The sequence below is a fragment of the Solanum tuberosum genome, unplaced genomic scaffold (genome assembly GCF_000226075.1).
Source record: "Solanum tuberosum cultivar DM 1-3 516 R44 unplaced genomic scaffold, SolTub_3.0 scf00077, whole genome shotgun sequence".
NCBI lineage: Eukaryota > Viridiplantae > Streptophyta > Magnoliopsida > Solanales > Solanaceae > Solanum > Solanum tuberosum.
The window spans coordinates 796246-868334 of record NW_006239003.1 but is presented as its reverse complement, the minus strand read 5'-3'; the positions used below and the strand labels follow the sequence as shown (position 1 = coordinate 868334).

The 72089-nt window shown below is 35.6% G+C and overlaps 1 protein-coding gene across 2 annotated transcripts; it reads left to right on the top strand.

Moving 5' to 3' along the window:
• Positions 1–26895: 26895 nt before the first annotated feature.
• On the top strand, positions 26896–58355 carry LOC102589318 (syntaxin-132-like). 2 transcript variants are annotated; one of them, XM_006346487.2, is made up of 13 exons: positions 26896–27072; positions 30456–30575; positions 30739–30795; positions 48052–48100; positions 50728–50816; positions 50901–50974; positions 51704–51746; positions 51828–51888; positions 51978–52003; positions 52094–52171; positions 53587–53667; positions 54449–54514; positions 57796–58355. In XM_006346487.2, the coding sequence occupies exons 1-13, from the start codon at positions 27055–27057 to the stop codon at positions 57967–57969; spliced, it is 936 nt and encodes a 311-aa protein (XP_006346549.1). In that variant the 5' UTR covers positions 26896–27054; the 3' UTR covers positions 57970–58355. The 2 variants fall into 2 exon arrangements, with proteins under 2 accessions (XP_006346549.1, XP_015163814.1); XM_015308328.1 differs by lacking the exons at positions 26896–27072; positions 30456–30575; positions 30739–30795; positions 48052–48100 and adding an exon at positions 50399–50513.
• The last annotated feature ends 13734 nt before the right edge of the window (positions 58356–72089 follow it).

Below are 72089 nucleotides of genomic sequence, written 5' to 3'. Positions count from 1 at the left end.
GATGACCACATGCATGACTTCACCCACAGGCTTGCGCTTATTTTAAAATAAAATTTTGTTTCAGCTCACTAAAGATCACAAAGGTCTTTTCAAGGCTTGTAATGGGGTTGAGTGCAAAGGTATGGTCATTTAGGCTTAGTAGTTTCTACCTTCATGAAGTGTGTCCTGCAAATCACTCTTTCTCTTGCTCTTTCACATTCAAACATGTTCATCTCCACCCCATTATTCAACTAGACATGACTTACCAGATACCCCATTTTTCACTATGTTCACATACTTTATTTCACAATTTTCGCTACTTTTCAGTCTTTTGATTTTCTTTCTTCTTTGTTTTATATGGAGGGGTTCCATATTTTTCAAAACAGTCCAACACAGGGGGAATTTTTCACACTCCTTGACTTTCCTTCTTTTTCACCATACCCACAACTTAGGCTTTTGGCCTAAGTTGGTTATTCAAACAACTCAAACTTCATGAAGGTTATAGGTGATGGGATAAAAAGGTCAAAATTGTTCAAGTTTCTTCCAAGAAAAGGATAGGCTCAATGGGTGCCAAAATAAGATTCAAACCTCTCACAAGGGTGTCCACAAAAGAGGTATATTTTCAAATTTAGCTCACTCTTCAAAATTCTTGCCTAAGATTATTTTAGTTGTTCACTTCACTCAATCAATCATACCAACGGGGCAAGTTCTAGGTGTCATCAAATGCAATGCTCAAGCCGACCTCACCACATAAGGCATTGGTTCCAATATCAAACAAGACTCCACACTTTCTAGTTAGTGTGCAATGTTCATTACAAGAGACTCATTTGACAACCGACTAGTCATAACGAGATGCTAAAATCTCACATATTGCCTATGTAACTTGTTTGTCTCATTGTAGCCGCACACTCATGTCATTCAATTAAGAGGACTATTTAGGTCATCGGTATTGACCACACCCGACACTTGAAGAGTGAGAGAACAACAAACTACTACCACCCCCACCAAAAGCATCCAACATTGTCCTCAACGTTAGCAAAGAACAAACACTACACAAAATAAATAAAATACGACAAAAATAAAAATAAAGAAGAAGTATAGGCACTCAAACAAACAGAGTAGGGTGAGAAGGAATCTTCACTAGGCGGCCATTTGGCGAAGAACTGCAGAGATCGCTGAACCAGTCGGTGAATCGCCAATTTGCATACAACTCGCTGAAATATCCAGAATGTAACCCCTTTAATTTGGGGTAGGAAGGAGGATGATGGAATGTCTGCCGAGTGGCATCAGCACATCGCCTAGTGTACATGAAACCTCGCCAAAAGTTCTAGGACTCCGACCTGTTGGGGATGGTTCAAAGGTGGAGAAAGTCGGGATCACCCAAGCTTTTTGGCGCATCGCTGAGTGGTGTGAGTATATCGCCCAATATTCTAGTATCTCAGCTCACTTTTGGCACCACTAAGGTGAGCAAAGTCGAGATCGACGAATCCACTCGGTGGATCGCAAAAGGAATCTTGGCATCGCAAAATCACCCATACCTACACGTTCAACACATATTATTCAAAACAACTAACACTTGGGTTGCCTCCCAAGAAGCGCCTTATTTGACGTCGTGACACGACGTGGAAATTCTTTCAAACATCTTCCAAGTATACCACTTCAATCACTGAAATTTCATGGCATTCTCCAAAATATAAATTCAAGCATTTGCCATTCACCTTGAAGGTCGGACCCTCTTTACCATTGACTTCAATGACTCTATTTGTGAACACTCGTGTTACTCTAAATGGGCCTGACCAGTTTGATTTGAGCTTTCCCAGAAAGAGTCTCATTCGAGAATTGTATAGTAACACCCACCAACTCGGAACTCTCTCCCAAGGATTTTAGAATCGTGCCACTTCTTCATCTTCTCCTTGTAGAGGGCTGAACTTTCGTATGCCCTGAACCTGAATTCATCCAATTCTTTTAGCTGATCTACTCTTCCTTTCGAAAACTTTACCCAATCCAGATTTAAAGCCTTTAATGCCCATAATGTTTTGTGTTCCAGTTCAATAGGTAAATGACAAGATTTCCCAAAAATTAGCTGATATGGGGACATGCCAATAGGTGTATTGTAAGCAGTGCGATATGCCCAAAGAGAATCATCTATCTTTTGAGACCAATCAGTCCTATTTGCATTCACGGTCTTAGTCAAGATACTCTTAATCTCTCGAATTGAAACCTCCACTTGGCCACTCGTTTGAGGAAAATATGGTGATTCCACTTTATGTCTCACCCCATATTTGCTCAATGTCGATGCAAACAGCCTGTTAAAAAAATGTGAACCGCCATCACTAATAATAGCTCGAGTGGTGCCAAACCTTGCAAAGATGTAGCGCTTTAATTAAGAACTGAACAACATTTTTCCCTTCATTGTTAGGTAGTGCCACAACTTTTACCCATTTAGAAATATAATCTTCAACCACCAAAATGTATTTATTACCAAATGAGCTCACAAATGGCCCTATGAAATTTATTCCCCAAACATCAAATAACTTGACTTCCAGAATAAGCTTATGAGGCAGCTCATGCCTTCTAGACACCCCACCTTGCTTTTGGCATTGCATGCATTTCTTGGAAAATTCATAGCATCTTTGTAGAAGGATGGCCAGTAGTAACCATTTTGAAGAATTTTAGCGGTTGTACGCACACCACTTTGATGACCACTAACCGGTGAAGCATGACAAGCATACAGAATTTTATTGAATTCCTCTTCAGGTACATATCACCTAAGGATATGGTCTACACATTCTCTGAATGAATATGGATCATCCCAAAAGTATTTCTTGACATCGAACAAGAGCCGCTTTTGTTGATAGAAGTTCAAGTCCTCCGGCATTAGTCCACACACTACATAGTTGTCAAAATCAGCATACCAAAGAGTTTATTTTAGAGTGACCGTGAATACTTGTTTATCGGGAAATGAGTCATTGATGTCTACCTCCAGCTCTTCATTCTCCTTTCCCTCTAATTTGGATAGATGATCAACCACCTGATTTTCACAACCTCTTCTATCTTTGTCTTCAAAGTCAAATTCTTGCAACAATAGCACCCACCATATCAATCTTAACTTGGAGTCTTTCTTTTCCATTAAATAACGTAGAGCTGTGTGATCAGTGTGAATGATTGAATAATGTTATCAAAGACACTACATCCAAATCTAAGCATCAACGATCGTTAATCAGTATATAACCTAACTAAATGAGTTGGGGTCGAATCCCACAGGGAGCGGTACGTGTTTCAAATTCAATTTAGAAAGTATGAACATGTTCAAATCAGTCGTAGGAATAAAAGTTATCCAATAAAGACATCATTCAAATTAAGGGGTGACACGATTGTCAAAATAAGGGTTTTAGTTTTGATTAACAGCTATAAACAATCACAAACAATGAGAGTTAACAATAATGAGACGAGTTCTTGGGATGTGATAGATTATAGGCAATTATAGACATATGCGTAATTGCAACTATTAGTAAATAGCTAGATATTAGTGAGAAAGCTAGGATATAGGGGGAGTAAACTTTCTCTTGAACAATTTACCCCAAATCAAGTGATTTCTCTCGAATTTCAACAAGCATGCAAAATAAGTGCAGACCACACCTTAGTCCAATCACTCTTTCGAGCTGAATGTGTGGGATTGGTTTTAGGATTCACTCTCTCGAGCTGAACCCAGGTCAACCCAATACCCACTGACCATCAATTAATAATTTTGGTTCTAAATCCTTTCTCTCGAGCAAGCCAAGAACACAAACAAAGAACTGCTTTTGCAACTACAATTCTTAAATTAAACCACACTTACTGATTAAACTCACTTCTAAATAGCATTTAAACTAACAATTGACAATACCCATAAACTAAATGAGCCCATAATCATATGATCACACCCCAAGAATTGGGGTTTTAGCTAGACATTATAAAAATGTAAAAACAAGTGCCAAATTGATTATCCATCAACTGGATAAGTGTAGATTCGTCCTTACAATGCTCCAATTCGAAGAATCTCAAAGACCCACTTCCAATTTCTCAAAAGTGAATTTCTTCAATCCCGCAAAGGTAAGGAAAAACTAGAGAAAAACTATCTCCAGGTGCTAAAAACTTGATAATAGATTGTTCTAAAGAATATTTAATACTAAATTAAATGTTCAAAATCGTATTTATAGTCGCCAAAAATGTGCTGCGAAGGGTCCGAACCACTCGGCGAGCCACCATTTGGTCTATTTCATCGCCCTTTTGTCTTGGTACTCGGCATCTTTAGGGTCGGTAACTTTGAGCGATCTAGCACTGCATCGCGGAACTACTCGACGATCTGCCGACTGCTCCTTTTCATCGCCAACTTAGTTCTTTCCTTCAGGGCTTGGCACACTAGAACTTTAGGCGGTCTGATGAGCCACTCGGTGACACGCCGAGTGCTCTTGGTGATCCTCAGGCTTGCCCTTTATCATTTTTTCAGCTTGTTTATTCCTTTTTGCCAGTTAGTGTCCTTGCTTTGTTCCTTAATCCATACACCTGAAAATCAAGGATTTAACATTAGTTAATGGCATAAAATAAGCATTTGAGGACACTAATTATATATAAACAAAGCCTTAAATGAGTCCAAATCTTGGGCTCATCAGTGCACCACCACTTTGGTGCCTAGCATGTATGCCCGGATTTTTTTAAATGCATATACCACCGCAAGTAATTCTTGCGCAGTAACCGTGTAGTTACATTGAGCACCATTCAATGTTTTGCTTGCGTAGTAAATTTGATGGAATAGCTTGTTGCATTTTTGCCCCAACATAACACCTAATGTCGTACCACTTGCATCACACATCACTTCAAAAAGTGCCGACCAATCAGGACTAATGATAACCGGGGTAGAGATCAACTTCTCTTTCAAGAACTTAAAGGCTATCATACATGCATCATCAAAACTGAATTTTGCCTCCTTCTCTAAGAGTTTGCACAAGGGGTGTGCAATTTTTTAAAAGTCTTTGATGAACCTTCGATAAAAACCAGCATGCCTCAAGAAACTACGAATACCTTTTACTAAGATTGGTGGTGGTAGCTTCTCAATTACCATAATTTTCGCCTTATCAACCTCCTGCCCTTTTTGTGACACTTTATGACCAAGAACTATACCTTCCCTAACCATGAACTGACATTCCTCCCAATTTATGACCAAATTTGTTTCCACACATCTTTGAAGGACCTGCCCGAGATGTGCTAAGTATGCTTCAAAAGTATTGCCCACAACTAAGAAGTCATCCATAAAGACTTCCATTGAATCTTCTACCATATCAGCGAAAATAGACAACATGCAACGTTGAAACGTTGTTGAGGCATTACAGAACCCGATAGGCATCCTTTTGAAAGCAAAAGTTTCATATGGACAAGTGAAAGTGATTTTCTCTTGGTCCTCCAGAGCAATAGAGATTTGATTATATCCGGAATACCCATCCAAAAAGTAATACCATCCTCGCTCCGAAAGCCGATCGAGCATTTAATCCATAAAAGGCATGGGAAAGTGATCTTTTTCGGTCCAAGAATTTAGCTTCCGGTAGTCCATGCATACTCTCCATCCGGTTACTGGTCTCATAGAAACAAGCTCCCCCTTTTCATTTGGGACTACCATGATGCCGCCCTTTTTTGGTACACATTGTACTGGACTCAACCACCTGTTATCCGTAATAGGGTAAATCACACCTACATCCTGTTTACATCCCTACCATATTCGAATAGGGTGAAAAGTCGCGGTGACTCAAAAAATAATCAATTGATTCAATTTTAAAATAATTTTAAGAATAAATAAATTTTAAAGGAGTCGCCACCTAATTTTAGGAAAAAACTAGAAAACCATTAAGTGATCTACGAAACCAAGATTCTAGGTAAGGGGTTCAAATTATTCCGAAGGGAAGGTGTTAGGCATCCTTTGAAAGTTATTTGGAAGGGAAGGTGTTAGGCATCCTTCGAAATCCACAACTGTGGATCCCGACTGAATTCATTTTTTCAAATTGAGGAGGAAGCAAAAATAGTATACAAATATAACAAACATGCAATATACACAAGTAATAAAATAAACAAGTACTATGAGAAACGACCTAATGTTTGCCTATTGTGAACAATATACACAATAATAAATAAAAAAATTATAATTTGAATTCCATTGGAATAGCCTCAATGGGAAGCAACTTTGTGTACCTGTAAAGACACTTAGTAAAAGTGTTAGTAATAAATAAATATGAATAAACATAAATGAATTAAACAATAACTTAAAAAATAAAAATCCATCTTATTAACATGGAAGGCCTTGGAAATCGACAGTAATTTCTTCATCGGCCATTTTAACATACAATTTATATGACCTTAAACTAAATTTTCGTCTTTTAAAATGTGGAGGCCTCCAAAATCGACGGAGAGATTTTTTCATTGGCCACTTTAAGTATATTATATTCCCAACGCAAAATTAATATTAAAGTAAACAAAGAATAAAATAAAATAACTTGCCACGACTAAGAAAAGATAAAGACACAACAATATTAACAACAATACTAATTCAAATAAAATCACAGAGCTGCTGGAACTTCTTAGAATAATAATAGGAATTGAAGTAAAAAAAAAAATAATAATAATAATAAACTATAACGATAAAGGTAAAAAAAAGAATTTCGACGGGAAGAATAACACGACTAACAACTGTAATAATAACATCAATAATCTTAAGGAGATAACAGTTATTATATAATAATAAATATGATAATAATAATGAACAGAAAGAAAACAAAAGCATGATAATAATACAATAAATCAACAATATCAAGGAAACAGTGCATTTAGTTAGCAAATGAATATAATAATTAATAATAACATTAATCAACAATAACAAAATTAAAACAGTAACAAAACATATCTAAGCTAACAAATTTTATCTACTAACCATAGCAAACAATTAAAATTAATAAACTAATAACAAATAACAATAGTTGTAGTAGGATAACTGAGCCGTGTATTAACGGAAAGAAATAAAGCAACAAAAATAGCTAAATAAATCAAAGATAGCAGGGAGAATAAAATCAACAGAACACACCACTTACACAATGAGCAAAAATTAAACCAACTTAACAATAGCATAAACAAAAAATTAGTTAATAATAAAGAGCAAAACAACCCAAGTGTCAATCAATATTTAGAACAAAAAATTAGATTAAGAGAAAACATGAAAAAATAAACAAATAAACAAGATGTAGAGTTTTACCAATGATGGGGTTTTGGGTCTGCTAGCTAGAGAAGAGTGGGAATGAAGATCCGATTTCGTTCGCCGGCGATGGAGTTGTTTTGGTCGAAGCTTGGAGCTCACTTGGAATATACAGCTCTTTATACTGCAAAACAAACAAAAATGAAAAGGGGAAAAGGAAAGGGGGTCTTGTTCGTTGTTTAGCTCCGGTTCCTCGGAGCTTGGAGCTCCTCGCCGGAGCTGGAAGAAAATAGGGTTGAAACGGTTGTTTGCTAGTGGTCTTTGAGAACAAGTGGGGTCTAGTTTCTGGTGTGGTTTTCTGGTCGTTTTGGTTTGCTAATCTGGTGGTGATTTACTGGTTATTGGTGGTTGTTTCGGGTGGTGCTCCAACGTGGAGGGTTGTGGTTTGGTGATTCTCCGGCAGTGAACCGATGGAGCTCGAAAAATGGGGTTTTGGACAGTGGTTCTCTGGTAGTACTGAGGAGAATAGAGGTGGTTAGTGAGAAGAGAGGGATGGCCAGTGGGATTTGGTGGTGACTGGCCGAAAAGTTCACCGGAAAGGCAATGAACAGTATATATAAAAAAAAGAAAGTAAAATAGCTCTGAAAATTGAACCCCAATTATAAAATTTATTCACCACCCTTGACCTAATAGACAAATTATTCTTTATATAGGGAGTTGCAAACTACAATATCACTATTTTAAAATGGTTGATTAAAATTATCGGTCAATAAAATATCTGTGTATGAAATATTATCTATATCAGAATAAATTTTGGATTATGCAAAATATCAAAATGAATATTAACAAATGTAACAAATAAAAATGAATATTAAAAAATATATATATAATGAACGTAACTAATGACATGTAAAATGCAATTTTAAGATTAACTGATAAAAGAGAAATCCTAAATTTTGATAAATAAAGATAGTTATCGATAAACTTATTTAAAATTAAAATTTAGGATTTTATCAAAATTTTAGGAATTTATTAAAATTTAGGATTAACTGTTATTATCTTTTATAATAAAGTGGTTGGATGGTAAAAAAGATTAACTGTTATTATCTTTTTTACCACCTCTTGCATCGGTGGGTTCAATCTCCTTTCGTGTTCGACACTCGGCTTGCACTCACTATCAAGTTGAATTTTATGAGTGCAAATGCCGGGTGGAATGCCCACAATATCGGTGATAGTCCACCCAATAGCTTTGATGTACCTTCTTAATACCTCAAGAAGCAATTTTACTTGCCATTCAAGCAATTCAGCTGCAATGATTACGGGCAAGGTGTTATTTTCCCCCAAGAATGCATATTGAGGATGAGCGGGGAGAACTTTCAACTCAAGCTTTGGTGATTCCTCCGTTGATGACTTGGCGGGAGGATATTCTTGATTCTTTAGGTCAATATCCAGCTTCAATGGGTTCCTTGAGTATTCACCTAATCCCAAAAGGGCAGCTACCACCTCATCTCATCATAACCTTGGACTTAGATCCTATCATAATTTGCAAGAACAACCTCAAGAGGTTCACTCATACATATCAAATGGCTCACACTAGCCACTACTTCATTAATTACATCAATTGTTGAAACCACATGAATATCATTCGGGTGTTTCATCGACTTGCACACATTAAAGGTAACCTCATCTTCGTTCACCCGAAACTTCAATTCCCCATTTTCAACATCCACTAGCGCTCTCCCAATTGCTAAAAATGGTCTTCCCAAAATAATGAGAATTTCAGCATCAAACTCGCAATCAAGGATGACAAAATCAGCTTTTAAGATGAATCAGTTCAACCTTCACCAATATATCATAGAGTATCCCAGGGGGTGCTTGATTGACCGGTACGCCATCATAAGCCTCATTGTTATGGATTTCGGTTCACCCAGCCCAAGTTGTTTATAGATCGCATATGGCATTAGATTTATACTGGCCCCCAGATCACATAAGGCTTTAGCAAATTGAAGCATACCGATAGTGCAAGGGATGGTGAATGCCCCCGAACTTGGCATAACCCGGCATCTTCAACAATGCTTCCACTAACGGTAGATTTATAGAGAGTGTCTTGAACACTGATAAGAACTTCTAGAACTTCTCATCCTCATTTCTCTTCTTAAGACATTGAGGAAATAGAGGGGATATTTTGGGAAGAGGTTGCACCAATTTTGGGATTGAGGTGCTCTTTCCTTTACCTTTTTGTAAGTCCTTGGCAAGCCTTTGTTGGATGGGAATCTCTTTTCATCAATATCTTTTTCTTCATCATGAGTTTGTGCCTCATCATTACCCTTCATATCACCAACCACTACCTTTCCACTTCGAGTAACTAGAGCCAGATTTTTGTCACCATCATCCCTCAAAGTTGTTGTGCATACAACTTTACCTTTCTCCATTACTTTGGGTTCCAATTGTGCTGAAAGTTGACTGAACTAACCCTCAAGTTTCTTGATTGCATCGGCGTGAGAATTCACTCTATTGTTTAATACAAAAAATTGGCTTCCATCCCTTTTAGCATGTCATCTAATCCCTCAACCTTGTCAAAGATGCGAGATAACAAATCATCCACTCGTAGACTACTTGAACTACCCTTTGATTTTGGGCTATCATTCGATTGTGTGTGGTCCTTTTCATGATTATCTTCTCTTCTCCAATGGTCACTTTGTTCGGCACATTCTTGATAATACCGCCTCCGCTCTTCTTTCTTATGAGAGTTCCAACATTGATTTCCACCCTACTTTAAGTAGCTTGGATGGAAACCCTCTTCAACCTTGTGAGAGTTCCAACCTTGATTCCCCCCGACTTTGAGTAGCCCGAGTGAGAACCCTACTCAACTCTAAACACTCCCCTTTCTTCTTTGGCTTCACCCACATTTTCTAGCACTTGTTTTTGTAGCAGCTCCATTTGGGCAACATTTTGTTGATGTTCTCATCCCTCTTCTTCTCCTTATCAAGTTGTTCTTGTGTCATCCTAAACCAAAAAGGTGAAACTCAGTCTTCTTGAGTGTACCATGCCTGATTTATCTTTGTCATGTCATCAAGAAGGAACGAAGCTACCTCAAACGATTGCAACATTATTCTTCCTAGAACCAATTGATTAGCCATTCATTTATTTACTGAGTCAAGACTTCTATAGAAGTATTGTAGCAGTACGTTGTTTGGAAGTTCGTGAGTTGGGCATTTAAGTAATAGCTTCTTAAACTTCAGCCACGTTTCATGGATTGGTTCACCTTCCAATCGCTTGAAACCTTGAATGTTGTCTCTGAGTGTCATCATCCTCAACGGGGGAAAGAATCTCACATTGAAAGTCGTGGTGAGCTCATCCCAAGAGGTGATGGAATTCTTCGGTAACTCATCTAACCATACCCATCTAAGATAATGAGAACAACCTGAGGCATACTGATTCTTGTGACACGTTCTTCAATGAGAACGTACCACAAACATCCACAAAATTCCGCATATGCTCATGTGGATCCTTGTGAACCAATCATCCATAAAGACCTTTCATTTGGAGGAGATTGAGTGTTGTGCTAGTAACATGGAATATAGCATTTCCTTCGGTTGGAAGTAGGCATATTGCACCAAATCCACCCAATTGGATTGGGTCATTCACACTATTAAGATCGTCAATATCGTCTTAGTGGACCACTTGGCTAACGTTACTCCCAGCCTCACTCATCTCTTCTTTTGTTCAACACAACCAACACAAACACAAAACAAAATAAATCGATTCAACTACAGCCAGCAAGATCACAAATTAAATTTCGATAAGAGATTTCTAAACACCACTCCCCGGAAGTGGTGCCATTTTGATTAACGTTTCAACTACACCTCATCTAATACTAGGTGTAGACGATCGTAATCTAGTATAAACCTAACAGGTGAGTTGGGGTCGATCCCACATGGAGCAGTTCGATTTTGAATTCAATTATGAAGTTATAACAGTGATTTCAGTTGCTGTAGGAATAGGAACTTTCAAAAACTTTTAATTAAATTAGAAGTGTGACATCAATGCTAGGAAAAAGGGTTTTAGATCAGAAAGCAATCACAACCACAACAATTAATCAAGAGTAATCAAATGAGCAAGAGATACTTGGAGGGTTGACTAACTGATTGCCAAATGTAACTCAATGGGTGTTGGTTGATCACCAAAAGTTTCTAAATCTTCTTGGGTAAGATGAACCTTAGATGAGATAATTTTATCTTGAACAACTACCTCGTTTCAATTGAGTACTCTTGAACCTCAATATACTAAGTATGAAAACACGCCCACAACTTCACTACATCCACTCTTTCGAGCTAGATACGTAGAATGAGACTTAGAATCACTCTCTCAAGCTGAATCCACCATGACCCAATCACTACGAGTGCTAACTTATCACCTTGGTTTTACACATCTTTCTCAAGCAGGCATAAAACACTAAATCATATTGAAACAAACATTCAACAGAGCAATTTAACCACAACAATAAATCAGACCCACTTCGAATTAACACTACAATTGATAATAACTAACACCCACTTAGCTAAATTCAACAATTAATCACATTGTCAAACCCCCAAGAATATGGGTTTTAGCTATTCATCATAAAAAAAAGAAAATTCAATACCTACTACATGCTCCATAGGTGGGTATTGATTTCCCAATTCTTAAAATGAACAAACTTCTTTCAATTACAACACCCACTTGAAATCTCTAACGAAAAATGATTCAAATCAACAAGAATAGTGTTTTTGTTCTCTCTTTTTCATTCCACACTGACTGGATGCCTTCTCTCTCTTCAAAATATCAATTTATACTGATCCAAGATTTAACCTTTTGGGGTCAATCGGCGAGGAAAGTCGAGTTTCACCGACCAGTTGGCGATTTGCCAATCATCCCTATCCATCGCCTTCTTGCTTCATGTTTTCATCCAACATGCACTGTAACTTTAGGCGATCTATATCGGGATCGCCGATCACTTCCGTGATGCGCCCTTTGTTCCTTTGGATCACCAATTTGCTTTCATCTTCACTGCTCATTCAGTGCTTTCAATGGTACAACCTCTCTTCGCTGATCAATTCGGTGACTCGCCTATATGGAACACAGTTCGCCCAAGTTTCTCTTATTTCAGACATGGTGTACTGTAAAATTAGGCGGGCAAAAAGCCACTAGGCGGATCGCCGAGTGGTATTGGCGATCAACATGATCACTTTTCTCCATTTCTTCAGCTTGTTGGTTCCTTTTTGCTCGGTATTGTCCTTGCTTTGCTCCTTACCCTGTATGCTGAAAATCAAGGTCTTAATATCAGTTTATAGCATAGATTAGTCATTTGAGGACACTAAAACTATCAAAACAAAGCCCCATATGAGTCCAAATCTCTGACTCATCACTCAACAAGTAAACTTCTAAACATAAGCTAACAGAATAGAATACGTGTATTCCTAACACCCCAACTGAACCTCCACAACTACAACTGTAACATTCCAGAAACTAGTAGCTTAAACTAGAGCCTAACATAAGGATTAGAGTCGTAAATAACTCCTGGTGCTCAATGTATAGGTTTTTGGGCCTAAACGTCAAGGTACGACCCACCAAGGACCAACCAATGGTCCTTGAGAAGGACCCTAAAACTACCCAAAACCAGCACCTCCCAAGAAGGCCACCCAGGCGATGTGGATGGACCCACGCCCCTTAGGTGGGCAGCGTGGGTGAGGCCTCCTTGGAATCTGCCTAAGGCAGTAGCCACGGGCAGGACCCACACCTCGTGGATGGGTCCACGCCATGTGGCTTGGCTCCGTACATTAAGCCCTCATTTTCAAACTGCAGACCATAAACCACGGATTACCAGCACGGGCCATGGTCCGTAGGTCGTGGAGTCTTGGGTCAAGGTTGGAAAATAGTTTTTTATTAAGTCTTGGGGGTTAAGTCTAGGGGTGTTTTGGGGTTTTAATTAACATTAAATGACGTCGTTTTAAAATAAATTAGACTAACTATATAAGGTTTTTAGGTCCCTAAACTAAGCATTCAAATCATAATTTCCAAATTCACAAATCAAAAACCAACTTCCCCCAAAATCTTCTCTCTAAAACCCCAAGGAAGAAGAAGAAGAAGAAGAAGAAAAATCAAGCTAAGGTTTGAAAAGGGAGGCTTTTTCACTCAATTTCATTGGATTTCTTCATCAAGGTATGGTAGTCATTCAACTATAGATAGTTTTCATCCATTGAGTCCCTCCTAAACCCTTAATTTCAAAGCTAGAAATCTCAAAAGTAGGTTCCGATTCTTAAGGAGATTATCCTTTGGTACAAGCTTGGATTCGACTATTCTCCTTGCTTTTGGTGAGTCCTCATGATTCGAGGACTGGACATTTCATTTTGAGTTTCTTTTTAGTACTTCCTATATTCAGATTATGTTGTTGGGGCTGTGATCCTAATTTGATTGATGAATTGTAATAAATGGCTAATTGAGACAAGTCTTAGACTTCCGTTTTTCTTTTATGAAGACTCTTTGGACTTAAATGCGTTTTACTCTTATTGTTCTACTACTTTATGTTAAGGTATGCTAAGTGGCTTACATGGTGCCCTTCGAGGTTCTATGTGCCTTGTTACGTCTAGGGGCTACCCTTGGATCGTGAAAAACTTGGTAATCAGAGCACAAGGTTTAGAATGAATCTAGGATGATGTCTCATAAGCCATATCTAGTAGAGTCTTATTCATGAATGTGAAACGTGCCACACTTATGAATGAGAGGCTATAAGATGTTTAGGAAATGTCACTTCTTTCACTACTCTTGAGTCGTGCCTTAGAGTTTAACTCTATAAAAGTCCCTCTCCTAATCCTTCTCTTGTGTCTTCAGTAAATGAATATACGAAGGGATAACTCTAGAAGAATGGAGAGTGGCAATGTGAATGAGGAAGCTCTTTAAGATAATCAAGCTTCTCAAGTTAATCAAGCTCCGATTTATCCCGTGATGGAGAATGTGACCCATGCAGAATTCTGATCTACTATCCAAATGTTGGCTCAAGTCGTGATGGCTCAAGCCAATAGAGAAGTGGTAACTCCAGTCAACCCTAATATGAATTACGTGGCTTCTAGATTGAAGGATTTTGCAAGAATGAACCCTCTCGTGTTTCTTGGTTCCAAAGTGGGAGATGACCCTCAAGAATTTGTGGAAGAGATTTATAAAATAATTGATGCCATAGGGGTGACTTCAATAGAGAAAGAGGAGTTAGCCGCTTACCAATTGAAGAGTGTGGCCCAAGTATGGTATACTCAATGGAAGAACAATAGGCCGGTAGGAGCGGGTCCAATAGAATGGTAAGTGTTCAAATCGGCGTTCCTTGATAGGTTTTTTCCCCGAGAGATGAGGGAAGCTAAGTTGGAGGAATTCATTAACCTTCATCAAAGAGTTATGAGTGTTTAAGAATATTCTCTAAATTTTGCTCAATTATCCAATTATGCTCCGGCTATGGTGGCGGATTCAAGGGATATGATGAGTGGGTATTTGACTGGTGTGTCCAAAGTGGTAAAAAAAGAATGTCGTACGACAATGCTCCTTCATGATATGGATATCTCACGTCTTATGGTGTATGCCCAACAAATGGAGGATGAGAAACTCCAAGGCTTCAATATGGAGGTGAAAAAAGCTAAAACCGGTGATATGAATTTCTCCAATGTTAAGTCCGATGGACAAGGTCGACAAAGGTTCAAACAAAGATTCTCCAATCAAGGCTCCTCTAGTGCTCCAAGGGTTGACAAGGATAGGGTTTCCAACCCCAAACCTCAAGGAGGTAATAGTGGTGGTTTTTATGTTGTTAGGCCTAATTGTTCAAAATGTGGTAGAAAACATGAAGGCAAGTGCCTAGATGGCTCAAATTGGTGCTATGGTTGTGGAAAGAGTGGCCACAAGATGAGAGATTGCCCAGTACTCATGGCCAAGAGGACAGAAGGCAAACAAGCTCCTCCAAGCAGTTCCAACTCCAATGCCCAAAAGTAAAACCGCTTGTATGCTCTTCAATCCCAAGGTGAGCAAGAGACCCCCCCGGATGTTGTGAATGGTATGCTAAAGAGTCTTTTCTATTGATGTATATGCCTTGTTAGGTCCCGGTGCCACTTTGTCCTTTGTTACACCTTTTGTGGCCATGAAGTTTGAAATATTCCTCGAAGTGTTAGTAGAACCTTTTTCGGTTTCTACCCCGGTTGGTAACTCGGTGGTGGCAAAAAGAGTCTATAGAAGTTGTCCCATTTCCTTGTCCCATAAAGTTACTTTGGTGGATTTGGTAGAGTTAGACATGTTAGACTTTGATGTGATTTTGGGTATGGATTGGTTGCATGGCTGCTATGCCTCCATAGATTGTAGGACTCGGGTGGTTAAATTCCAATTTCCAAATGAGCCTATTTTAGAGTGGAAGGGGGGAAATTCTATCCCTAGAGGTTAATTTGTTTCTTGTCTTAAAGCTAGGAAAATGATCTCCAAATGGTGTATTTACCATATTGTTAGGGTGATGGATGTTGAGTCTGAAACCCCTTCTCTAGAGTCAGTTCCGGTAGTAAATGAGTTTCTGGAAGTTTTCCTGATGATTTACCCGATATTCCTCCCAAGTGAGAAATAGATTTTGGCATTGATATTTTATCGGATACGCAACCTATCTTCATTTCTCCTTATAGAATGGCTCTGGTGGAGTTGAAAGAGCAACTAAGGGATTTATTAGATAAGGGCTTTATTCGACCAAGTATATCTCCATGGGGTGCTCCGATGTTGTTTGTTAGAAAGAAGGATGGGTCCTTTAGAATGTGTATTGATTATCGTCAATTGAACAAAGTGACCGCTAAGAATAAATATCCCCTTTCAAAAATTGATGACTTGTTTGATCAACTTCAAGGGGCTAGCTATTTCTCCAAATGTATCTTCGTTGGGGTTATCACCAATTAAGGGTAAGAGGGGTTGATATTCCAAAGGCAGCCTTTAGGACCCGGTATGGTCACTATGAATTTGTGGTTATGTCATTTAGGTTGACAAATGCCCCGGCAACATTTATGGATTTTATGAATACGGTGTTTAGACAATACCTTGACAAGTTTGTGATTGTGTATATCAATGATATTTTGATCTATTCAAGGAGTGAAAATGAACATATGGACCATTTTAGAATTGTGTTGCAAGTTCTTAAGGACCAACAACTTTTGTCAAAGTTTAGCAAGTGTGAATTTTGGTTGAGATATGTAGCTTTCCTCGATCATATTGTGTCAAGCAAGGGTATTGAGGTAGATCCTAAGAAGATGGATGCAGTCAAGAGTTGGCTTAGACCTCTAACTCCTTTCGTTATTCGAAGCTTTTTGGGTTTGGCCGGTTACTATAGGAGGTTTCTTAAGGGGTTTTCCTCCATTGCTTCTCTGTTACGGCTTTGACTCAAAAGAAAGCTAAGTTTGAGTGGTCGAAGGCTTGTGAGAAAAGATTCCAAGAGTTGAAAGATAGACTTACTACCACTCTGGTGTTGACCTTACCAGAGGGTACAGATGGTTTTGTGGTATATTATGACGCCTCTAGAGTTGGGTTAGGATGTGTCCTCATGCAAAACGGTAAACTGATTGCCTATGCTTCAAGTGAACTCAAAGTACATGAGAAGAATTATCCGACCCGTGATCTTGAATTAGCGGCGGTAGTATTTGCCTTAAAAATATGGAGACATTACTTGTATGGGGTCCATGTGGATGTTTTCACCGATCACAAATGTCTTCAGTATGTGTTTAGTCAAAAAGATTTGAATCTCTGACAAAGAAGGTGGTAAGAACTTTTGAAGGATGATGACATGAGTGTCCTTTACCACCCTGGCAAAGCTAATGTAGTAGCGGATGCACTTAGTAGATTGTCCATGGGTAGTGTGGCTCATATAGAAGATGAAAATAAAGAGTTGGTTCGTGATGTGCATAGGTTAGATCGGTTAGGTGTTCAACTAATGGATTCCACCAAGGGTGGTGTCATGGTTCATAATGGGTCAGAATCGTCCTTCGTGATGGATGTGAAGTCTAAGCAAGAACTCTTCATCCTTTAATAGTTGAGTTGAAAGAGTCGGTACTCAAGAAGTCTGTTGAGGCATTCTCCCAAAGAGGAGATGGGATACTTAGGTAGCAAGGCCGATTATGTGTTCCAAATGTTGATGGGTTGAGGGAGCAAATTTTAGAGAAAGATCATAGTTCTCGGTATTTTATTCATCCAGGAGCCACCAAGATGTACTGTGATCTACATGAAGTCTATTGGTGGAATGGTAGGAAGAGAGATATTGCGGGATTTGTAGCCAAATGCCCTAATTGTCAACAAGTTAAGGTTGAGCATCAAAGGCCGAGAGGATTGTCACAAAATATTCCAATTCCTACTTGGAAGTGGGAATATGTGAATATGGACTTTATTGTGGGTTTGCCTCGTACTAGAAGGCAACATGATTCTGTTTGGGTCATTATAGATAGGATGACAAAATCAGCCCACTTTATTCCCGTCAAGGTCTCTCATTCGGCGAAAGACTATGTCAAGTTGTATATAAGAGAGATAGTAAAGTTGCATGGAGTTCCTCAATCTATCATTTCGGATCGGGGTACTCAATTTACATCTCACTTTGGAAGTCATTCCAAAAAGGGCTTGGTACTAAGGTGAAACTTAGCACCGCTTTCCACCCTCAAATGGATGGTCAAGCGGAACGCACTATCCAAACTTTAGAGGATATGTTGAGGGCATGTGTTATAGATTTTAAAGGTAATTGGGATGACCATTTGCCGTGAATAGAGTTTGCCTACAATAATAGTCACCACTCAAGTATCGATATGGCTCCTTTTGAAGCTTGTATGGTAGGAGACGTAGGTCTTCGGTTGGTTGGTTTGAGGTAGGTGAAATTGCTCTTATTGGTCCCGAATCGGTTTATGAAGCTATTGAGAAAGTTTGGCTCATTAAAGAGAGGTTGAGAACGGCTCAAAGTAGGCAAAAGTCTTATGCCGATGTGAGGAGAAGGGACCTAGAATTTGAAGTTGATGATTGGGTCTATTTGAAAATCTCACCTATGAAGGGTGTGATGAGGTTTGGCAAAAAAGGGAAACTTAGTCCCCGGTATGTGGGCCCATATCAAATTTTGAAGCGTATTGGGAAAGTTGCCAATGAGTTGGACTTTCAAATGAGTTGGTCCCGATATTCATGTTTCTATGCTTAAAAAGTGTATTGGGGATCCGGTGTCCATTATTCCCCAAGAAGGTTTGGGAGTTGATGAAAGCCTTTCATATGAAGAAGTTTCAGTAGAAATCCTAGACCGGCAAGTCAAGAGATTGAGGAACAAGGAAATAACTTCCGTTAAGGTTTTATGGAGGAATCATCTAGTTGAGAATGCTACTTGGGAGGCCGAGGCCGATATGAAGTTCCAATATCCTCATCTTTTTCCTTCCACTCCTATTCAAGCTTGAGGTAATTAATTAGTTCCTCTTGAGTTTTAGTGGTTTGGGAGTCATGTGTGTTGTATGAGCTTTTCCATGATTTCCTTATGTTATGCATGTTCTTGATGAAATTCATGTTTAGTAAAGAAAATGAGCTTTCATGATTTATGTTTCTCATGTTGTTGTGCATTTAGTATGAGTTGCCTATTTGACTTCATGAGATGAGTTGATGAATATGCGTTAGTATGCTTTTGAGAGTAATTGCATATTGGCTCCATGACATTGTGTTGATAATGATTTTAGTTAGAGAAGGTAATTCCTCCTATGAATATGTGAAATATTGACTTTCATGCATAATGGGTTGTTAGATGTAGTTCCTACTCCCTTGTGTTGCATTGACTACGTTTTAGATGGAGTTGAAGTTTCCTCCTTTGAATTGTGCATTATTTTTTATGTTTCATGCATGATGGGCAGCTAGTCTTGAATATTTAATTTCGTAAGGTGTCTAGATCGTCATTCGAGGATGAATGTTCCCAAGGGGGAGATAATGTAATATTCTAGAAACTAGAGCCTAACGTAAGGGTTAGAGTCGTAAATAACTCCCGGTACTCAATGTAAAGGTTTTTGGGCCTAAACGTCAAGGTACGACCCCCCAAGGACCAACCAAGGGTCCTTGAGGAGGACCCTAAAACTTCCCAAAACCAGCACCTCCCACGAAGTCCACCCACGCCACATGGATGGACCCACACCCCTTAGGTGGGCAGCGTAGGTGAGGCCTCCATGGAATCTGCCTAAGGCAGTAGCCATAGGCAGGACCCACGCCTCGTGGATTGGTCCAAGCCACGTGGCTTGGCTCCGTAGGTTAAGCCCTCATTTTCAAGCTGCAGACCATGAACCACGGATTACCAGCACAGGTCGTGGTCCCACCCACTGTCCGTGGGTCGTGGAGTCGTGGGTCAAGGCTGGAAAATAGTTTTTTTTATTAAGTCTTGGGAATTAAGTCTAGGGGTGTTTTGGGGTTTTAATTAACATTAAATGACGTCGTTTTAAACTAAATTAGACTAACTATATAAGGTTCTTTAGTCCCTAAACTAAGCATCCAAATCATAATTTCCAAATTCACAAATCAAAAACCAACTTCCCCCAAAATTTTCTCTCTAGAACCCCAAGGAAGAAGAAGAAGAAAAATCAAGCTAGGGTTTGAAGAGGGAGGCTTTTTCACTCAAATTCGTTGGATTTCTTCACCAAGGTATGGTAGTTCTTCATCCATAGATAGTTTTCATCCATGGAATCCCTCCAAAACCCTTAATTTCAAAGCTAGAAATCCCAAAAGTTAGGGTTTGACTTCAATCTCATGGATTCCTTTCAAATTTGTTTTTAATTATTGAATTATGTTTAATTATGGTTATATTGATGATTTTATATGGTTTTATGTTGAATTCCCAAAGAATCCATGATTTCCCCTATTTTCTCAATTTGGATCTCAAAGTGTGGGTATTTATTGATGCAAGTAGAATATGATAGAATTATGCATCTAGTAATTGAATTACTTGAATCATGTTATCATTCATGTCTAATGTAGTAATTCTATATAAGTTGATTGAATGTGATCTATGACCCCCTGAAGGACAAAGCATGAGAATTATGCATGATATGAGGTTTATGAATATGCTTTTAGATCACTTTGAGAGTAAAGTGAATATGATCATGATCTAATTTTTTCGTTGATTGGATGATTATCCTCATGTACACACTTAAGTATGAATATGATATGATGTGAAAGGTTTGTCACATGTAGTGATTCTAAGGTTGGAAGACTAGTCTCACCTATTGAATCTATGAGGTTTAGTATGAGTTCTATGGATTGAATGTCAAGATATTCTTCCGTAATTATGAACTTAAGTCAAGACTTAACATGAACTCAATGGGAATTATGCTTAGCACCGAGTGGATAATGATATGAGATGGAAGCCCTCACGTTAGTAGAGGTTTGGTTTCTAGTAACAATCCCCTTATCCCATAAACTATGTACCCTCATAGGTCTTTAGCTAGTGGATCCACCTAAGCTAAGAGTATGGTTCAACCTTAGGCAAGTAGGACAACCCCTTTTTGGTGTAGGGTAGACACCGAATTCCATGGTAAGCTCCCATGGTCTATGTCGGTTAAGGCTAATCTCCCTTTATGATAGTATGAACAAAAAAATGAGATATGAACTATAGCTTCTCAAGAAGCTTTACTTAGTATGGGTGGGATTATGGAATCTTATTCATGCATTGCACAAGTATGCTTTGAGGGTATTTATGGTATGTTCCTATTATGGTATAATGACATATGAGTTGTTTATGCTTATGACTTAGACCTTTTTCATTATCTTCAAAATGATGCTTTAAACTAGTAAATGACATGCATTCGACTAAAATGTCCTTTTTAGCATGTTTTTAAGGATTTTGTGCATGACTATCATACTTAGTGCATTTTTGGACTAACCCATATTTTCTACATTTTTCCCAAAGTGTAGGTTCCGGTTCTTAAGGCAGTTATCATTTGGTTCAAGCTTGGATTTGACTATTCTCCTTGCTTGTGGTGAGTCCTCATGATTCGAGGACGGGACATTTCATTTTGAGTTTCTTTTTAGTACTTCCTATTTCCGGATTATGTTGTTGGGGCTGTGACCCTATTTTGATTCATGAATTGTAATAGATGGCTAATTAAGACAAGTCTAGACTTCCACTTTTCTTTTATAAAGACTTTTTGGACTTAAATGCGTTTTTACTCTTATTGTTCTACTACTTTATGTTACGGTATGCTAAGTGGTTTAAGTGGTACCTTTCGGGGTTCTATGTGCCTTGTTACGTCTAGGGGGTACCCTTGGGTCGTGACAACAACTTCCATAAAAATCAGCCCAACCTAACAGTTCACAATTTACATAGTGTCATAGTTCAACCACATCACTTCAACAATACAAATCAACAACACATAAGATCAGGTTCACAAATCACAAGTTTCACAGAAAGGCACTCACAAGTTCACAAATGGTAAAGATAAGCAATGCAATGAAATGCAATGTCAAGTATAGTAATGCATGTCTGACCTAACTATACACACCCGCAGTCTCTCAGTCCGGGACCCATGAGGAACATATTTGTCCATGCATCCATCGCGGCGTGCGACACGGCCCTCGAATATTAGTATCTGTCGGAGCGCGCGACACGTCCCTCGAAATGATACATCCTCCTCAATTCACATAACACTTATCAAAATTATGCAATGTCAAGTATAGTAATGCATGTCTGACCTAACTATACACACCCGCAGTCTCTCAGTCCGGGACCCATGAGGAACATATTTGTCCATGCATCCATCGCGGCGTGCGACACGGCCCTCGAATATTAGTATCTGTCGGAGCGCGCGACACGTCCCTCGAAATGATACATCCTCCTCAATTCACATAACACTTATCAAAATTAACCATGTCTCATAACCAATGCAAATGACATGTTCACACAAATAATCAGGAGATAATCATTTTTATAAGAATGCACCATTTACAACAACACAATTGTGATACAACATAAAAAATGAATCAATAAGCCTTTCAAAACTATTCTCAACACATCACACACCAATAATTAATCACATTGCCTTTTATTACCACTTTTTCACACATTAGAATGATTCAATATGGACAAATCAATCCATCACCAAGTCTCATTACTCTCAAACACATATTACAAGGAAATACACGATTATATACACTTAACAAGGGTTTAGAAATCCACTTGCCTCAATTAATCAACAATTCACTCCGGGACTTGAGCCTTCTCTTTTCGTTGAGCTTCCAAATCAATGCAATATATTCAAATACATGGTCACAATAAGATTTTAGAACTAACAACACCCATATTGCTATAGGCTTAGCCTAGACCCAAAAACTCACTCAAATCTATAATCAAGTTTAACTTGTCAATTCTCTTATTTCCAAATTTGAAGTCTAGGGTTAATTCCAAGTTCTCCAATATCATAAATCTAATAATATTCATATAATATAACACACATAATATTTAAGTACCTATCTTAATATGTCAAAACTTGAATCATAATGTGATGAACATAAGAATTCCAAAAAAAATCCAAACTAATACATAATCAGTAACCTAAGCGAAATCTAACCCATATTTACATCCATGTTATCTACCATTAATAATGCTTAATTGCCAATTCATGGCCAATAATTAGCTACTCAATTCCTGATCCCCCTATCTCCAAAAGTGCACTACATATTCTTTAATTTAAGTTGCAAAATACATCCTTTCAACCCAATTGCATAAATATCATAAGATGCCAACTCCATTCATACATATATATATATATATATATATATAAATCAAATATTAATTGCACTAATTTCGTAAATGCCTTCCCATTGGTTTAGGAATAACAAGATTCCATGTTGTAGAACGGTTAAACAAAACTTCGGAAACATGATTACTTATGATTACCATTCATTTATTAACCACTAGAATTTTTGTCCCTTTAGATCCAAAAGGTCACGGCAATTCCAACAAACCTACCAACCACTAACTTTATTTTCCAACCCAAGATTTCTATCATATAATAATACTCTTATATGGAATAATTAATGTAGGCATATACAAAAATGGAAGGCCGGGGGAAATTTGCTTACCTGCAATTCTTCGTGCCCTTTTGTTCTGTAACCGACGCCCTTTTCTTTCTAAATGATTTAAGTATAAAAGTGATAAACTCTACTACTTATTTTAAGATATATGGGTCAAATAGTATAGGGTCTTAAATAACTTATCACTTTAGCCCCTTAACTATCGATTAAGTTAATCATCTACAATTACCCATCAATTAATTAACTCAAGTTAAACGCATAGTTCAAAATTCTCAAAAATAACCTACCGGGTCATTACAACGAGGGGCTATTTTTTGTTTACCTAGGGATAAGTTATGAAAAAAACATGTGCTCCTAAAGACACGAGGGTGATAGAGTATAGATGTAAGTGAGGAAATAGTATGGAATGTGGAACCTGATTTTGAATAGAAGATGAGGACATTCTATTAATTAAATAACAAGATGCAAGGACTGCATCACCCCAAAAACGTAGCGGAACATGGGATTCAATGAGGAGAGTGCGATCAGTCTCAATGGGATGTCTATTCTTCCTTTCTGCTACACAATTATGTTGAGGGGTATATAGACAAGATGTTTGGTGAATAATTCCTTAGTGAGTCATAAATTCCTGAAACTGAGAGGATAAGTATACTAAGGCATTATCACTACGAAAAGTACGAATAGAAACACCAAACTGATTTTGTATTTCAACAAAGAAACTTTTGGATATAAAAAATAACTCAGAACAATCTTTCATTAAGAAAACCCAAGTACATCTTGAATAATCATCAATGAAATTAACAAAATAACGAAAACCTAAGGGTGAACTGACTCTACTAGGACCCCAAATATCATAATGGACTAATGAAAAAATAGACTCTGAACGACCTCAGTACTACGGGAAAATGTAGCATGGATGTGTTTCCCAAGTTGACACGACTCACAATCTAATGAGGATAAACTAGAAAAACTAGGCACCATCTTCTGTAGTTTGGATAGACTCGGATGTCCCAAACGTTTGTGAATTAAGGCTGGATGAACTGTAACGGAGCATGCTGTGACGGAATTTGAAGAGGTAAAATAGTAAAGGCCTTGTGATTCATGTCATGTGCCAATCAATTGTCCCGTACTGCGGTCCTAAGAAAAGAATCATCAAAAAAAGTTATGCCACAATGTAAGGCACACGTCAAGCGACTAACAGATGCTAGATGAAAAGGAGAACCAGAGACATAAATAACAGAGTCTAGAGGGACAGAAGAGAGCGGTTTGGCTTTTCCAACCCCTTTTTGGTTTTGTTTGGATCCTATTGGCTAAAGTAATACTAGGAAGAGATTGTGAATAAACAATATCAGACATAAGTGATTTGTTACCAGAAATATGATCAAAAGCGCTTGAGTCCATAACCCATGATCCAAGAGTACTAGACTATGAAACACAAGCAAAAGAATTACCCCCAACATGAACATTAAGCTGAGTAACCGAGGCTACTTGTGGAGACATTTTCTTACTTGCTCGATATCGAAGGAACTCATCATATTCTACTTGAGCAATATGAGCATTATTGGGTTGTTGATCAGGTTGAGCAACATATGCTATTTGTGGAGATGTTGGCTTGCTTGGCGATTCTGAAGGTACTCATTATATTCCTTTATAGAAGTAGGATCATAACTGGGTGGTGGACCATGAAAAATATGACATATGTCACGAGTGTAGCCAAGCTTATGACAATAACTACACTTGGATTGAGCTCTTCTAAAATGACCACCTCCTCGCCGATTCTCCATAGGCTGATATGTTCGTTTGTCTATGGTTTGAGATGCCAGAATAGACGAGTCAATGGTGGATGATGAAACTACTTTGTGAATCGGAGGCGCGGCTAGACGAAGTAGACGAGAGAATAATTCACCAATTGTAGGTACTGCACAACTAGCTAAAATTTGATTACGCACTGAATCATGGTCAGGAGGAAGTCCAACAAGTGTAAGAACTAGAAACAACGTCTGTCTTTGCTCTTGTTGTTTTTCCACATTCATAGTGACTGAGCTCAATGTTTCAAATTCCTCCATGATTGCTTGTACCTATCCTAAGTAAGTAGACATATCGAATTCTTGTTTCTTTAAGTTGGTCATTCTAGATATCACATCACAGAATTGAGATATATTATTAGTATATAAAATACGTGCTTTTTCCCAAACTAAATAACATGTCTGGGATGGGTGAAACAAGGGCATTAACTTGGAATCGATAGATCGTCATAGGAGACTACATAATTGAACATCAACCTTCTCCCATTGTGCTTTTGCTTTATCATCTGCCTCACTAGCCTTTGCTTTTTCATCTACCACACAAACACAAGCATTGTTGGTTAAGTGATCTTGGAGGCCTTGACCCTTGCACCACAACTCAACTGAAGAAGCCCAAGCTAAATAGTTTGAGCTTCCATTAATGGTTCTGAAGTGATCATAGCACTTGAACTTCCATATTTTTGGAGCCAAAAATATCAATCCACCGTTATCCCAAGAGACCACAAATATCTTCAATAGTTAACTACCCGAAATTCTAGTGACGCGGAAAGCGACATGGGACTAAACCCTCCACCTAAGCATTGTCAACTAGATTTTACTTCAAAAAAATTAGATCTTTGGTAGCGATAAAAGTCGCCACAAAATTCAAAATATTGTCACTAAAGGTTTTGAGTGATTTTTAGCGGTGTGACTAAGGTTGCAATAGCCATTCACTAGTAAAACCTATTTTTTCAACAAGAAAATATGATATTAAATTTCGGTTGCAACTAATTTTCTAAAATAAATAACATGTACTATCAATTTTAAAAAATCCAATATTATTACGAAAATCATCAAAATTACTTCTCGACTCAAATCTCCTACTACATAAAGCATTATTGTACATTTTATGCATTTACATATGACATAAAAATAAAACATATGATGTCTTCAAACTCCTCCTTGATCAATATTATTTGTGATTTTTTAAAAACTAGAAGAAAAGAAATGCAAAATCATAATTTAATATTAAAAATCAATGAAAATCTTTAGTAGCGACATTTTGAGATTTTGTGGCGACTTTTGTCGCCGCTAAATGACTAGTTTTTTTCAAGTGAATCCTAATTAGCAATACTTAGGTGTAGGGATTAGTCCCACATGGTTTGCCATGTCACTAAAATTTTGGGTTTTTAACTGTTGAGGATATTTGTGGTCGCTTAGGATAACGGTAGATGCATTTTTTATCTCAAAATGTAACAAATGGTATAAATGGGTTATTCGCATAGTTCAGGGGCAATTTTGATCCTTTTCCATTTCTTTTATAAATTAATGAATATTTACATTTGTGAACTTTTAAATAAATATTTATTTAAACATTCAAAGAGTAATAAACCAGTTAAATGGTAATAATTAACTATTCTTTTATAAAAAATTCGATCACATTCACATGATATGAACAATTTCTTCATACCAAATATGTGTTATTTTTTTTTGTAAAATTTAAAATTTTAATTTTTTATAACATATTGACTTATAAATCAATTTTTTACATTCTTAAAAAATTGAAATAATAAATATACTTTATTTAAAATTTGATATTTTATTTAAAATTATCCCAAATGAATATAAGAAAACTTCCTTCACCGCTGTCTCTCCTCCTTCTTCACTCGCTGTTTGAACAGCAAAGCAAAACACATTCTCTCGCTTTATTTCTTTTCCTCTCTCTAAAATTGTGAAGGGTGGAAGGAAAACCTTAAAGAGAGAGCCAAGAAAGATCCTTAACTCTTCTGTATCACCATGAATGACCTTTTAAATGTAAGTTCTTTCTCTCCATGTACACGAGTATTCTTAATTTCTTTTGCTGCTGATAATTAGATGGATATGTTAAAATTACTTTTGCGATTTTTTTCATCTCTCACAGCTTTTGTAGCTCAATTTATCAACTATTGCTGTATTGTCAGCAATTTTATTTAATTGATTTGAAGAATAGGTTTGGTAGTGAGCTTATGGTTGTTAATAAAGGATCTTTACGTGTAGTAAGCATTATATATGACTTATAGCAGATGGGTAAGCTGAAAGTGGGAATTGGGCTGCAGAAAAATGACATTTTGGATTGTGACAATTGTTAAAAACTGCAAATATTGGACTTTCTTAGTTGCTGTCATGCAGTTGATTTCTAAACATAACAATTTTCTTGATTTCCTATTTTTTCTCCTTGATTTGATTTGGAGAAAAAGTATTTAGAATGTACTTGATCATGGATAATGTATTTTATAAATGTGCTAAGCATTCTATGACATTTTACATTACCATAATTGTTGAAGGCTTGAAGCTGCATTGACGTCCTCTTTTAGCTACTAAGGTTCAGCTCGTTTTAAATGTAACTTCTAAGGGTGAGAGAAGAGGTGAAGGAAGAAAATTCTTTGTTTTCCCCTTCCCTTTCTACTATATTACTTGCCTTTTAGTGTGGCTCCTAACAAAATGCTGTTTCAACATAACAAAGAAAGTAAAAGAAGATACCTTATTAGGCTTCATTGGGTGGTAAAGACATCTGAAGTTTCATTTAAACATGTTTATTGAGTTCACACTTTAGCTTGCTCTTCCCTTTGTGGAACAATGAGTTTTAGGGCCCGTTTGGCCATGCGATATGGTATCATGATATGGAATCAGAATATGGTATCATGATATGGAATCATGAGATGAAATTGAAGGTTTGTTTGGACATGCGATATGGAATTTTTGTGTTGTATATTTTCTCATAAACATAAAAATCTCATAAGTTGTAAAACTATTAAAATAGCCCCAATTGTTTATTCAATCTTATCAAATAAACAAAAATTATAAAATCGCATAATAAATTATTACAAAGTTATTTGTTCTTCACTTAAGTAATTGTTTTATCTAACTTTAATTTAATTAAAAAAATTGAACATAAATTGTACTTGATATGCTCATATCTCTCAACTACTCTTACAAATAACCTATAAAGTAGAAAAAAAACATACATTAGTGAGTAAATATTAACTTAGAAGTTAAATACACTAAGATAAAAATTAACAAACATCACTGACTTCTAACTATTTACAAGAAAAATCAATAGTTAAATATTATTGAATAACGAAATTTTAAAAAGTTACCACAAGTTTGAGTCAAAAACACTTCTAATAAAATTTAATCAAAAAAATTATAACTAGTCCACTTGACTAAATATTAATAACTAATTGATCAAATTTTCCCAAGTCCTCAATCAATTGGACTTGATATTCTTCAGTCATGTGAACGAACATTTTGCGAATACTAAGATTAAGAAAGTGCGGCACCGCCAATGAAAATTGTCTTTTATCAATATTATATTTGCTTAGTCATAAGATTAAGAATTTTTATTATGAAAAATCAAAAAAGTATTACTCCCTTCGTTCTTATTTATATTCACCAAATGAATTTCTACTTTATCATTTATATTCACCAAATTTAAAGTAATAATAAATTTTATATTGGTGAGAATAATAAATTTTAAAAAGTAATGATGTGATTATAAATTTTATTTACATATGAAACAAATGGTTAGTAGATATAAATGTGGGGTTGTTTTAACAAAATATAAACTCATGGATCAATTATTGTATTAAAATATCTCAAATCATGATATGGAATCACCATGTTATTCCATATCATGGTTTTTGGAGAATATGGTATCACCTCTCATGATATGGAATCATGAGATGGAATCAGCGTAAAATCGCATGTCCAAACGCTGATTCCATCTCACGACACCATATCGTGATATGGTATCGCATGGCCAAACGCCTACTTAATCATTGGTTTCTCTAAAAAGAGTCTTAATAAATGGTATCCTCTTTAAGTTTTATGAAATATGAATGGATGTTTTTTTTGTATTGACCAACACCCAAGGGTGTGTCCTAACTGTCAATGAGGTTGGAATGGACCATGGAGACCAAGGTTCGAATCTCAACAGAAGCATAAAGTGTCAAATGATTTATTCCATCTGTCTAGCCATTGTTGTTAGATTTATCATATACCTTTGGCGGTAGGAGGTAGCGAATAGCCAGAGGATTGAAAGAGGTGTGCAAGCTAATCTGGACCCTATTGTTTTTAAAAATAAAAAGAGTTTGTATTGACCATAATGTTGCTAATGCTTATAAATTATCATTATGACAATATTACTGTGAAAAAGCTTGTAGGGAGTCCTGTTGAACAGATGTAGGTTTCAACACAACCGACTGATCAGATCTATTTTGCTTTATGCATAATCTGAATCTCAGACTTGATCCAGAAAATAATTGGTTATTGTGATCTATGGTTAAAATTTCCAGTTGTATATACTCTCCTAGCTTGTGTGAGACACCTGAAAATTCATTTCCTTCTTACAGTCGGCATCAAAAACTCTCTTTTGTTAGAATTTTGCAAATGCTTTTCTTTTCTGTCCAATTAATAAAATATGTGATAGAAACCAAACCTTTTTCTTCTCATGTTTAAGTACTTATTAAATACTTATCATAAGATTTTCCTTTCTCTCTGTTGAATAATTATTTCAGGTCCATATTTGATGTACGTTGTGCTGTACTTCTTTGAGATCTTAGAATACTTCTGTGCCTTTTTAGAAACTAGTATTTTAACCTATCAAGTGCACTTCAACCCAAAATTAGTTGAGATGACTATATGAATCATCTATATGTATGCCAGTATATTTAGGTTCAAATTCGGAGGATACATCATAGTTAAATTATACTTAAGTTGGTTGTCAACCTATGGTGACTGTTGTACTCTTTTCTGGTTTGGAACTGGTTTTGCTTGTCACAAGGCTCTACAAGTAGGTTTTTTTCCTTAAATTATTTTTGGTATTGATCGAGTCTCAGAAGCATGTCACTTTATGCATTCCTTGTAAAATCCTACATTCTTTTGATTTGCGCTTGTCAAAGAAAAAGAAGAATGTTACCCTTCGGAGTGTCCCAGTGGTTTGGGCTTGGGACTTCCATGTTGGAGGTTTCAAGTTGGAAACCCCTTGCCAGCGAAAGCAAGGGGTTTGCCTTCTGGATCGAGCTCGTCGCACCGGGCTTGCCTAGTGCGGGTGCGGGGGTTTTACCCTGTGCCCACCGGCTGCAGGTTTCCTTCGTCATCAAAAACAGAAAAAGAAGAATGTTGTTTTTCATTATCTATCTGTTTGATTTGTGTTGTAGGATGGTGTTGATACCTTTGAGGCTCCCAGGCATCAAAATGATAGAAATGAAGATATTGAAATGGGAATACAAAGACCAATGGACTCTGGGGAACTAGGTCTTGATGATTTCTTTAAGCAGGTTTTGCTGCAGAATCTTATACATGTTTATCTTGGAAAATTAACACTGATAATTTCGTTTTCCCTCCTTTCCTCAATTACTTTCTCTCCCATATGTTGAAGTTGATCTCCTAAAATTTCCTGCTTGCTCATTTCCTTGTCTCTTTTTCTTGCATTGTTGCTAGGTTCAACAAATTGAGAAGCAGTATGAAAAGTTGGAAAAGCTCCTGAAGAAGCTTCAGGTATAAATGTCCTTCTATTATACTGATGTACTCATCCTTTCCTAATTTCAGTTTGACTGCAATTGTAGCATGTAGTGAGTGGCATAGAATTTCCTTTGAAAATTCCGTTAAAGTTTGTTAGGTTTTCTTAGTTGTCTGATTCATGCCTAGTAATGGGCATACAAGGGATAGAACATTTTTCTGTTTAGATTATTTATTTTTATTTGTGAAAATATTTTCACCACTTACTCAGAGTAGAGGTCAATGTGGGAAACATTGATTGTGATGTTTCCATGAGTTTGAAGCTCTATACACAAAACATGAGGTCATGTTTCTTGAGTATGTCATCTTCCTTTCCAACCTGGTTTAGTGAGGTTGGGTTTTTCTTGTTTGTATCATGAGTGTTTCTCCTTTGCAAAGCTATTTGTTAAATTAGGTCTTAGGCCTAATTCACACCCCAAAAGCTAGCTCAAAGGGAGGAGGATTGCCCAAGCCTTATAAGGAGTCCACCCATCTCATTAACCACCGATGTGGGACTTTTGTCATTCTTTAACACCCCACCTCACGCCCAGTGCTTAGCATCTGGTGCGTGGACAATTTTGATTTTGGGGGCCCCAACATCGGATGAGACGGGCCCTTCTCTGATACCATGTTAAATTAGGTCTTAGGCCTAACTCACACCCCAAAAGCTAGCTCAAAGGGAGGAGGATTGCCCAAGCCTTATAAGGAGTCCACCCATCTCATTAACCACCGATGTGGGACTTTTGTCATTCTTTAACACTATCAATGCTTTATTCAAGACTTTTAGCAGTCTATCATTCATTCTCCCTCTCGGTGGCTTTCCAAAGCTCGACATGAAAGAACAAAGAAAATAGGATATCTGTATTTCAACAATTATGGTCTCACTTTTAAATGGTTTGTCCTTCACTCTTAGGGTTTTTGATATTTGTTATTCGAAGATCTATTTTAATCCTGTAATGTTTTTGTTTATGTAAGATGCGACTATTTTTGTTTTGACCACCTGGTGCATAAGCCACTTTCTTCCATATTGTGTCTCTTTTTGTCACTACTCCTACGAAGTTCTGCATTATGGAAGATGATTCTTTTTAATTGCACGCTGTGTGTTTACATAGAGAATAGACTAGAGAGGAAGTAAAATGTTTGAGGATACATAAGAGCTCTGGTTCTCAACCATTGTGTATTTAGACATAACTTTATTTACTATTATTCCATTGATTGTTGGAATCCTATCCTGTTGATAATGGGATCCTATCCTAATTGTTGAATGTGTCTTCCTCTATCTATGATATTAGAGTAATTACATAATTACCTATTCAAAATCAGTGCTTCCTCTCACAATGAAGCATATACATCGTATGCTATAAGCTTGTTACATATAATATATATTCCTGTTCGTTTAAGTGATTGGATAAAAGATCCTCAAGTTGATCATTTTACCAAATAGAAGTTGTAATTATATTTTTAGATGCTATTTGCCATTCAAAGTGATAATCAATCTTAATATGTCTGGTTCTTTTGTGAAGACAGATTAAATGCAATTGCAAGGCACCCTAATCGTCACAAATCAACTACATGGTGATAATTTTCAGCACTCCTTATTAACCAACTATCTTAGCCAAACTAACTCTCACAGAGTCCCAACAGGCCATTACTCCTTATTAACCAACTGTCTTAGCCAAACTAGCTCTCACAAAGTCCCAACAGGCCATTGACCTTTATTTTGCATCTGTAATGGACGGTGACAAACTATTTCTTGCCTTTCCAAGAAATCCTCCAACTAAGATAGTACCTGGTGCTGGTGGTCAAACGTTTATATGAAGGACAACCAGTCCATTGCATATGTGAAAGTATATCGCTCTATCTTCATATAATAGTGTTTTTCTTGGAACCTTTTGCTTACCTCAAAGTACAAACCATAATTCTCCAATGACTATCTCATGATTAGTCTAAGAACTCATTGCCAACACTTCCCTTAAATGAGATGTCTGAACGAGTAGTTGTCAAATGGTTCAACTTTCTAACCAATCTTCAATACTCCCGTTATCTTGCCAGACCTAGAAGCTTGGCATTGGGATCGATTAATTATGCAGATTGTCTCATCTGAAATTTTAACTTTTAAAAAACAAATGTTTCTATTTCTGTTTCCAGTCTACAATACACTCTATTACATGGATATCTTTTTAAATTTTTTATTGGGAAATATTTTGTTGGTGGGTAGCAGTAAATTTGAATTCATGACCATTGACTTCTTCTTTACCATTTGGACCATAGGAACCACTTTGTCTAAAAGTTTAAACTGATAGAGAGTGGAGGCACTTAGTTATTTCTGTTTGCAAATTAATCTGTCATTTGTAGGCTAGCTTTAAACCAAGCATTCCTGCCTCGAAAATATCTAGAGCTTTTTTCCTCTATGAAAGGTGTTAGAATAGAAATAAGTATTTCCTAATAGGAATAGGAATAGGAATAGGAATAGGAATAGGAATAGGAATAGGAATAGGAATAGGAATAGGAATAGGAATAGGAATAGGAATAGGAATAGGAATAGGAATAGGAATAGGAATAGGAATAGGAATAGGAATAGGAATAGGAATAGGAATAGGAATAGGAATAGGAATAGGAATAGGAATAGGAATAGGAATAGGAATAGGAATAGGAATAGGAATAGGAATAGGAATAGGAATAGGAATAGGAATAGGAATAGGAATAGGAATAGGAATAGGAATAGGAATAGGAATAGGAATAGGAATAGGAATAGGAATAGGAATAGGAATAGGAATAGGAATAGGAATAGGAATAGGAATAGGAATAGGAATAGGAATAGGAATAGGAATAGGAATAGGAATAGGAATAGGAATAGGAATAGGAATAGGAATAGGAATAGGAATAGGAATAGGAATAGGAATAGGAATAAGAATAGGAATCCTAGTTGGAAAAGGATTCCAATGTAGCGTCTATAAATAGGGTCTCAATGTAACTATTTACATACACAATTAAATATTATTTATTTCTCACAAAAGGCATGCGCCATGACTAGATTTTCTCCCCTCAATTCCAAGGAAAATACTTCAATCTGCCAAAATCATTGGTTTAAAAATGATGATTCCAGTGGTGTTACAAGTGGATCATGCCATCTGCATCACCTATGATGACAATATTCTGCCTGAGAAGAGATGAGTATATTAGTTAGCTTCATGGTGTATAATAATGAATAACCAGCATGACTCCACATTAAGCCAAATTGATGGACGATTACATAATTTTGATTTTTGATGTCCTAAGCTTGTGGAACTGCTTCAGGCGATAGAGGGAATCCTGAAAATGACAAACCATACTGTTCCACAGAGCAATAAAACTAGGTGTAATTAACAACTTTGAGAAGGTGGATGACTACATTAACTATATAGGAGTAATAGAGATTAGAGAATTAGAAACAGAATGATGAACCCCAATAGTATGGGAAGGTTGTTTTCATAAAAATACTATGGGAAGAAGATGGTGAAGACCGTGAGATTCACTCCGGTGGAAGGTACTAAGCGTAGACTGTGTTTGAGTTAGTTGACATATTGAAAATATTTTGAAAGTTCATTAGGACAAATAAAGAACATAAGTTATGGCAAAGAAGGAATAGGGTTAGCAATGCTATAGTAGTGGGTTCAGATCTATCTCCGAGTATTATTGAAGGTGGTGATTCAGAACAAGTATTATGAGTAAATAGTCTGGAATTGCTGGAGATAAATTCAGAAGCACTTAATAGAAACCTTATGAGAGTTCAGAATCTCCTTAAATTCCTAGATTAGTGTACCTTCTCACTCCACCATTACTAGATTGAGCTACATTAGTTATTGTTGATGGTTGAGCAACATTAACCTTAAATGATTGTGGTATGCCATGTAGAAAATAACACCATCTCAAGTATGTCTACTTGTTGCAATATGTGCAACAGGGACAATTTTTCTGATTTCATTGACCGCTTTGGACGAGCACTTAGGAGATTAAGTTGTGCAGTCCATTGGAGGAGTTGGAGTAGATGAAGCTTTCTCTAATCAGGTGGTAGATTCTTCAAGAGATTTCTACTGTAAGAATCGTATCACACCCAATTATGACACGATCATTTGAATTGTCAATCCAATTTAAGAATGAAAGAACACCATAAAAAACTTCTCTCTTGGCTTCCTATTGTTCTGCAGGGTTACCAAGCGGACAAAGAATGACACCTCATAGGAATTTTACTTTCCAGACTTGTTTTCAAGGCCAATTCTCCTTTACAGGTCCGCTTTGATTCAACTGTCAATACACTGACTTTACTAAGAAGGCCCGTGTTTAGTTTCCACCCGAGTCTGTATGTAGAATCGGTGCATCCACCAAAAGTTCCCAATATCTGAAGCAGTGTTACGAAACTCTCTACTTCCCAGTCATTAAGAGCTCTACTAAAGATTAGATTTCACCCTTGTGACTCCACATTTGGTTGATCATGTCATGTTGTTGGAGACTTATAGAATAAAGAACTGAAACATAGACTTCAGATTATGCCCAATCCAGTGGTCAACCCAAAAATCAATTTTTATTCCATCTCCTACAATAATCTCCACATTTTTCCAGTAGTCTTGCTAGTAGTTTCGCCATTGGTTTCTGATAGTTCTCCACCACACTGCTACCTTAGGGACTATTAACATCATTTATGTTCCACTGGTTCAACATCCCATATTTCTGGGATATGAAATTCCTCCAAAGTGCACTGTCCTCATTATTGTACCTCCAATGTGATTTTTTAGTAGACTTCTATTATGTAGACTCAGGTTCTTTATGCCTAAACCGCCATGTTTCTTGCTCAAGGTTATAACTTCCCAGTTACTCAAATTACTGCTTTTCTTCTTGTTGCCTTGCCAAAGAAAGTCTCTTCTCAATGTGTCAAATCTTTTTTTTTTAATCCCTTTAGGTAATGGAAAGATAAACATTATGTAAGTAGGAAGAGCATTTAAAACTGAATTAATGAGAGTTAGTCTCCCACATAGGGAAAGATACTGGGATTTCCACCTTGATGATATTTTGTCAGACCTTTCTATAACCTCATTCCAGATTTCTGTAACAGTTTTCAGCCCCCAAAGACATCCCCAGATAAATTGTGGGAAGAACTCCCACCTGACAGCCAATGAGAGATAGCAAATTTGGAACATCATTGACCAAATAAGGAAAGCTTTTTTGCCAGTTCACATGTAAACCTGACAAAGCTTCAAAAATAGTTAGGATGACTCTAAGGTGTTTGATTTGTACCACATCAGCTTCACAAAATATTGGAGAGTCATTAGCATACAAAAGATGAGATATTTCCATTCCTTTAATGGCATTTGGTTGAGATCCAAAGCCTTTGATCCAACCATTCAACTGTGCGACTGATAGAAACCGAGGTTTTTACGGGATAAAAGCAACAGAAAATACAAAGAGAGACACAAGTATCTCGTATCTCGTATCTCGTAGAACAGTAAAAAATACAAAGAGAGACAAGTATCTCGTATCTCTTAGAACAACCTTTTCTGCATTTAAAAGATATCCTACCATCTGTCTACTTATTTACTAGATCTCCTATTATATAATAGATAACTTATAACTACTTTATAACGATTTAGGATAAGGATAGATAACTTCTAGTAATCATAAGGAACTGCCAAATGACTCCTAATAACTGTAAGAAACTGCTCATTGCTCCATGGGTGAAACCTCCAGGAATTTGAGAAGATGCAAATCATTATCTTCTCCTATCTGTCTTCGCTTCTTCCTCCTTGAATAAGTACGGAAGATACGTGCCTTATCAGTACACCCCTCCTGGAAAGAGGACTTGTCCTCAAGGCGAAAATCTGGAAACTTTGCAGCTAGCAGAGATTGTTGGCCATATGACTGAAGACGAAAAATAGAAGCATCACCAACATTAGAAGAGAGGTCTATGTGCTTATAATCTGCCTTCATAAGGTTCAACATAGCATCTCTAGTCAACATCTGTTCTTCAAGGTCTTATTGGAAAGAAGTTGTTGTGAGTGTTTTCTGATGAACGCCTTGCAGTTTATAAGTTTTCTCATTCAATTGGAAGATTAGGAACAGCCCGTGCCAATTGGCTTGTATTGTGTTGAGGGATGCTAACCATTGTATACCCAACACCATGTCTGCGCCACCAAATGAAAAAGGGTTGAAATCATGCTTTATGACCAAGTTAGAAACCTCTCCGACAGGTCATGACAAACTTTGTTGCATTTGATAATTTCACCATTGCCTATCTGGACACCAAAAGTAGGGATATATTGGACTACCAACCCAAGTTTCGTGACAATTTCTTCTGCTACAAAATTATGCGTCGAACCACTATCTACCAACATCAACACTTTATGCCCGCAAAGAGTGCCTTGAAGTTTCAAAGTTGAAGAAAATTCTTTGCCCAAAATTGCATGAAAAGAGATCTCCCCCAAATCAGTAGGGGGTATGTCTTCATTCTGATTACCATCAACACTTTGCACATGGTTTTCCTCTTGCATTAACTCCAATTGTGCAAAATTCCCAGGTTTGCAGCGATGACCAGGGGTAAACTTGTCTCCACAACGGTAGCATAGGCCTTTTTCTCGCCGAATTTGTTGTTCAGAATTCAGTGGGCAAGTGTTTGGAAGAGATGACTGTTGACAAGGGTGGTTGGCAGGATGATTGAGAATTAAAGGATTCTCGAGCCGTTGGAGAGGAAGTCCCAATTGATAAAGGTCTTGATACAGAAGGCCACGCAGGCACCTTACTGGACTGATTTAGTCCTTGTTTTCCTTCATATTCTAAGGCCAAACTCATCGCCTTATACACAGATCGAGGCTTGTGAATCCTAACATCCACACGAAGGTCTTCTCTGAGTCCGCTAAGGAAAACTCCAAGCAAACAATGTTCTGGCCAAGTTTGCACACAGGCTGCCCGTTTTGCTAATTCTTGCCTATACTCGAACACTGATCCAGTCTGTTGGATACTACACAAATGTTCATCTGGATTTTGAAACTCAGCGGGTCCGTAATTTTCCTGCATAACTTTCATCAACTCATCCTAGTAATAAATTGTTCTTTCACTGTTGATCCAAGCAAAATGATCCAATGCATTTCCTTCCAAATACATCGAAGCCACATCAACCTTGCAATCATTAGGTGTTTGATAATTTTGAAAATACTTCTCTGCTTTCAAAATCCAACCTCGAGGATCTCCTCCTTCATACTTAGGAAATTCCATCTTTGTGTGCGAACGTTGATAAGTTTCTTGATGCCTCCAAGTGCTATCAACCTCACCCTCTTCTAGTAAAACTTTAGATTTTCCATGTTGATTTTGCATGTTTTGTGCTTTTAATGCAGCCACATCAGCAGCCAAAGCGCCAATGGCTTCCAATTTCGCTGCTATAGTGGTCAATTGCTGGCCAATCAAATCAGGAGTCGGCATGATAGGTTCACTGTGGGAAGCGTTGGTTCGTGTGTTAACCATGGCAAATCTTACTGCTCTATACCAATGATAGAAACCGAGGCTTTTGCTGGATAAAAGTAACAGAAAATACAAAGAGAAAGAGAGACACAAGTATCTCGTATCTCGTAGAACAGTAAAAAATACAAAGAGAGACAAGTATCTCGTATCTCTTAGAACAACCTTTTCTGCATTTAAAAGATATCTTACCATCTGTCTACTTATTTACTAGATCTCCTATTATATAATAGATAACTTATAACTACTTTATAACTATTTAGGATAAGGATAGATAACTTCTAGTAACCATAAGGAACTGCCAAATAACTCCTAATAACGGTAAGAAACTACTCATTGCTCCATGGGTGAAACCTCCAGGAATTTGAGAAGATGTAAATCATTATCTTCTCCTATCTTTCTTCGCTTCTTCCTCCTTGAATAAGTACGGAAGATACATGCCTTATCAGCGACCTTAATCATATGATTAAGTCCTTCCATGACTATCAAGAATAGAAAAGGTGACAAAGGATAACTTTGTCTAAGCCTCCTTTGAGATAGAAAAAAACCTTTGGGTCCACCATTAATCAATACTGAGAATTTGACATTAGAAAGGCAAAATCTTATCAAGTTTATCCATTTGTTACCAAAATCATGTCTTTAAGAATTGTCAACAAGAACTCCCAATTGACATGATTATAAGCCTTCTTAATGTCCAACTTGCATAGAATCCCTGACCTTTTGAGTTTGATGCTGGAATCAACCAATTCATTAGCAAATATTACAACATCCATAATCTGTCTCCCCTCGAGAAATGCCATTTGATGCACATCGACTATCTTTTCCATCACTGATTTCATCCTTTGTTAAGAGCTTGGATAATCTTATAGACCCTTCCAATCAGACTATTTGTCTAAAATATTTTAACTCTTCAACACCATTCCTCTTGGGAATCAGGGAAATTAAAGTAGCATTGAAGGTTTTTTCAAAACTCTCATTCTGCTAAAGTTCTTAATAGTAGCTATTATATCTTCCTTAGTAACTTCCTAGCATTCTTTATAAAATCCCATTGTGAAGCCATCCGGACCAGGAGCCTTGTCCAGTGCCCACATGTTGACAACTTTGAAGACCTCTGCCTCCGTGAAGGGTCTTTTTAACTATTCACTCTCTTTATAATTGATTTTAGAGCAATCTTAGAATTCAAATGAAGGCCTCCAAGTTTCTGTTTCTGCATATAACTTCTTGTAAAAATCCACCATGGTTCTTTTAATCATAGGCATTTGCAATACTTCTTCATCCCCAACTTTCAACTTGTCTATAGTATTATATCTTTTATGAGCAAGTAGCCATTCTCTGAAAGAAGGTGGTGTTCTAATTTGCCTCCTCATTTTTGGCAAGTTCCTCAAGTTCCACCATTATTGTTGCTCTGATCATCATCACATCTTCATTAAGTTGTCTACTGTCTTGTATCTGATCCAGCTCAATTTACTCATTCAGTAGACTGTTCTTCTTTTTAACTAAACTCCCCAAAGATTGTTCTGCTCCATTCCTTGAGTTTGTTCTTTAGCAATTTGAGCTTACTGGCTAACTGAAAATCTGGGAAACCTTGGACCACAAATTCAGACCACCATTTCTGGATCAGACCTTTAAAACCATCCACCCATGACCACCGATTTTCAAATTTGAAGCAAGACTTCTTGTGGTTCCAATTTCCACAATCTAAGGAAATTGGAGAATGATCAGAATTGGCTCTAGGTAGATTTTTTTTGTCTTATATCTTTGAAAGCTTCCTCCCAATCATTGGAGAAAAGAGATCTGTCAAGTCTAGCAGCACTTATAGTGACTATTTCCCCTGAAACAGGTGAATGTTCCCCCATTCAAGTGAGGATCATGCAGTCCCATATCCTCAATCCATTCAGAGAAATTTCTCATAATATTAGTAATTCTTGAGCAATTTCTCCTTTCTCCCATGTGTGTGATAGTGTTTAAATCCGCACATGCTATCCAAGGACCATTAATCCTTTAGTGGCAGAAATCTCTTCCAAACAATTTGTTTTGTCCACTCTGAGGCACTGTTGTGGATGCGAGGAAGTCAATTAATTAAGTATTTGATTATATTTTTTAAGCAGATTTATTTATTATATATTTATTATTGAAGTAGCTTTATTTATTATTCTAGAATAGGGTTTTCTATTTCATAGCTTCACAAGTATTAGGTTAAGTTATAGTTATTAGTTTGGAATAAAATTTAGGTTTCCTACGTTCATAAGAATTAAACTTCCTATTGATGTAATAAGATTCCTATATAAAGGGGCTTTTGATGAATAAATCAATAAGTCATTTTTCAACACAAAGCAAGAGATTAGAGTTCTCTCTTCCATTGAACTCTAAGTTTTCAGTCTCCCTTTGAAGAGCTGAAGAGATAGGAGTTCTCTCTTTTAATAAACTCTAAGGTTTCAGCCTCCCTTTAACGAGCTGAATTTATATATCGTCCTCTGAATCGATCCTTCCCTAAAGATTCATAACGATTTGGTATCAGAGCCTAACACAATGGACGATGAGATCAATTCCAGATTTCGAGAAGAACGTGCCATTACGGAAACCCTAGTAAACTCTAAAATTGCAGCAATGGAACAACGCCTCAACGAAAAAATTGTCCAAGTCATCCAAGAACAATTGTCTAGATTGGGAGTTGGCTCCACAAAACTAGCAACCCATAGACCTGAGTCATATAGCGCCTAGACAACTGGTAGATCAACAATTCCTGCTACTAAAGGCAATACACCACCTATCCAACTAGCCGATAAGAATCATCCAACAAGTGGTAATTCACCTTTGATAGTGCCAAGCTATGCAAAGGTGAATTTCCTACTTTTAACAGCATCAACAACCCATTAATGTGGGCACATAATTGTGAGCAATATTTTGAGCGATTTGGACCTCGTGAAGGTAGCAACCTGATGGGTGAATTAGTCACGCTTCAACAAACTGATAGAATTAAAATTTATCAACATCAACTTTAAGATAAATGGGCTAGGACTAGAATTGGATAATTAAGTTGATACTATTCTAGATCTTTTGAATGGTTGTCCTGAAACTTGAGCTTGAGGACAAGCTCTTCAACATGAGGGGAGTAATGTTGTGGATGCGAGGAAGTCAATTAATTAAGTATTTGATTATATTTTTTAAGCTGATTCATTTATTATTTATTTATAATTTAAGTAGCTTTATTTATTATTCTAGAATAGGGTTTTATGTTTCATAGCTTCATAAGTATTATGTTAAGTTATAGTTATTAGTTTGGAATATGATTTAGGTCTCCTACTTTCATAAGAATTAGACTTCCTATTGATGTAATAAGACTCCTATTTAAAGGGGTTTTAATGAATAAATTAGCAAGTCATTTTTCAGCAAAAAGCAATAGATTAGAGTTCTCTCTTCCATTGAACTCTAAGGTATCAGTCTCCTTTGTAGAGTTGAAGAGATCAGAGTTCTCTCTTTTAATGAACTCTAAGGTTTCAGCCTCCCTTTAACGAGCTGAATTTATATATCACCCTATGAATCGATCCTTCCCACAACTACTTAGCCATCAACTCTACTTCTTTCTCCAATTTGTCTCTTCAAAGCAGTAAATATCAGCTTTCCACTTTAACATCAAGCTCTTAACCATGTTCAGTTTATTAAACTTGTTAAGACCCCTCACATTCCATTATACTAACTTTATTTTGATTGATAAGTTAGGCTTAGATTTCTCCCCATACTCCTAATCCCTTCCACTTCCTCATTGAGTTCTGACTGTAAATTTTTCAATTCATTCTTCACAGTCCTCTTGCTTTTTGAAGTTTATGGTTTACTGCTCCCCTCAAATTCACCCATATGATTTCTCCTTTCATCCACTTTGACTAACAAAGCAAAAGCTTCTTTTTCACACTTCTCCAAAACTCCATTTCATATCCCTTAGGATTTGCTTTTTTCACCCGAAGGCATACGATGGTATATAGGTGGAAGTTCTGTTATGCCACCCTACTTTGGCAAGTTCTCCAACCCTGCTGCTTCATTAATGGGATGTATAAGGCCCTTCCCAATTAATATGTAGTCCAGAAACTGCTTCAAATAAAATGAAGATAACTCTCAGAATCAGAATTTGTTTTTCCACTGCTTCACAAAAAACCAAAGTGTCATCTGATTGTAGATGAGTTATCCGTCCCTTCAGTTTGGCTGTGTTTATCACGTTGCTCATACCTTTCATTGCTAATATAAACAAAAATGGAGAGATGGGATCACCCTGCCTTAAACCCCTTTGAGAAGGAAGAAAACCATTTGGAGTCCTATTGAATAAAACCGAAAAGCTCACTGTAATAATACAATGTTTGATCCACTTGATCCATTTTGTACCAACCCCATTTTTTGAAGCATATGAATGAAAATTCCTGTTTAGATGATCATATGCTTTCTGGATATCCAGTTTGCATATAATTTCTGGCTTTAGGCTTCTTTGTCTGCTCTCCACACACTCATTAGCAATTAAAATTGCATTCATGATCTGTTTCATTTTAATAAAAGCCTCGTGTCCACCAACCTATATATGACCTTATTTCATCTCTCTGCCAATAGTTTGGCTATGATAAACACCCCCCCCCCCCAAATCAAGCTGATGGGACCTGGGCCTTATCCCCTGCACAAGCTTTAATGCTCTACAAGGTTCCCTTTACTTTAAAAGGAGCTTCTAAGAGAGTGTTATCTTCTCCATCAATCATGGGACAGTTTCTCATATTGAGAGAAATTAGAAGGAGATGAAGAAAATTTGGGAATTTGTATCTGGATTATTCCCTCAAGCTAGTGGGATGAAATAGTATGACAGAGGATGTAAATAAGGAAGGAAACTAATAAGAATATAACACAATCCTCTAATTGCCTAATTACAGGGATTTGGGGATATTTCCATATCTACACTATCTAATTATACCATATTTAACACCCCATTCAAGCTGGAGCATATAAGTCATGCTCCTAGCTTGCCACAAATATAGCCACTTTTGAATCCTTGGAGTGATTTTTGTGAAAACATCTACCCGTTGATCTTTTAAGTTGACAAAACTTGTGGCTATGTATCCAGACTCAATCTTGTCTCGAATGAAGTGACAATCTATCTAAACCATATACGTTCACACATAGCCAATGCCATAACTCGATACTTTGCCTCTACGCTTCATTAAGCTACTGATTACGCTCAACTACACTTCATCCAATTCTAAGTGTAGGCGATTGCATTCTAGTATAAACGAACGAGGAGTTGGGGTAGATTCCACAAGGAGTGATACGATAGAGAATTCAATTGCGAAGTGAAAGACGTGTTCTAGTCGGTTGTAGGAATAGAATTTATCGAAACAATTAAAGTAAGTTGCAGGGGTTGACAACTAGTGTCCAATGGGGGATTAGTTTGTCAATTAACAACTACGTAAGCAGGGGAGTATTCAAGTAGAGAGGGATCCTTGGGATGTGATCGATTAAAAGCCAATGTCGTTGTACGGGTGACTACTATTTACTGAAAACCGTTGAATCTTAGTGGGTAGGCTAGAGTTTGGATGTAATAGCCATCTCTCGATCAACTATCACGATTCAAGTGAGTTCTCTCGAACCTCGACAAGCATAACAATTATGAACAGCCCAAAACCTCAATTAATCTACTCTCTCGAGCTATATTGGTAGGATCGAATTTAAGACTCACTTTCTCAAGCTGAAGCCACAATAACCCAATCACTACAATCATCAATTGATAACTATAATTCTAAAACCTCTTTCTCAAGCAAGCATAGAATACTAGGCTAGAACTGAATTTGCAACTACAATTCATGAATTAAAACTCAGTTATCAATCGAACTCACTTCAAATCGACAATTAAATCACTAATTACTAAGACCCATAAGCTAATTTGGACAATTAATCACATAATCACACCCCAAGAATGAGGGTTTTAGCCACACATTATTAGCAGGAAAATATTACCAACTATGTTCTCCATCAGCTGGTAACAAAATTCGAGTCTTCACAATGCTTGAAATCAACTTAAAATCAAAACCCAACTTAAAATTCTACTCAAAAACTCCAAAATCAGTGTTTGGGATCAAAAACTCAATTTAAGAACTCTTAAACACTCGGAACATTCGCTCAAAATTTCGGAACTCCTTTTCATCATTTAAAAATTCGCATTTATACTCTTCCAGATTTTCAGCTTTTGGACCGATTGGTGGAATTAGACGAGCATCGCCGACTAGGTCGCGATGCGCCAAGGGTCTTTCTTCATTGCCTTCTTGACGTGGCTCTTCACCATTCAACTTCTGTAACTTTAGGCGATCAAGATCCTTATCGTCGATGCATTCGGCGGTTCGCCGAAATGCCATTTCCATCGCCGAGTTGGCTTTTCCCAGGGCTGGCGCGCTGTAACTTTAGGCGAGCTGAAGTACCACTCGGCGAGTCGCCTAGTGGTTTTGGCGATCGTCAGCTTTTCTCTTCTTCAGCTTTTCCGCTCCTTTTTGCCCGGTAATGTCCTTGCCTTGCTCTTTTGCCTTCATAGCTGCAAATTAGCACATAAACATCAGTTTAGAGCATAAGATAGACATTGAGGACACTAAAACTATGAATATTACGCCCTAAATGAGTCGAAATCCCCGACTCATAAGTTACAACATCTTACTTTTTACTTTTTTAGGATATTTGATTGCCTCTAATTAGAGCATAGTAACCTGAAGTGGACCGCCTCTTACAAGGAGATCCGGCCCAATTTGCATCAAAATACCCAATAATGTGGGTGTCTCCCTTGTCTTCATATAGTAAACCCTGTCTTGGAGAACTTTTTGATATATCACAGTATGCGAATCATTGCATTCCAGTGACTCACAAGGTGATTGCAGAAACTGGCTAACTACACTAACATCAAATGCAATGTATGGTTGTGTGATCGTAAGGTAGTTGAGTTTGCCAACAAGTCTCTGATATCTGCTAGGATCTTTTAGAGGCTCCCCTTATCGTGCAAAAAGCTTAGTATTTGGATCCATGAGAGTGTCCACATGTTTGCAATCCAACATACAATGTCTTCCAAATTATTTTAGGTATATTTCCTTTGTGTAATAGCAATACATTGCCAGAGATTGTGCCACTTCCATGCCTAGAAAGTATTTTAGCTTGTCCAAATCTTTATTCTGAAAGTGACTTAAAAGGTAATGTTTGAGTTGAGAAATCTGTCATGATCATCACATGCGATAACAATATCATCAACATAAATAATTAAAAAGATACATTTGCCATGAGATGAATGCCTTTAAAATTTGGAGTGATCAACTTTTGTTTGGATCATTTCAAACTCTTGGACAACAACTCGAAAACGACCAAATCATGCTCTAGGAGAGTGGTTGAGACCATAAAGGGATTGGTGAAGTCTACATATTAGTCCAGACTCACCCTGAACAACAGATCCTGGTGGTTGCTCCATATAAACCACTTCAGCAAGTTCTCTATGAAGGAATGCATTTTTGATGTCTAGATGGAAAAAGGACATGATTGTGAATGAGAAATGTCTGGGTTGTTTCAATTACGGTTGGTTTCATAATGGGGCTGTTCACATGTTCTTTTGCTCAACAACTCCATTTTGTTGAGGAGTATGTGCATAAGAAGACAAGTGTAATATGCCTTGAGATTACATAAAAGAACAGAGAGAAGGGGAGAAATATTCTCAGCCATTATCACTGATTAACTTCTTAATGGAAATTACCAAAGTGATTGTGAATTTCAACACAAAACTTCTAAAAGATAGAGAACTCAACTCTATTATTCATTAAAAATAACCATGTGCAACGAGAATAAAATGATCAATAAAAGTCGCAAAATAATGAAAGCCTTAGGAAGGACTGCCACAATTTAGATGTCTGAATGAGCAATTTCAAACATAGAAGTGGCCCTATTATTGATACGCTTTGGGAAAGAGTGTCGGGGGGGTGCTTATGACTCATATTTGTTTACACTAGATAAACTGGGAACCATCTTCTGCAATATCAAGAGACTTGGATGACCCAATTGATTATGGATCAATCAGAGGAAGTAGCGCAAGTGATAGAAACATGTGGGTGTGGGATGGATATCAGGTACAATCCCTATGATTCATGTCCTTTTCCAATCATTTGTCTCGTACTCCGGCCTGCACAAGAACAAAATTATCAAAAAAGGTTAAAACACATTTAATGCTTTTGGTAAATTTGATAATGGAAATAAGATTATATAGACATCCAGGTGCAAAAAAGTATGGAATGCAGAGGGTAAGCTATACCTATCCCTTTTACTATAATCTTTGATCAGTTAGTCTTAGTAACAGTAGAAAGAATAGAAGGGGAAGTAAGAGTAGGGAGAGTATTTTTGTTACCAAAAATATGGTCAGAAGCACCAAAATCAAGAATCTATTGTTCCTGAGATGAAGACTCTGCGACATAAGCAAAAGAATCACTAGGTTTCATTGTGCAAGCAACTTATGAAGTTGATGACTGTTGTCTTGATGCTTGGTACTGAAGATAGTCATTATAGTTTGCTCTAGTTGAAGTGATAGATTGAGATGATTCATCCCTGACATCAGGTGTGGGAAAACTACCAGCTCCATTATGAACCACATTTGTTATATGTCGAGGGCGATCATTACTGTGTGGAGGCTTACCATGAAGAAGCCTACATTGTTCTCCTTACATCCCCTCCCTCATTACAATGAGTGTAATGTAAGAGGAGAAGTCGCCATTCCTCTCTTACATATCCCTTACTACAATGACTGCTATATTTATTGTTCCTCCGTTTCCCTTTCCTATATCCACCTTGAAAATTGTTAGTTTGAGCAACCATGATAGATGCATCATAGGAATTTACCTCTGGTGGTGCAGATGTGATGCACAATAGTCTGGAAAATACTTCTTCCAAGGTAAGACCAGATAGACTAGAAAGGATCTAGTCACGAACTGAGGTGAGATCTTCTCTCAACCCAATCATAGCCAAAACCATAAAAAACCTGTTGCTTTGTGTATCCTGATCATCCATTTTGTCAGTAAAAGGCATAAGAGAAACAAATTTATATTTCAAGGATTCTACCTGACCCAAATAACTTGCCATGTCTTCTTGATTATGTTGTAGATGAACAATATCTGACACAACTTTGTAAATGAGTTGTATGTCATTTGTGTACAAAGTTGACTTTGTTCCACTTTGCAACAAGTACTACAAGACTGAAACAAATTTAACAATTTAGGATCAATTGAATTTCATAGAAGACTACACAATTATGCATCATTTTTAATCCAAGTCAGCCTTTTAGTTGATGCCATGTCACTAGAATTTTTTATCAAGTGATCATCATATTCTTGACCTATAATCATAATTCTACAAAGTAGCTTAGGAAGAATAATTGCCACTATGATCTAGTTTTGTTGTAGTAATTGTAGGTGATAGTTTGGAAGAGAGTTGGCCTTCCAATATTCTGAATTCCATTGTTTCGGACATGATTTATCACCAAAAGATATAGAAACCAGTAGTAACAAAACAGAAAAAATCTGGCAAATATAAACTCTTTTTTTTTGTTTCTTCGATTCAGTTTTAAAGACTGAATTGCTTCAGGACTTGTGCCTGGGAGCATTTCCTTTCCCTCTCGTTGATCACTTGAACTGCTTTATGAGATGGGACCGGGACCAATTGAGCTTTTATGATCTTACTGGTTTCCTTAACTATTTAAGTGTTAAGAACCTCATGGTTTTCCAATACTCTTCACAGGATGCTCATGAAGAATCAAAGGCTGTCACGAAAGCTACTGCTATGAAAGGTAATCCATTTTCTTGTGGTTATGCTGCTGTGGCATGTGCTGGAAAAAAATGATTTGCATGACTGATATGTTATTTTCTTGTACATAGTAGATGCCCTATAAGCTAGTTCAGCTAAGGGTTGAGTAAGAAACCTTTAATATGATCACTGAGTTATATGACAAATATTTTTCCACTTGATAGTTGAATAGTTATGGATGGTTTAGTTTATAAAGGAGGAAATGGGTGAAGAAAACAATCCTCCAAAGATCTCTGTTGTTATTTTAAGATATCTAGATATAAAGATCTGTTCTAAAACGACATTAAACTAAAAACAATTTTATGAAGGGCTACAAAACCAATTAACCACCCTTCCTTTTGTTTTTTAGATAGGAAAAAACAAAGATAATAAAATACATGTTAATGAATCTTGGCCTAACTCAACCCCAAAAGCTAGATTATGAGGGGAGGGTTGCGCAAGGTTATATAAAGAGACCTCCCATAACTAAATCAGCCAATGTGGAACTCAACACCCTCCACACGTGACACACTAAGCAACAAATGCTACTTGTGGAGATGTCTGCTTACTTGCGTGATTCCGAAGAGACTCATTATATTCCTTTATAGCAATAGGATCATAACTAGGTGGTGGACCATGCAAAATATGATATATGTCACGAGTGTGTCCAAGTTTATGACAATTACTACACTTGGATCGAGATCTACCAAAACGACTTCCTCCTCTTCGATTCTCCATAGGCTGATATGTTCGCTTGTCTATGGTTTGAGTTGTGAGAACAGAGGAGTCAATGGTGGATGATGAAACTACTTTGTGACTCGGAGGCGCAACAAGACGAAGTAGACGAGAGAATAATTCATCAATTGTAGGAATTGTAGGACTAGCTAAAATCTTATCACGTATGATTCAGGAGGAAGTCCAGCGAAACAAGGTCTGTCTGTGCTCTTGTTGTTTTTCTACGTTCGTAGTGACTGACATCAACCTCTCAAATTCCTCCATGCCGCCTGTACTTGTCATAAGTATTTAGACATATCGGATTCTTGTTTCTTTAAGTTAGTCATGCGAGAGATCACATCATAGAACCGAGATATGTCATTAGTGTATAAAGCACGAGCCTTTTCTCAAACTGAATAGCATGTCTTGAATGGGCGAAACAAGGGCATCAACTTGGAATTAATAGATTGTCATATGAGACTACATAATTGAGTATCAACCTTCTCCCATTGTGCTATGCTTTTGCATGTTCCTCACTAGCATTTGTCATTTCATCTACCACACAAGCATTGGTTCTTAAATGGTCTTGGACACCTTGACCCTTGCACCACAACTCAACCGAGGAAGCCCAAGCTAAATAGTTTGAGCTTCCCATTAATGATTTTGAAGTAATCATAGGGCTTGAACTTCCACTTTTGGGGCCAAAAATATCAATCCCGAAAGACAACTTGTAAAAATCAGGCAAAAAAAAATGTTTCTATCGCCGGAAAATCAGATCTGCCACTGGAAAGTGGACAGAAATCAAAGGATTTTTTTTATATATGTAGGGTCAGAATTACGAGGCGACCCCGACTGGAAAAACAATATGCTGAAAAAAGGGACGGAAACAGCCTAAAATTTCCGGAAAAGTGGTTGGAATCGGCGGAATCTTGAAAAAAAAAACAGATCTGATTGCCCAAAAATGGTCGGAATCAGGAAATAATTGTATGGGTAGCCTCAGAAGGGAGAGCCGATACAAATGGAAAAAGAAAAACTGCCGAAAAGTTGCCGGAACTGACCTCACGCGCCGGCGCGTGGTCAAATCTCGTCGGAAAATTCCCACCTCTGATCGGTGCGTGAGGTGCTATTTTCCGGTGGGTCTGACTGGGGTTTTGTCGTCGGAGAGTGAGGGACCCAGTGGTAGTGTTGGTTTTCCCACAACGCTAGCGGAAAGTGATGATGACAAAATTCAATTTCGACCGTCACCGGAAATTTCTGTAAAGGTTTCTCACCATTGCTCTGATACCATGTGAGAAATAAAGGAGAAAATATTATTGAAATTGTGTGTCTACATGAAGACCCTATTTATAGACGCTATATTAAACTCCTTTCTAAATAGGATTCCTATTCCTATTGTAATTCCTATTCCTATTCTAAATAGGATTGTAATACTTAATTCTATTCTAACAACTTTTATGGCTGTCAACAAATTACACGGTGACGATATTTTCTGTCAAAGGTCACTTGTAAATCCATAACGATTACTTTCTCTGCTGGTCTTATACCATGTAGGGAATAAGAGAGGCTGGAGAAAAAAATTGAGAGAATTTGTGAAAGAAGATGTATGACATTTGCGTCTTTTATGTTCACGGCTCACGCTCTACAATGCACTTCTATTACATTTTTCGATGGGGAACACTTGCATAAACTTCTATATATTACATGTAAGTCCTATCTATTTACACAATTTGTGATTAGTGCTTGATTCTAATTATAGGAACCTTATTAGCAATTTCAATGAGTGATGAAAGATATAGGTGCAGTTTCATGTTGAGTAATCATCTTTCTTTGCTTTTTGTTTCATGTTCACAATGGGTTTATAACTATTTTTAACTCATTTTAAGTAGATGTTTCTAAGCGATGAGATTGTAAATGCAGCAATTAAGCAGCGAATGGAAAAAGATGTTGACGAAGTTAGCAAAGTAGCTCGATTCATCAAATTAAAGATTGAGGAACTTGACAAAGAAGTGAGTAACATTAAATGCTTTCATCTCTTAGTTCTGGTACTTCTGTGTTTCTTTTGGTTACAATCTATTTTTCCTATATTGTAGAGTCTGTCCAATAGAAGCAAACCAGGGTGTGGTAAAGGATCAGCTGTTGACAGATCAAGAACCGCAACAACAGTGTAATTTTGAGTGCTTACATCTCTTTTGTTTACTCAATATTTGTTTCTTTTTTGATATGGTCACACCTCGGTGTTATTTTGACATTCGTGGGTGGGTGGGTATCTCTGAATAACTTCTTTTAATGGATGCACAAACTGACTGCTGGCACAAAACAATATATTGGCACATACAGTGGATAAGTTTGAGGGTAGGTCTAGGGTATCTCCGTGCATTTGCTAGTATGACTGTATACTATGTTCTCTTGTCGTACAGTTATGGCATACTACTTAGAGTCGAATTGCTATATTACTACCTTTTACACAAATTGATGTTGTTTCTGTAGTTCTTCTTAGCAGCATATTTATTGTTGGCTTCTGCCTTGTTAAGATCGCATATCTGAATTATATGAACATAATCTTCTGACTCGTACTACAAAAGTAATTACCAATTTATATGCTCATTAAGCACAATTTTTAGTTCTTAAATGCACAGTTCCTAGAGGGTTCCAAACCTAGCCTTCCAATATGAGTGCGAGTCAAGCAAGCCTGAATCCATCCAATGAATGAAATGACAACATATGAAGTCAGTATCTTCCAGTTTGTCATAATACTTAATGTGTCAGAAAAATGAAGCACAATAGTTATGCCTTTTCTCAGGCTTCTCTTCTTTTCCAACAATTCAGATTCTCTACTACTTGTCTTATTACATGTGGTCAACGAGTGAACTCAGCCTATTATCTTTAATTGCAGTTCCTTGAAAAAGAAATTCAAAGATAAAATGTCCGAGTTTCAGGTATGCCAGCTACATTAATAATAGTTCTTTCTCTTCTAATTTTTTCTTGCTTTTTAGGTTTAGTTGATAATTTTTTTACAGACACTACGAGAAAACATCCACAAAGAATATCGTGAGGTTGTTGAAAGGCGTGTTTATACAGGTATTAAGAACAACTGGATTTGAGATTCTGCATCGATTACTTAGAATTTTTATCCAATTGTAACTATTTGCTTTTGGTGTGTATGACAGTGACGGGCAATCGAGCTGATGAAGAGGTGAAGTTATGTAGTGTTGTTGAATTCTTGAAAATGTCAGTTTTCTGTGCACATGTTCTAATGTTTCCCTGTATTTTCTGCTCCATGCAGACAATTGATCGGTTGATAGAAACTGGGGACAGTGAGCAGATATTCCAGAAAGCTATCCGGGAACAAGGGCGAGGGCAGGTATGCTCCTGCTCGGCTGTTTGTGCTATCTTTTTCTGTCAGTAGCTTCACAGTGGTGTCGTAGTAATAGTTCATGCTGTCCTGCTCAGCTGTTTATCCTATCCTTTTTATTCAGTAGCTTCACAGTGGTGTCCTAGTGAAGTCCACATATGACGAAGGGTCATTATATCATGCTTTAACTTACATTCCAAATGCATTGGGTCATGGTGGTTATGCTTGTAAAGCTGACCAATTAGGTTTCTATTTAAACTTCCTGGTTTATTTATGGTCAACAGGACCATCTAGTGCTGTTTGAATTCTGTTCTTTTACTATAATTGGATATTTAAGTAGGGTTTTCATGAATAATACCTTGAAGGACCTGATATTCTCATTCTCTCTGTCCCCTCCCACCAATTATTACCATGTCAGCAGTTTATTGATACAGGGATAGCTCATCTTTGCACAGGTTTAGCGAGAAGGAAAAAGGTTGAGCTAATCAGTAGATAGGACTAAGGAATAATATTGTGTTTGGTTGTAACGGAATCAATAGCTTCCCAACGGAAGCCTCTTGCCGCTAAGTTAAGCAGCCATAGTATTTTCGTACCAATCATGTATTCATATAAATCATTTCCTTACCATTATATCCTTACTTATAACTCTCACACCGCTGGTGTCTTATGTTCTCTATTCCATTTATACTTTGGCTCTCTCGAATTCGATTCCTTCATCTCTCCCTGTGAAAACAAAAGAGAAGAAAATGGTTCATTCTCATCTGATGGAACTATCATAAAGTAAGACACTCATCCAAAAAGGCTAAAAGATAGGATGCATGATTTGACTCGGTAGAATAAGAAACCAAGGAATGGATTTCCAAATTGTTGTAGCAACTTTTACTCTCAATCCTTTCACAAAATTTCTAAGCCGGATGATTTCCTAGCTGATAAAGGTCTCTTTAAATCTCAGGCCCAGTGCCATGTGCTTGAAGTAGTATAGCAGCAAATTACTTATTATAAACAGTAATGTAACGCGTCATACTCGCACAATGTTTTCTCCTACATATATGTTAAACTGTTGCTGGGCAAAAGATGTTGAGAGTTAGGCAATTAATTCGAACTACATGGGGCAGATATCAGTGAGAGGGAGTTATTTGGTTGGTCATTGATGATATTTCAAAATATAGCATTATTTTGGTACTAAATCACATTTTGGCCACCAATCTTTCACAGTCAATAGTTACTGTAAGCAGTTACTCGATCTTGCTGGATGTTTTCTTTCGTTTGCCCTCCTCATTTTTCTTCTGCATAAATTTATGCAAACTTTGGCCTTTTCCCTCTGGCTCTGTTATGTTAGTTTCACTAACCACGGCACTAATGTACCTATTGAATTATAGTAATTAGTTCCATCATCACTGGTTCTCTATGTTACTTTTTTGCAGATAATCGATACGCTAGCGGAAATTCAAGAACGCCATGATGCAGTCAGAGAGCTAGAGAGGAAACTTCTTGAGTTGCAACAGGTATAACACGTATCCCTATGATGAGGGACAACATAACAGCAAAAATCACAGATTCCTAATTGTCAACTAAGTGGAGAGAGAGGGGACAAGGAATGCAGAAAAAATAGAAGAAAAATTGGATTATATTCTTGTTCTGTTCTGTTGAATATATAATTAAATAAATAAAAATATTCCATCTAAAATAACGTAAATTATTAATGAGATGTCACACAATTCAACATGGTTTCAGAATAGATGGAGGTCCTAGGTTAAGTCTCACCGCAACCCATTATTGTTAGGAATTTCCTCAAGTTCAACTCATAAAAAAGAATCAACCTGTAGGTGAAGGGCGCATGCTGAAGATATGATTAAGTAAATAAAAGTGTGTGATTATATATATATATATATATATATATATATATAACATGGGCATGTCGAAGATATTATTAAGTAAATAAAAGAGTGTGTGTCTCTCTCTATAATTATATATATTTATTTTATATCTTCTAATATGGACTAAACATGAGCACAGAGTGCTGAGTGCTGATCGTATGGACTCTCTCACTCCGAGCGTATGTTTCCGAGATATATATGCTCAAGATAATGTCAGTTGGTTTAAACATACACCCGATGAAATAAAATCACAGAAAGGATGGAGTTTTTAAATTTTTTCTCCTTTTTCCAATGGAAGGTGAGACATTGTGGGAAGTGATGATGCCATTATGGAATTAGTTCCTGAAAAAAGACGAAGAAAAACAGGCAGTGATATCCGGTTTAAAATTGACTACTATCTTCGATGCAGATATTCTTGGACATGGCAGTGTTAGTTGATGCTCAAGGGGACATGCTTGATAATATAGAATCACAGGTAATTTCATTATCTGTGTGACCCCTATGCTGATATGGGTACTTTCTTGTTTCTTTGTTGTCTTGCATTTTTTATTGTCTCTATCGTTATGTTTCATTTCCTCATTGTTTGACATGCCAATTGAAATTTATTACCTACCCCTAGCCTGGTACCTTTTCTTTCCTCTTTCCTCTTGTGCATATTTAAATATTCTCCATCTTTATATTTTATTTTCCCATTGCTTGACAATCCAATTGAAATTCATTATATTTGTATGAATCCGACCCTCATACCTACTCTTTTTTTATTTATTTTTGTTGGGAAATATTCTGTGTTTATATTTTCTTGTTAGAAGGCTCAAATATGCGATCAAGCTTTGAGAAAACTCATTTATGTCACCCCGTTAATTGTTGGGATCAATCATGCCGTTACTATTACAAAAAAGGTCCATTCGTGCTATTATGTTTTGATGATCAGATTTGATGGTTCTGTACAACTATTTTTTTCACGTGGGCTCTTATTAGAGGTCCACGTCACCAAAATTAAACTGGTCAAAAAAAGTTCAAATATGTAATTTAACTTTGAGAAAAAAGATTCATCTACACCATTTGTTAATAACTTTGGGTTCGACCATGCCACCATCATTACAGAATGAACCCATTCATCCTACTTTTTAACAGTCAGGTTTGATGGTTTTACAAAATCGTTTTTTTTTAATCTGGCCTCTTATTAAAAGTCCACGTGCCAAAATTAAATCGACCTAATTTAATGAAATTTGAATTTTAAACCTGATCCATTATCACCATACACGACTTACCCTAACCCATTTCCCTTTTATTTCTCCCTCAGACCCTTAGATCGACAATTGGCAAGAAACTGCCAGATGAATTCATCATTATACATAGTAGAAGAAAAACTGGGTTCAAAATATTAATTATATAATATAATACTAAGCAAACAAGAAATTGACACTGAATTATGCTAGAAATGGTAGGGGAATAAGAAGCAAAAAAAAAGAAACTAACTTTACTACTACCCAAGTGAAATTATGGAGTTCAAGATCGAACCCATGAGTGTAATCGCAATTAGAACCCCATAAAATCTCTTTGGAACTCCATACAGTAAGAAAATAAACTAGGAAAAAAAAAACTTACGGTAGCCAATGAAGAAGTGATGTAATCAAGAAAAATGGGGTTCTATTTTGGAATAGTGAGAGAAGAGTGATAGAGCTTTGTGTTAGGAAATTGAAAGATTAGGGCTTGTAAGCATTGGATTTTTAAAGCTTTTGTAAGGGAGTCAAACATTAAAAAGGGGGTTTGGAGGAGAAAGAAAAGGAAAATGGGTTAGGGTGGGTAGGTGATCACCCCCAAAACTTGCCCTATAGAGGATAAGCGGTCGTTGCAAATATAATATAGCTTTCTTTGTGACCGGAGTCGATCCCACAAAGACCTATCAAAGCTTTCTTTTGTATCGCTAAGAATAATTTAGTAATCAATTTCTCAAGGTTTAATATTTTGATTCTTTTCATTATTAATTTAAATAAGAACTAAGACAAATATAAATAATTAAGCACATAAGTAATGTATGATTTTCTTTTAGAGGAAAGCTAGGTTGATGATTTCACTGTCCGAATCTTTGTTGCTCGAACTCTTCAAAAATGCCAACAGGTGTGTCAGATTCGCCAAAAGTAGTGTATTTTTGGAGAATCCGAGACGGGTGCAGCATCAAAAGTGAGAGTCCGCACAACTAAGATCGGAATAACTTAGAATATGCACATTATAATCTTGTCGAGTTATTCTCTATCGACCATGAACCTTTAGTCACTATAATTGTTTCTCAGCGTATAATAGTGATTTTTTAGAGCTATTCTCTCGAATGAACTCTAGCTAACCGATTACTCTATTCAGATAGATCGCACCAAAGTTGTTATCTCTAACTTCCACTTTTAAATCTCGGTCATAAATCTCTTAATAACTCAAAGTGGTGTTCAACTTAAAAACCTAATCTCACAGTCTCTCTCTAGAAAATAAAATACCACAACACTATTTATTGAGGGCCCTTCAATTGGCTACAATAAAATATAGTCGAATAAATAGAGATAAAGTAAAACGACTTGATTATAGTAAAACAGAATCACTAGTTCATCCAATAATGGGTTCTATCAATCATCCTGGAAAATAATCTAGCTACTCATAGTAGAGTTTAAGAACATAGCATAGATTGCCATAACGAACTAGTAAAAGAGTAGAAGAGAATGAAACTCTATGTTGAATTCCAAGTTATCAGCTATTCTCCTTCTTGCCTCTCAAAAGCTGCGTAACACCTTGAATATCGAGTTAATACTCTATTTATACTGCACATATTTAATCTGTGGATGAAAATAACCTTCGGCCAAAATAATTAGACCCCGTCACATTTTTGTCGTACGCTTTGCGGGCCAGATAGCATGGCCGCTCCGCACACGGCCAATGTTCAGGAGCTACATTTGTTTGCTCTTCAATGTCCGTTTCTACTAGCAGAGCGGGCCTGGTAGCGTGGTCGATCAGTGCACGGCCAAAGTTCAGGAGTTGCATTTGTTTGCTATTCAATGTTCCTTTTCAACTAGTGCGGAGCGGGCTTGGTTGCGTGGCCGCTCCGCGCACAGCCAATTGTTGTGTTCTTCAACTTTTTCTTCATTTTTCAAAGACCTTTAGCTCAATGACTCTCGGATGTGATCTCGATCATTCCAATGGACTTATATTTAGATGTTAAAGGTCTATAATAAATCTATATTTGCTCCAAATATGCATATTAGCTCTTACAAATCTCTTATCCAAAGAAACACACGTAAGAAGCACATAACAATAATAATAATGATCAAGTGAAGACAAAAGAAAACATATGAGACCTTTACAATGATTAAATGTATGTATTTTATGCCGAATATTAGTCGGGTATGGTGTTAATGAATTGGATTTTAATTCCGAATTTAACTGTTGTGGCATGGTTGAACCCAACTATTAACGAATGACATAAATGAACCTTTTTTCAAAGTTGGATGTCATATTTGAATTTTTTTTTACCAGTTTAATTTAGTGATGTGGACCTCTAATAAGAGGCCATGTGGAAAAAATGGTTTTGCAAAACCACAAAACCTGACCGTTCAAAAATAATGGCACGAATAGGCCCTTTTTGTGACGGCAGTGTCATGATTGACTCCAATTATTAATGGAGGACATACATGAGGGTTTTTCAAAGTTCGATGGCATATTTGAGTTTTTTTCTTATTTTCTTTCATCATTGCTTGACAATCCAATTTTCAGGTTTCAGCTGCAGTTGACCATGTGCAATCAGGGAATACTGCTCTACAAAAGGCAAAGAGTTTACAAAGGAATTCAAGAAAATGGATGTGCATTGCCATCATCATCCTTCTGATAATCGTTGCAGTCATAGTTGTTGGCGTGCTCAAGCCATGGAACAGCAACAAGGGTGCTTGAATTTTTCACCCTGATAAAGCGATGTATAAAATACAACTGCAAGTTACTGAGTTCTATCTCTGCAAACACTTGGTCAATTACAGCCTTCCTTAGTTGTGTACTTGTGGAACCTAAAACTGTCTACTTCAAACTTTGAGTTTGAAACTGTCACTGAGATGTATTATTTTAATTATTTACAAATCTGTTTCTTTTTCTTCTTTATTTGGGGGTTAGTGTAACGTCAGTGCATACTATAACTCATTTTACTGTAGCTAAGATGAGTTGCATGTTGGTTGTACTGTTCTACCAGTGGCATGGCAAGTGATTGTGTTTGCTTTTGGTGGTGATGATCACACTGTAAACTCCAACAAGGTTACGATATTCATGGTATGGTCTTTCATGTCGAATTAGTTCGTCTATTATTTACAATATTTGTTCTATTCCATGTAGTCAATGTGTCTAATTCTTAGTACGGATTTCTCCTATTTCGCGGTGGTCTTCAATTTTTGTCCTCAAATATGATGTTCTTTATTTTACTACTACTGCTCATTTAATGATAATTTGTGGACTAAAGTACTTTATCTATGATCTAATTTTGCTCAGTATAATTTTAGAGAACTTTTGCTTTGTCCGACCAAGTTTTGTAGGAATTGAGTTATCCGACATAAGTTGTGTAGTATCTAATTCATTCGACATAAGTTTAAAGAGTGTTTGCCCCATTTGACATAAGTACTGTCTAATTCTTATATTCTGAAATTGAACTTTTTGTCTCACTCGACATAAGTTCTGTAGGAATTAAGTTATGTATCTTATGGCATAACTTGTGGTTTTCGAAATTGAACTTCTGCCTCACTCTACAAATGTTCTGTAGGAATTAAGTTATGTATTCTACGACATCACTTATGGGTTTTGAACTAAGCTTTTGCCTTGATTTGTAGGAATTAAGTTATGCCTCTTCCAATATAATTTTTGGATTCTGAAATTAAACTTTTGCCTTGCTCGACATAAATTTGGTAGGAATTAAGTTATGCCTTTTTTATAACATAGCTTATGGGTTATGAATTGAACTTTTACCTCGATCTGCATAAATTTTGAAGGAGTGAAAAGGAATAACCTGTGTTATATTATACTATACGAAAAATTTCAAGCAAAATATATTTATTAATTTGATGTTGGGTAATTATAATTACTTTTTCTGTTACTTAAAATGCTGAAGGGCAAAAATTATAGAATACATATTTGAGGGTCAAAAATTAAAATCATTTCAAATTAGCGGCATTTGTGCAAATGACCCCTCTTACAGCAGCTGATGTAATGATCCGGCCCCGAAAGGTTATTTTTGATAATTTTGAATAGTCATTTAACTATAGTTAATTAATTTGCGGGTAATTTGGTTATTGTTAAAAATAATGGGCCAAGCCTGAAATATTAAAATAGGTTAGTATGAAATTATTATTGTTAATACATAGTTAATTTTATAAAAAAGATAAAAATAAAGAGGAGCAGAAAACTAACCTGTGTGCGGCGTGAACACGGATCAACAGAGGGCAAACTGCTTCACGTAAGGAAAATTCAACTGATGCTTTCAAATTCTGCCTGCATTAATTGCTTTGCTATCCTTTCAGTAATTGCTGCACCTATATATAAATATATAATAATATTATATTTCTATTTGGTTATATATAGAACGATAATTAGTGGTTGCCATTTTGGCTCTTAAAAGCTAAACAGCAAATCTATTTATGGGTTGTAAATTTTGATAATTCTAGAATAACTTGTGATTGGGTAATTTGAGTGTAAATTGTGGGACGGTTGACGGCAGAAGGGTTGAAGCAATAGGGTGTTGCCAATGATTGTTTAGCTACTATTGGATAATGATTATCCAATGATTATTATTAAGGGACTTTGGTTTGAAAAGAAAAACAAGGAATCAAATTGGATTCCTCTTGCTGCTACAACGACAGTTTGCTGGGAAGTTACTTATAATTTTCTTGAAATTTCTTTTTGATTTCATTGGAATTATGTTATTCAGAGGAATTAAGATTTAACCTTAGGCTTGAAACTTAGGAACTTAAATATAGATTTGAGTAAATTTTTGGATCTAGATTAGACACATAATACTACGAGTGTTGTTAGTTGTGAAATCTTATTGTGATTACTTATTTGAATAGATTGCATTTATCTGGAAGTCCAATGAAAGGGGAAGACTCAAGTCTCGGAGTGATTGTTCGACTATTTGAGGCAAGTAGATTTCTAAACCTTTGTTAAGTGTATGAAATTCATGTATTTGCTTGTAATATGTGTTTGAGGGTAATGAGACTTGGTGATGTGTTGGTTTGTCCACATTGATTAATTCTAATGATGAAAAAGGGATAATAAAAGACAATGTGATTAATTGTTTGTGTGTGATGTGTTGAGAATGGTTTGAATGGCTTGTTGAATCATTGTTGATGTTGTATCATAATTGTGTTGTTGTGAATTGTGCAATGTTTGAAAATGACCATCTCCTCATTATTTGTGTAACATGTCATTTGCATTGTTTCTGAGACATGGTTGTGACAAGTGTTGTGTGAATTGAGAAGTAATAAGAAATTAAAGACGATGCACCATTTCGAGGGATGTATCGCGCGGCGCGATGGATACTATATTTCGAGGGACGTGTCGCGCGCCACGACAAATACTATATTTCGAGGGATGTATCGCGTGTCGCGATGATTACTATTATCGAGGGTCGTATCGTACTCCATGATAGATGCATGGACAAATATGTCCCCCATGGGTCCTGGACTGTGAGACAACGGGTGTGTATCATTAGGTCAGACATGCATCATTATACTTGACATTGCATTTCATTGCATTGCACATCTTTATCATTGGTGAACTTGATCTTGTGTTCTGGTGAACTTGATCATGTGTGTTGCTGATCTTGTGAGTGCCTTTCTGTGGAACTTGTGATTGATGAATAATGAGTTTGTTGTTGAGGATATGTAATTGTTAGAGTGTTATTGTTGACTTGTGTGCTTTGTAAATTGTGAACTGTTAGGTTGGACTGATTTTTATGTAGGTTGTAGTTGTGGGAGTTCGGTTGGGGTAGTAGGAGTACCCGTATTCTATTCCCTTAGCTTGTGTTTAGGGGTTTACTTGCTGAGTACCGTGTGGTTTGGTACTCACCCCTTGCTTCTACAATTTTTGTAGGTTACGAGCCTGGATTTTGTGATACTTTCCATTCTCTTATTTTCCGAGGCTTCTTGGAGATTTGTGAGGTAGTTGTTTGTCATCTCAGCGGACCTTCTTACTCCTATTTATGATCATGTTCTATTCTAGAAACAATGTCATTTGAGGCTTGTGTTTTTCTTTTTCTTTTGAATCAATTGTAATACTTTAGAGGCTTGTACATGTGACAATCAGGTTTTGGGGGTTTTATTAAGTTACTTATATTTTATTTCCGCACTTTATCGTAATGGTTGGGTTTTAGGTTGACTTGTCTTGGTGGGATAAGACGAGTGACATCACGTCTATTTTTGGATTGTGACAGTTGCCAACCCTTGTGATTATCCCCGAAGCCTTGTCAATCATTATGGGGTCGTTGGATGTTATTTTAGAACAATTAGTCTTAAACATAAAATCTCGAAAAAAGGATTCTTTACATAATTAATATATTTTATTTGATTAATTACGCTTTTAAGTGTTACTTTATTTTTATTACCATATATGATATAATTTTAGCTTTAATAATCATTTGATATAAATTTGTATTAAAATTGAGTTCTGAAAAATTGTACTAAAGTTGTATCAAAATTGTATTAAATATAAACAATCGGTGATCTAGTGATCGTAATTACGAAAAAAGAAGAAGGTAAAGCTCTGAAAATCTATATTAAAGTTGTATACATATAAACGATAGTTGTAATACAATTCGAATTCCATATTATACATTACTATAAATTTGATAGTTATTATTCCATAACAAATATAATACAGGTCTAACAATGTAAACTAATTTAAATAGTACCAGAATGTTTGAAATTCACATATACTACTTATAATATATTTGTATTAAAAATGTTTTAGTTATATATTTACCACGTGCATTAAAATATGTCTATATATAATATGTATAATATATTGAATTCAAAATGTATTATAACTGTTGTTTATTTTTTCTCTTATTAACTGTACTAAAATTTGTTATTGTATTAGAAATGTTTTAGTTATATATTCACCACGTGCATTGAAACATTCCTATAATATGTATTATATATAGAATTCAAAATGTATTATAATAATTTTTAACTTTTTTCTCTTATTAACAATGTTAAAATGTATTAGTATTGTATTAAACATATATTAATTATATATTCACCATGTGCTTGAAAAATGCCTATAATATGTATAATGTATTGAATTCAAAATGTATTACAAGTATGATTTATATTTATTTATTTTATTAATGACGTCACAAAAAATCTTCATATTTGAATATCTTCAAAATAAATAAATTTTAGTCTTCACTAAACATCCTTAAATATTAAGATATAAGTTTCAATTTTTTTAAAATTATTTATAATAATACCAATTCAAAATCAAGTCTTAAACTAAAATAATTGTTTTCTTTTTTTTAAAAAAGGGTGAAAGAGAAAGAGAAAGATAAAGAAAGGGAGACAGAAGAAAAAAGAAAAGAGAAGAAAGGAGAGAGAGAAGGGCGCACAGAGAAAAAAGAGAGACTATTATATGTATTTAGTTAATTTTGGTAACAAGAATAGAGTGTAAGACTATTATATATGTATTTAGTTATTTTTGGTAAGCAAAATAAGGTTAATTTATGTAAGAGTAAAAGATATGCTATAACTCATAAATAAGGATATATAATACATTATCTATGTAAATAGGCCTATTTGGTTTATATAACTATAGTTAAAAAAAAATAAAAAAATCAGCTATATTATCCATTTAATAGCTATTTTTTAATTTAAAGAATATCTTGTAGGCATTTTATTTATCAATTATTTCGCTTTCCTTTCTTTTCTCTCCAAATTAGTATATAATCCTAAATTAACATTATTCTTCCCTCTTTCGTGGATGAATTTTTTTCATGGATAATTTTTTCGAATTCAAACTTAACGATGTTGTGTTTTCTCTTCTTTTCTCTCGCAAAGTGTCTCGTCATTTGTTCGTGATTCCTCTTCCTCTGAGGCTCTAAAACGTGAATCCTCTTCCTCGAAATATTTTTTTAGGGTTTCAGTTGAACCCTTTGTTTTCACGATTATAATGACGAATAGTAGTACTTTGAAGGGTTACACGAGGTATACCCTTCTCTAATTGAGGCTTTGTTGTTGTAATAGCAATTTTACTGAGAACAAAGATTCACAATAACTCTAAACCAATGAATCTACCGAACAAGAGTAAGGAAACATATCTATCAAGAGAAAAGAAGGTTCAAAGTTTTTAAAATAGAAAAATCAATCTTGAAAAGAGAAAAAAATTCAATAATGTTGCTTCCAATAGCAATGAAAAAAAAGTCCATCAAAAACTAGATGAAACGATATATTTTTGTATTCATTTTTTCCGATTAGTTTTTGATATAGTGTATGTTTGGATACTTTAATGTGGTGTATCAATCCATAGTCATATTTGTGTAGTCCACTTATATTCAAATATCAACACAATTATTGTTATAGTATATATACAAGTATTAGTTGTATCAACACACCTAATACTTGAATATTTTGAATACTTGTATTTTATTCGTTTCTATATTCACATTCGCATGATCCACTTGTATTCAAGTATAAACATGTTTATACCATTGATTAGTTAATATATGGACATTTTGATAAATGAATACATTTGATACCTGCAACAAATATTTTTTCATTGTATTCAATGTATGTTTATTTAATAATTGTCTAATCAATACAGTTATGCTTGCCATTGAGTTGACCTATCAAAAATTGAAAAAATAAAATTCATAAACAAATACAATAAGTTCCACAAATACAATAAATCAATTTAACTAATAAAATTTTATGAAGTCCTTTATGACGTCTGAATAAGAAGAAAGGAGACAACTGAAGAATTGAGTATGACGTATCTCAATTTTTTTGTTAAACTGATAGGAATCCAATCGGATATGCATTTACTAGGATATAATTAGTTTTTAATTTAATAATGGGAAGTTGAGATTTCTAGGGACGTAATTAAAGGGTCATTTTATTTTTATAACAAAAAACACCTTATTTAGTGCATTATAATTATATATGTATCCTTGTATTAAGAAAATTTATACATGAATACAAACAGATTTAGACATAAAATGTAGCCATTTTTGGTAAATAGCATAATTGTAGCTATTGAACTTCAATAATCCTAAAACTATATTCATTTTTGTAAGTTGCTCATATGATTATCCTGTTAAAAAAACAAATTGTTGCATAACCAATACATCATTGGTTGGCGTCAATGTTTTAAAAGACATGGGTGTATGGTGAGGTTTTACTTAGCATGGGATGAGTCGTAAACTCTAAGGTATGTGGCTTAAGCCCTATGAATCTTTCAATTCTTAATTTATGATATAATAACAAAAAATTTTAAAAAATACATCAATAATTTAAAATATGATTAAGAAAACTCATAAAAAATTAAATTCCTAACATAATTTTAAGAGTATAAATAATGAAATGATATAAAAATTATTATGAGACGCAAATCTACTCTAATATCTTAACTTTCAAATAAGATAAAAATCATTATTTAAAAAAAATATTTATCATACTACGCAGTTTACCTTCCTATAAGAAAATAATCAATAAAACTTATTAGTATTATAATGAAAACATCACTTCATCATGAATAAAAATAAAAATAAAATTACGTTCAAATAACAACATAATAAAATATGATAATTTTGATACATATGACAAAACATGAAGCTCAATAATAAATGAAGATGTAAAAGTTGATTATATATTTTAAAAACAAATATTAAGTAATAAGCCCCTTCACGATGTTACCAAATAGTATGTGATACTGCGAATTGTTTGAGTTATTCTCAATCTTCTTATTTCTATAGATGAAAAACTATTAAGTATCATTAAAATATTACATAATTATGAGGGTCAACAATGTTAACTGAAGAAAGTTAACACATAATTTGTGTAAGATCTGTTAGGCGAGCCTCGAGAGTTCGACATTGAGCGTGTTTAGGACATATAATCGGGTGTCAGTAAGTCTCATAGAACTAAGCCCCATCATGAGTCTCAGGGTATTTTTCCAGAGCCATGCCCTAGGGGAGCCCCGAGGCGAGTCCGAATGCAGGCTTTTAAAACACTGGTTGGCGGTATAATAGAATTGTCTATATTAAATTGCAAGAGTTTATATATTATTTTATGCAAAATAGGATTGGAATAAGAAAACGTTTATCAACAATGAGGAAATTCAACTTTTTTAAAGATAAAAATGCTCTTTTAAACTTACCGTAAGTATTTCATATATAATAATCTTTTCATTATTAATCGTCACATAATAGTTTCAAGATTTTTAATTATCTTATAAACCATTCATGCATTATAATTAGAGAAAATCATACCCCATGATCAAATAAGACCGTATATCACTAATGTAATTTTTTCTTATTTACCAAACTTGATAAATATATAAATTATTGTATCATAATTGAGATTATTCACCACCCACGATTTTCGAAACGTGATTTTTTTATCGGGAAAACTATACAAACTGGATCCATTAGGAAAAATATTATGGGAAATTTTTCAAAATGTCAATATTGTAACATTTAATAAGACCCAATGTCAACACTTTCAATATTTAGTAAAAATGTCAAAATTTTAGTTTATTATGTATCTTATTTAAGTTTTTATTATTTATTTTAATTGAAAGAATACAATTGTGAAATAACAGATAGGAGAAATTTAGGGAAGAGAATAATTTTTAAAAGGAACAATCACTTAAAAGTTTTGTCAATTACAAAAATCAAAACTAAATACTTCATCGGCGACAACATTGTTGATGAATTTTCTCATTATAGATATTCAAGATTTAATTGAAAATACTCAATCTCTGATCAATTTATTTTGATTAAAATCTTTTTTTCTGTTTGTTACGGAATATTTGAACGAAACGGGACAAAAAAATAGTTGACAAGCATCTTTGAAAAATAATTTTTCTACTGGTAGTTCGATAAAATTAATGGAATACAAATTGGACTAGGTATTAGTGAATTGCTTCATCCTTAATCTGTTTCTAAGTGATTATATTTTTGATAAGAAATTTTTTTATATACTTGTAAACCGAATCTATTTTGCTTGTAAATTTTATGTATTATGAACAAGGTATGAATAATTAGTTTTGGTGAATTCGTTGAATTTTTTTTGCTTGTTGAATATGAAAATAATAATGGATTGTTTTAAGACATACTTTTTGCATTGGCTGTTTGTTGTTAGTTGGTTGATTAAAATTGTATCCCTAACGGAATACAAATTGGAGCTAGTACAATTTGTTTACAACAATTGTACTGTATTTTCATTTATTTATTTGGATATTTGTTTTCTGTGGATTGAACTACATTGTATTCCTTATCAAAAAGGATATGATCAATATAATGTATTTTATAAGTGTTTGATCTGAATATAATTTGAATATTTGTTTAGTATACATATATGTTGGCAGACTTCAAAAAGAATTGTAATGCACTAGATACTATTTAATTCAAAACAATATAAAATCACCATTGTAAAGAAATAGTATTTTAACGTAGATACAAATATAAATATGTCATAACTAGAAAATGATACACAGATCATGATGAATACAAACACATGTAAATAAAGTAACTTATAAAGCACACAACACAACTAAAACAAATATATCAAAATGAATACAAAACAATCAAATAGTAAGGAATGAATACAATCCGAAATAACATCACTATTTATTTGAAAGGAATACAAATGTATAAAGTTCATATGTATCTTTACTTGAATGGAGACAAACAACACTCTTACCATGTCCATAACTAGAACATGATACACAGAGCATATTGAATACAAAAACAAGTAAATAAAGTAACTTATACATCACACAACACAAACACAACAAATAAACCATAGTGAATACAAAACCATCCAATAAGAAATCATTAATACAATTTGAAATAGCATCTTCATGTAAAGTATAAATATAACCTTAATTGACTGAATACCTACAAATGTACAAAATTAGAACAAGATGATTCCAAATATGTGGTATATTATCAAAACTAACAAAATATCCCCAAAATATAAAAATAAAATAAAATTGGAAATACAAAATACGTACTAACAAACACACAAATATCCATATACAGTTGCAAATCTATTCAATATCAATACACATACTAAATGGATTTTGAATACAAAAAAAGAAATTAGATCAAACTGCAGTCTAACATAAAATTATGGAAAATCATGATTCTTTAGCAACTTCAATTGAACATGCAAAATTATTAAATACCTCTTCGTCAACTATTTGGTGTTCGTCATCCTTTTCAAGTTCCCCACTAGTAGACGAAGATTCTACAGTTCCCTTCTATATTTGAGGAATGTTTTGCACACTAATTGGGTCCTGTAAATGTTCGAATAGTCTCTCTTCCATCATTTTAGCAGCGGATTCTACATTATTCGCTATTTCTTGAGTAATACGTAGATTAAAGGATGGAAAATCACTAGAGAATTGATGATTGAGTTGCATACCTCTAGTAAGTCTCTTAGATTTAGCCATTGGAGAGTGATTTAGAGGTTATCAAACCCTAAACGAGATTTCAACTACAAACAACAATTTAGAAAGATGTAAACAAAAATAAAATCAGAAAACATAAAAATTGGATAAAGATGAATACCTTAATTAAAGAGATTGTTGATAATATCTTTAGAAATATGTTTTCCAATTTTTGGAAAAAATAAATACTAACAATGACGGAAGAGATAAAGGCGAGATTTGAAAGATGGAGGAGAATTGGAAGAGAGAGGTAAATCTGAGAGAGAGAAAGTAAATTTTTTTAACATGTGAAAGAAAAGTAATTGAAAAATGTGTAATCAATGTGAGATAAAATATGAAGTAAATTAGGATACGCAATGTTTTTTAAAATAATGACATTTTGACATTTTTACTAATTATGTTATGTTTTTTGACTAGTTTGATAATTTTTCCAAATATGTATCCGCATTGGACCTAACCCAATATATTTAGTATTACTTTTAGGAATCTCATAGTGTAAGGAGAAAATTACATTTTATCCCTACTCTTTTTCAATTTAAAAAATCCCTTCAAATTTGTGTCTTCCAGATACATCTCATTCATCCGGATACATAACATTTGATATATTAAACAACTTGTCTGTTGAGATTAAAAGGAAAATAAATGTAAAATTAAATGTCAGTTCCTCAAATCAAACAAATCAAATTGATGTCAATCTCTCCCAAATCATAACAAATTCAAACAAATTAAATTTCAAAATTTCTTCTCTCAAATCTCTCCCAAATCATAACAGATTAAAAAAATTGAAAACAATAGCTGATACATGATAAATATATCTATTTTGTTGACACATTTAGATATGAAAATAGACCAGAACCCACATGTATCACGAAAAGATTAACAACAAGAATTCAAAAAAAAAATCAACCAGTTACTCTATCAATTGTGTCATATACATAACTATGATTATGATACAAACTAATATTGCTATAAAACATTAGTATTTATGTATCAACAATAATATTTGATAGTGTCTACATATATATAGTCTTCTAATTGAATAAGTTTAAGTGTATGTATCTGGTAGTAAAAGATGACCAAATTTGTAATAGTTGTGTATCAAATACATAACTATGAACATGATACATACTAATTCGTGTTTATATAAATTAAGGTTATGTATCAAAACTAATATTTGAACACGATACATTGTGCATGATAAAAATATAATGTATCATAATGTTGAAACGAAGGCATTATACATTAATTTATTAAACAAAAACAACTAGGTACATATAAAATCTTAACCCATATGTATTAGAAAAAGAGGAACAACAAAAAATTGGAAAAAAAAATCCAATAATATGATATGTTGAAAGCAAAAAAATAATAATGAAGAAATCCTTCTATACTTTCTCTTTTTCTTGTGCTAGTGCATTTTGTATGTATTGAACGGGATCGAGTAAAGATAGTTGTTTTAGACTGACTGACAAAAACATAATCTCTAAACTGTTAAATGTACTTATATTCTTAATCCTGATATAACTATCATGATCTATATATATTAATTATCATTTTGATTAATTAAAAGGTGAGATTCTAAGATGGATCAATATGACTGGTAGATTGGATGATAATAATATATATATTAGTGAAATAATAAGATAGTTGATGAAATCCATGTCTTGATATAGAGATTAATGATATGCCTTTTTGAGAAACTTGTAAGTTTTCATCGTGTCAAACCTTGCAAGTGGATTTATAAATCTGACATATGAAATAAGTCAAGCAATGCTCTAAAGAAATTAATCATTGAATTAAATTCGTCAGTAATTTAATTTATTGATTAGTATCTGTATTCTTAACATGAGAAATTTAATAAGTATTTAATGGAGAATTTCAAAATATAATAGAGAAGTGTAATTACGAATTTTTAGTGGAATAATTTGTAAATTATTATGGTAAGAATAATTCAAATTAATTATTTGAAATTATTTTCATAATAGGAAGCATGAATAATTAATTATGTGGTCCCTACAGTGCTCATATTTAACTAAAACTCAGAATCCTATTTCTAAAGGAAATGGGAGAGTCCCTGAGTTTTCTTTTAAAAAGAAAAACAAGCATGTATTTTTTCTTGAAGAAGAAAAATGTGTCTTTTGGTTCTCCTCTTTGGACTGGTGTAACACCTCGAATTTGAGAACGGTTAGTAAGGGAGTCAAGGGGGAAAATCACAAGCCAAAACCAGACCATGGGACCCTCCATGGAGCCCCACACGGGCCGTGAAGGGAAACATAGTCTGTTTAAGGGCTCATGGTAAGCTTCCCCCAAACCTGCCTCGTAGGGATCCCTCCCACGGAGGCCTTGACGGCTCGTTGAGAGGGAGACAACTTGTGAAATAGCTCGTGGGAGCTTGGCAGTGGTTGTCATGGCCAGCATCCCTCCCACAGAGGCCTTGACGACCTATGGTGAGGATGATCGGTCGTGGTGGTCGCCGTCAAAGTGCCCCACCAGCAGGGGCCTCGTCCCAAGCCACTAGTCCAAGGACCACGACTGCCAAAATGGCTCGTGGTCCCTTAGACGGCTCGTGAGGACCACCATTTGGGGGGTTGCGTCAGCTGTAAGTCAGGGGCTTTTAGGTCTTTTCCTAATTATTCTATCCTAATACTATGTCATTTTACCCTTACCTAGAAATCCTATATAAGTGTTTTTAACCCCAAATTTCCCCAATTGAAATCATTCTCTCAAATTCCTAAAAGAAGAACAAGTCTTCCTCTCAAAATATTTATCTCGCTAGAAAGCTTAAAGAAGTAGGATCAACCTAGGGTTCAGGTCAAGTCTCCAATTCCTCCATTGAAGGCAAGCTTTTGGCATTGAGGTATGATAGTTTTTATCCATGGTGCCCTTTCCTCCATGGAGTTTCCAAATTCTCCAATTTACAAAGTTAGAATTCCCCAATTGAATTAGGGTTTTCTTCCATGTCATGGGTTCCTTTAAATATTTATTTATTTGATTGTTTTATGATCTATCAAGCATGAATTGATATAGTTACATGATTTTATGATGAACTCCCATGAACCCAAAACCATATTTTCTAGATATTGATGATTGAAAGTGGGTTTTGAACCATGAAAGGTGAACTATGAAATTATGCATTTCTTATAAAATTTATGTAAATGCTTAAGGATGCTTTGAGAGTGAAGTATCAATGATGTTGTTGTTGTTATGTTGTTGGAAGGATTTTTCACATACTCGTGAAAGCATGATTATGAAAGGATTATCTTAGATAAAAAGGGTTCTTAAGGTTGAAAGGCTTTCTCACCTAAAATGAACCAATGTTAAGGAGCTATTCAAATTTTGAGGCAAGAGGTGATTACCCATGCTCTCTATTGAAAGACAAGAGGTGATTACCCATGTCACAAGATGTAAGGAAAAGAGGCGATTACCCATGTTCCTTTAAGAGATAAGAGGAATATAATCAAGAACTATTCCATGGAAGTTAAGCTTAGAACCAAGTGGAAAAGTGGCGATTACCCGTGTCCCATAAAATATGTGCCAACATAGGATTGTCTAGATAGACATTACCTAGTGGATCCACATAAGCTAGAAGTTCATGGTCCTTACCTTGGAAAGTAGGACACCCTTTTTCGGTGTGGGAAACACCATATTCCATGTTGATACCTCACATGGTCTTATATGTCGGTTAAGGCTACTTCCCACGAGCAAGCTATGATGAACTAAGGTTACTTCAAGGAAGTATCTCATACATGTTTAAGATGATGACTATGTGCATTGACCATGTTTTATGACTCATGTTTTCTAACTCTTTGTATCATGTTTTAGCTTTGTCATTGCATCACATGAAGGTATAGATTTTAAGTATGTTTTCAAATATTTTATGCATGACTATCATACTTGGTACATATTTTGTACTAACGCATACTCTTGTCTACATTTCCTAAAATGTAGGATCCGACCTTACAGATTCACACTTCCGTGGCTAGGGATCTCACATAGAAGATTGAAGTGTTGGTGAGTCCTCATATTCCAAAGATCGAGCTTGGTTCCCTTTTTGTCTTTACTTTCCATTTTTGAGAACTTGATGTACGGGTTGCGCCCCGGTAAACTCTTATGTACTAGATGGCTTGAGACGATGTTTAGATTTCCGCTTTTCTCTATAAAACTCTTATATGCTGAAACTCTCTTTTTATCTCTTGATTTCTATCATCTTGTCTATGTATGCTAAGTGGCTTGTATGGGGTCTATCGGGGTCTTATATGCCATGTTATGCCTATGGGGTACCTTGGGTCGTGACAAACATGATAATCAGAGCACAAGGTTTAAAAAGGTTCTAAGAAGTCTGATAATCCATGTCGAGTAGAGTCTTGTTC

Excerpts from the sequence above, each read along its gene's own strand:
- LOC102589318 (XM_006346487.2), top strand. Across the intron at positions 52,004-52,093 it reads GCAATCGAGCTGATGAAGAG|ACAATTGATCGGTTGATAGA; the intron begins GTGAAGTTATGT and ends TGCTCCATGCAG. Across the intron at positions 53,668-54,448 it reads AACTTCTTGAGTTGCAACAG|ATATTCTTGGACATGGCAGT; the intron begins GTATAACACGTA and ends TCTTCGATGCAG.